A 72,089-nucleotide genomic window follows, 5' to 3' on the forward strand; every position below is an offset into this window, starting at 1 on the left:
ACATGAGATGAAGTCTCTGTCATCTCACTAACCTTATTAAAGCTAGTTTATTCTACATGGAGAGGGTCTCCTCATGGGTACACGGTGCTTCTCAATCGGAAGGCTGTAGCCTAGTAAGGCTGGATAGCTGGTCTGCAATGCCATCAAGCACCGTTGAAAAATAAAACTTGGAATAAAAAAAAAAAAAAAAAAAAAAGAAAAAAAAAAAAGAAAAATAGGAAATAGTGTAAAGTTCAACATATTTCGGAGGATGCATCAAGTGCATACTTTGCGGCCTTCAATCACCCACAATCCAGTGTACATGTCCCAATTTATTTAAAAGTAATTGGGGAAAACGAGTCCTTATGCTGCGTTTCTTCCTCCATATCTACAAAGAACTTTCAATTTCAACTTTCAACAAAGACAATTTCCACATCAGTCATCTTCAATGCCGGATGTTCCCTCTTCAAAGTTTTCACATTGTGACCGTGGAGCCAGAAACCTTTATGACGAAGCTATGGGCATTTACTGGACCGTCTCATTCTAGTGCTGAATGATGAGGACGAGCCTAGCCTACATTCTAAGTAGGCATTCTGATTGAAAAGCAGCCACAACATGCAGACAGAAAGTCATATACAGTACTGTGCAAAAGTTTTAGCACTTGTTAAAAATGTTGCACATTGAGGATATCTTCAAAAAATAATGACCTAAATAGTTTTCATTTAGTTTTAATAGAGTGGTGGTGTAGTGGGCTAAAGCACATATCTTTTAACAGAAGGTCACTGGTTCAATCCCCACAGCCACCATCACTGTGTCCTTGAGCAAGGCACTTAACTCCAGGTTGCTCCAGGGGGATTGCACTATAAGTCGCTTTGGATAAAAGCCAAATGCATAAATGTCAATGGTACACCTTTTTCTTGGTTGTTGGCAGATAGGATTTTCCAAGCTTCTTGGAGAATTCAACACAGTTCTTCTATCTATTTAGGCTGTCTCAATTGCTTCTGTTTTTTATGTAATCTCAGACTGACACGATGTTCAGTGGGGGGGATTTGTGGGGGCCATGACATCTGTTGCAGGGCTCCCTGTTCTGCTATTCTAATCTTTTCTATTTGCAAAAGTAATGTTTGGGAGTCTAATATGTATATTTACTATTGACACACTGTAAAGCTGAAGATATAAATAACCATTTTTTAGAGAAATGCTTTTGTGAAACATTTTGTGTGTCTAAGACATTTGCATAGTACTGTACATCTGGAATGGCATAAGGGTAAGTAAATGATGATGAAAGAAATGACATTTTGGGGTGAACTTTCCCTTTGAGAATGACTAATTGCTTAGTAGGCTATTGGGTATTCTCAAGTACCTATTCTAGATATTTAAAATAATTTGTGAACTTTATTTATTGAGTGTCTCTTTGAAACTAAAAAGTCTGCTTAAACATGTTTATATATATATATATATATATATACACACACACACACACACACACACACACACACACACACACACACACACACACACACACACACACACACACACACACACACTGTCTACACTGTATCAATTTAACAAAGTAACCGGCAGAGGGCAGCCATACATTACAAATCTCGCAATTAGGCCGTTAGAGGCGTTGCACCGTTATCAAGCTACTACACAAAGTATAATCTAAATCTTATATTAGTTGTTCGGCCAGTTTTCGCAAAGACTCCGAGAATTTTGTTATTTTTACAGATTATATTCTTAAAGGCCTTTTACTATTATATTATATAGACTGTGCACAAGAGGAAAACTAGGAATGCGAGGAATAAGAGATTAGGAGTAACCTTGGGATGCATCTCTTCTCATGTGATTGGCTGAAAGTTATTTTTTTCTTTTGTATGTTCCCCTATAAAACCAATGCTAACAGTTCACACACACATTCGCTGAATGTCGAATACTGTGCACAGTAAGGACTTAAAACTCATCATGATTTTTGCGCAATGGATTAACATATTTGGAAACTACCACACATAAATCCAAGTAACCCGTCAGGTTTCAGATTATCTGTTAATCTCAAACGAGTATTTTTTTTTCTTTTGGATATACTTTTGGACAATTTTGCTCCCATTGTACACCATGGCAAATACTTGCATGCAGTTCATGGGTTTTGTGATGAGTTTCATTGGTTGGATCGGGCTTATTATCGCCACTGCCACTAATGACTGGGTAGTGACTTGTAAATATAACATGAGCACATGTAAGAAGATGGATGAACTGGAGGTCAAAGGTCTGTGGGCAGACTGTGTGATATCAACTGCGCTGTATCATTGCAAAACACTTACTCAAATTCTCGATTTACCAGGTGGGTAAAGTGATAAGCTTGCAATAATAATTATTAGTAATAAAAGGGCTTAAAAAGGTTTTTTTTTATTTATTTATTTTTTAATCATTGCAGTTATTGTTATTTGAATATTTTGTGAGCCTACTGTTTAGTGAATTATCACACTTGGCTATGGTCTTCATCCTTTTCAGCTTTTGTTGCAGTCCATTGTGTGTAAGCTCACTGGTGAACACCTTAACATCATGAATACAAAGAAGTGTATTTATATGTGATTAACAGATATTCGATGTGAACCTCAGTGTAGACGTCTGACTGAGAGAATTATTGAATGTAATTAAAAATGTAAATGTATATTACAAATGTAATTAATTAAATAAAAACTTATGCAGTGAATTATCATGAAAACCGAGTTAAAATCATACTGATCCCCCTTTCCTCAATCTTCTTTCCAGATTACATACAGACATCTCGAGCTCTAATGGTCACCGCATCGATTTTAGGATTGCCTGCTCTCGCGCTCGTGCTCATGTCCATGTCCTGTATTAACCTCGGAAGTGAACCGGAAAGTGCCAAGAACAAACGATCCGTGCTCGGAGGAATCCTAATAGTGTTGACTGGTACGGATGGAATGTGTTAAAGAAAGGTCTTATAGAAAATAGTAAATTTTTATAGCTTGTTGAATATGACTAACCATCAGGGCCGGACCAAGGGTTTTGGGGGCCCTAAACAAAAATAGTGTATGGGGCCCTACAGGTTTCTAGAAAATTCTAGTTAATTTAGAAAAAATATACGAAATGAAACGTTTCATTGATACGGTTGTGTGTTTTGTTGATTAGAGTAATTGATGGGCAAAAAATAAATAAATGGGGGTGGTGGGTGGGGCCCCGAACCAATCACGGGGCCCTAAACAAATGTTTAGTTTGTTTATTGGGTTGGGCCGGCCCTGCTAACCATGTAACCTCTAATAATGTGATTATTTCTCTCCAGAGTGATTATGTTTTAACCATTTTACCCTTGAATTTGTTCATATCTAATACTCATTTGGCCATGATATGATGAACTGTAATTTACAATAAGAGCCAGTAAATGCATTGCTCTGTATTGCTGTTTAACCTTTTGAATACTTTCAAGAAAATATTTATATCGCCAGCACTTATATTAGGGTTTTAATGCGACATACATTAAAAAAAAGCATTTCATATGAATTGTGTGTTCTTGCTTCATCAGCTTTTTGTGGCATCATCTCCACTGTGTGGTTTCCCATTGGAGCCCATCATGAGAGAAGCCTAATGTCCTTTGGCTTCTCCCTGTATTCTGGCTGGGTGGGCACTGCGCTCTGTTTGCTGGGAGGTTGTATGATCACCTGCTGTTCAGTTGACACCCCTGAATCATATACTGACAACGATAGATTCTACTTCTCCAAACAGGGCCCCACCCATCCTGGCACTGCCTCCACTTCCTCCACTAACCATGCCAAAAGCGCTCACGTGTGAGCTTGGGGATTACTCTGGTGTACTACAGCTCAGCAGACCATTAGCAACTTAACCCAGCCCATCAGATTTCTGCTCTCTCCATCTGATTTTTCACTGTCTCTCCAATCCCCCCCTCCCCCCCTTTTTTTTCCTTCATGTCAGCCGTGCCTCAATCTACAGTGGTGACACTGCGGATTGTTATTGTACAGCTGAACTGTATCCCTTTGACTCGACGGCAGGGTTAGCTGACCCAGATGTTACATAACAAGGGACAGTCGCTGGTGAAGGACCTGCTGTTATCAAGGGACCTGTACTGAAGGATTTATTTTCCATGTGGTCACTGATTGTGCACAGTACAATGTGCCTTTTTTAAGCATTGTGTTTGTAGTGAGAAATCATGTTTTAAAATCATGTATTTCATATTTTTATATGAACTTTAACAGTATTTGCCAATGTCGTTTCTATTCTGAATCTTCTTTTTTTGAAAAGGTATGTAAGAGGTACAAATGTCTTTTCATTTTGATTAATTTCAGTACAGTTTGTCAAGCAGACACAGTGAAGATAATGTCTTGCTCATTGTTTTTACTCCAACTGCCCAAATGAAATTCAACCAAAATTGGATCAAAACAGTAATTGACTGTTAATTATTCTAATACTTGTATGCAGTTTGTATGTTTATTGTAATAAAAAGTATTGTCCATGTGAAAGTGCCTCCTCTTCAGCTGTAACATTGAAAGTATTTATGATGGTAGTTTTGAAGTAATGTCTAATTTTTATACAGCAGTGGTTCTAGCTACGTGATTCTAAATGAGAACGCCCCCAAAGTTGTTGCCGCCGCCCACCCGCAAGATGCCGCTCTGGGCGCCTGCCCATTTCGCACATGCCTAAATCCGCCACTGATTTTAGATATAAATGCCTATGCACAGGGAAACTTAATTCTAAAATTCTGTCACTAAATGGAGAGTTACTCTCCAAGAGATTATATGCTGTGTAAAAAATTGAGTCTCTGTGAGTCTCAGCAGCTGCACTGTACACTGCATCATCATTAAATTTAATTCATTGACACCAATAACCCTTGAGAACACATGCAAATCAGGCATGATTTCGATATTTCTTCATTGAGAAGCTGGTCCCATTGCGACTGTTGGGCAACTCAATGACTAGCAGACAGCACTGATTGAAGGTTAACAGTTGTAATTGGTCATAAAAGAAGATTTATGCTCCAGTTGTAGCTGGTCTCCTTCTTTGTTATCTTGATAGGATCCATTCAGTGAATGATTCCTCTCATGTAAGGCATAATTTAGGGACATACTGTATAGTCAAACATCTGAAGATAAAAGCAACATGTGCTTTTATCACTGGATGTTTACATCCATTCAGACACAAGCATCAGAGACGTCAGTCACTGATGTTGGGCATTCAGATCTAGGCTTTGCAGGCCAGTCAAGTTCTTGAAAAAGAAGTCTTTCCGTCTAAGACAATTGCATGACTATGTGCTTAATTTTATTCTCCTGTTCACACAAAAATGCCATCCCAGCTGTGTATGACTTTCTTCATCAGAACACAAATTAAGATTTTTGGAAGAATTTCTCATCTTATAAAGGGTATGTCCACATACTTTTGGCTATGTAGCATAATGATTAAATCGTAAATGTTGCTTTTTAATGTTTGGTTAGAGGTAGTTAGGAGTACAGTAAGTAAAATGAAAAATAGCTTACAGTGTCTACAGTACAGTAATTTTCTTTCAAAATATGGCTTAAATGTTGTCATAATTGGAGAGGGAAAGACAGACAGAGCAGAACTGACCAGAAAAAGAAGGAAATAGGAGACTTGTAGGAGAAGTGTTGTTATTTCAGCCCTCTAAATGTTCATTGGAGAGTTCTCTGGGATGTTCTTTAGGATGGGGCAAGTCAACATTTTGAAGAAACACATGACAACCTTTATCACTATTCAAAGTGCTGTTTAAGATAATAATCATACTACGTGGAAATACAGGAACCATGACTCACTAGTTGTAGCTTGGCTGCTGGCTGTGATTTACATGGAAAACTGGTACTACTGAGCATAAAAAAAATTTGCATTTTGTGTATGTTAACTAATATGTGCTGGTACCAGTGTTACAGTAATATCACCTTTAGCATTTCTGTAAGCGAAATTCATATAAAAAATTCACTAAAATGAAAATTTACAAAAAAATACAATAAAATAAATAATTCACTCAACCTCATTCCAAATGCAAATTACTTTCTTACTTCCAAGGTACAACCAAGGAGATGTGCAGAATATTAACTTCAGTCACCAATCACTTTCATTGCATCTTAAGTTTTTTCATGACAATGAATGTCTAACATTCTGCCTAACATCTCCTTTTGTGTTCCACAGAAGACATACAGGTTTGAAACAACATGAGGCTGAATAAATGATGACATCATTTTTTTTGGTTGAACTATCCCTTTAACATAAGTATAAAGTGTAGAAGTTTTGAAGAAACTGATAGAAACAAGTAATAAAGAACAAGATTTTTGTAATATTTGTTCGATATGTTTGCATAAGCATAAAATTGCAATGTTTTACATGTATTTCTAATAAATGTATCTTTAAGAATCTATGCAAATAAATAACACACTACCAATGCATCTTCCTCACATCCAGGATGTCTGTTTATAATAGCACCAGGGTATTTTGCATCAGAAGGATTACGTAAAATAAGGACATCACATTTGATTTCGATTTAGGTTGATGACAAATGAACACAAATGACATCCTATGATTGCCTCATAGGAAAAACATTTTGAAGACCCTCCCACAGAGGGAGTGTGCTTCAGGAGAGATGGTTGTGTCGATGTCGACACCATACAGACAGACAGGTCTGAACTGTATGAATTAAACATAACAACATGCTTTGATATCTCAAAACCATGTTGTATTACATCGACATATACCACCACTGTAGCAATGACAATGGAACATCGATCTGTTGTGTGTTTATCTCATTCCTTTGCATAGCTAGTAGCGCTCCCAGTATGACCAGTATGCTTCCCTTGCACTCAGGTGCTACACTCAGATCTGTGTTATTTTAGGCTCACCACTCCACCCCACAGGAAACAGAGCGAGCCTGTTTACACAAGCCACCTATGTGAGGATATTTTTGACCTGCTGATTTTGGGTTGTTTGATACTGCCTTTAAGCAAAAGGAAAATCAAGAGTCACGCTTATCTGATATGCAATAAATGACTTTCATTGTTGCATTAAAGCAATACATCTCATTACACAGTGCAACGGGAGAGCAAAACCACAAGTAGAAGAACAATAAATAGATTTTTTTTTTTTTAAATACATCCACTTCATACCTAAATATACAGCAGAAACACGTTTCAGATTTGCAAGGGAAGCCAATCTCCAAATTTTCTGAACAAATAACAAACACGCTATGAGAGCAGGATAGAAAGCTCACAAAGTACAAACACTGTACCTTTTCTCAGAGACAAATAAATAACAAATAGTAGCTGATTTTAAAAGCATTTGGAAACATTGTAGATCGTTTTTTTCTGACAGGTTTATAATCAAATATCTCTGTAGTTTTCAGTCTAAGCATCAGATCTAGGCATTTCTAATATTCAAGTAAAGGGATAGTTCACCCAAGAATGAAAATTCTGTCATCATTTATTCACCCTAATGTGATTGTATTTCTTCAGTGCCATCTCAGTCTCTATTTACTTTCATGGCATAATTTTCCCATGCAATGAAAATGAATGGTGACTAAGGCTAACATTTGGCCTAACATCTCCATTTGTGTTGCGAGGAGGAAAAAAGTCAATATGGTTTTTGAATGACATGAAAGTGAATAAGTGAGTGACAGAATTATTATTTTGGGTGAACTATCCCTTTATATCAAAACTACTACATCAAAATCCCAAAGACTCCAGTTTTATCTGTCTAAAAAGAGGGCATTAAAAATATATACATTCATCACTTTTCTTTAGAAGTTCTGCTGATCCCCATAACAACAAAAATAAACACACCAACGGTGGCCTAGCTACCTACAGAGTACATGAAGATATTAAAGCCTGTAAAAAAATACTTCTCATTTCTTTGTCTTGTATCTCCACACTATTATATGGTGCTCTACTCTATGGAAATAAAATGCTGTCATTTTTCATATACAGTAAACAAAGGTTGCAGACTTTGGCTTGCTTTGTAAACAGAGGCCACTCAGAAAGAGGAGGGGTTGGAGGGAGGATACCCTCATCTCTCAGAATGCTACATTTGAGTTACATCAAGTCTTTCAAAGGTCACCATACATGCAAATACTCAAAAATATAGTTTGACTCTGGGCCCTGTACACTTTCAGCAAAATGCCACAGCAACAAAGTTAAAACCAAGCCAGGCCCCAAATAATGCTCTATATACTGTGCTGGTGGGAAAATATATGCAAAGATCTTGTAGATCTCTATCCTTTTTTCTCTTTTTTTTCAGTTTCAAAATAATTTTCACACATAAGGAAGTATGGATTTGAGGCCTGGCTTGGTTTTCTATTTCTTGTTTCTTTTCCCCATTTTTTGGCAGGAAGAGCTGTAGCACAGATACTGTAGAGTTGGACTTGACAAGTCGGTTGAACGGTATGAGAATTATCAGGGAGAGAATAGCAGAACAGCACAGCCAGACAGAAATTTACAACACACTTCCCTCTACATGCAAATTGCACAATTTACCGTCTTTTCTTTTTCTATTTTTAAGGGACACTGACCGGACAAGAGACACAAATTGTACTGTGTTCACACCATTGTAATTTACACAGAGCTGCCTGCTTGCAAGGATGAATCTGTGTCACCAACACAAAGGATGAATGGATGGTCGGTAGTGAAATATGATGGCTGACAGGCACACTAACTTTCACCAGGTAACAACCATGGACATAACTCCTTATGTCAAAAACAAATTAAGAAAAACATACTGATGAAAAACATGAAAGTATGAAAAATAAACAAGCATGGACATCATGATGGTCATATTTAAAGCACACACAGACAAATGAAGGCACTATTGCAAGCAAAGTCCATCTACTATTTGTGACAACCTACAGTCCAAACCTCACTTGGGCTAGAAATAAGAGTGGAAGAGAAATAAGCCTTTTATTCTCTGCTCATGTCAACCAAAACTGTGAGGCCACACTGACTTAAATCTATGCAATTTTAAAATTGATTAAAAAAAGCAAGTGTAGCATCTCCAGTAAGTTACTCAAATCACAAAAGTCTGTGCAAATTGCTTTAAGTGTTTTAAGGTGAACTACTGCAGCAAGGGCCATGGCAATGTTTCTGCTGGTTTTATATTGACTTCACATAAAGACAATGTTGGGGCTAATAGATATCAGCTTAAGTAAAGGAAGTGATGCAGGTTCCATGGGTCATTTTGGGGAAAGGTGTGAACATGTGATAACTAACTGGGCTGCAGTAAACTACAAACCAGAGGGCAATAAATATCATGCTATTTAATGCCATTTTGAGGGGAAACTGCTGCTTTCAACTGAAACAACAAGTGGTATGTATTTAAGTGCTTGGTGGGTCCAACTCGCTCTCATGACAAATCATAATAGTACAAGATGGCAAAATCTTAAAAATGTTTACAAGTTGACTTGTACAAAAATTTACAAGTTCAACTCCCATAGAGGAGCAAATGGGAAACTGGTCCATTGGTTCAATGGATGGTATTATTCAAATGTTTCTAAAGTTTAACCCCTAACCTAAACCTTAATCCAACCATAAAGTCTAATCCTTTAACAAAACCCTAAACCCAATGATGTATGCATGGAAAAAGAAAGAAAACCTCAGGTTTGGAATGAGACGAAGGAAGCGTAATACAGGTTCGTAACATACATCAGTCATTTGTATTGTATAAATAAGCCTAAATATGGAACGAGTGACCAAATTTGTGCACAGACGTCAGCTTTATTAAAATAGTGTTAGGTAGAAGGCTAGCTAAATTCTGATGCCACCATTGTATCGACATTTAAATTGATATTGACTGTTTGTTGATTGGTTTATCTCTATGGAAATAAAAGTCAAATATTTTCGTACAAGACAAGTTGTATCTAAAGATTTCACCATCTTGTACACATTATTACAAATTAACATGAGTATATGTCGGAGAGTATGAGGATCTTAACATGGATACAATAAGAACTCTGGACCAAAACATTAAATGAAAAGTCTAAATAGGGATATTTGTTTTGTGTTATCTGATCACAAAATTATTCATAATATATATATATATATATATATAAAAAAAAAACATCCTGACCAATCTTATTATCCTATCAATAGTGATAAATGGCTGCAAATCATGGAACGGGAGTAAAATAAATATTCATTGCAGAGAGATAACAACCTAGCCCAAGGGTTCTGCAGTTGTTGGCAGACAAGTACATTCAAATTACATTCTCATTCCAAAGGATCATCCAAATTGTCGTCTACTACCAGTGCCTCAAAACCTGGAGCAGCATTAGCAGCTTTGCTTTTGGCCCTGCTGTGTGAGGAGGATGATGAGGTCCTGTGGTTGTCCACACTGTCTGGGCCATCAGGCTTAGGCTCCCTCTGCTCCTGGCATTGCTGTTTCTGGTGTCCACCTCTTCCCTCATTGAAGCCCCAACTTTGGTACTGCCCCCCATCTCCTGAAGGGTACAGCTCATCATTCACTGCTAAATTGTCATCCACGCCCATGTCATAGCGCTGGTATGTGCTTGCATGGACCTCTTCCTCACGGGCCGTAATCTCTAGGGTGCTGTTCCAAATGCTGTAGCCAAAGTAGATCAGAACACCTACAGATACGAGCACACACAGACACAACACACACAGTGGACACAGGCATAAGGTAATGCACAAATGTAATTCACAGAATAAGTGAGGGATATCATTTTATAAAGGTTTTGTGCAGACCAATTATATGCAAGTGTTTTTTATTTGAGTTTGTCTCTCCACCATCAAAGGTTTAAAGGAATATTTTACCCCATAATGAAGTTTCTGTTATTATTTACTGAACCTCATGTTGTTCCAAAACCATATGATTCTATTTTTTGTAACCATGGAACACAAAAGAAGAAATTTAAAGGATCTTCATACATCTCTTTTCCAAACAACAGCAGTTCAGAGTTACCACTTTTGTCAAGGTCCAAAATAAATAAAAAAAACACCATAAAAGTAGTCTATACGACTTGTGTGCTTTACTCTTCTGAAGCCATACAACTGAAGACTAAAATGGTTTTGTTGGAGAAAGTCCGAAATGTAAGTTGTTTTGCAATGATAATTTCCCCCTCCAATGAGCTGTTTACCGGATCAATCCTATTCGTAAAGGAATTGTTCAGTTCGATTTGTGAACTGGATCTACTGCTCTTTACAAAACAGCTCAAAATAATAATTTGTTCACAGTCATTGAATGCAAAACAGCTGCATCAAAATTCCTCAGATTTATCCTCATGTTCCACTGAAAAATAACATAATTCGGGTTTGAAACGACATGGTAAATGGATGAACTATTTCTTTAATTCATGCAATGCATTGCAGACTGAAGAAACAGCCATAAACATTGGTTGACATTCCATTCATATACTTTGTAACTTTGCCACTTATCCATTTATTATAAATCAAAAACTTACCCACAAAGCACCATACACCAAAACGGATCCATGTGATGTTGGAGAGCTTGAGCATGAGGTAAATGTTTACTAGCATAGCGGAGGCTGGGACAAAGGGTACGCAGGGTGCCATGTAAGGCAGGCGCTTTGGGTTCTCAGGTTGTTGAATGATGATAAAGATCAAGAGAGTGATGACCAGCATTAGCACCACCAGCAGTAGCACGGCCCACCATTGACCCTCTGCGATTTGACCTGACCCGAAAATGATAAGGGAGCAGAAGCAGAAGATGAGGATGAAGAGCAGGATGACACAGCGGGTGACAATACGCCCGGTGGCCACAGTGGGCCTGTCCATCTTGCCCGGTAGGCCAAGCCGAATGCGCATGGTGTAGTAGCGAGGCCCCAACAGCTTCTTTAACTTTGACAGGTACACGCTATCCGTCTCATCCGATTCAATGCCAGAGGACATGTCCACAGTACCATAGTTGGGGTGACTGGCTGAGTAGGTGGACTTGTCAGGCTTACCGATCAGCATCTCGCTGTCACCCAGTGATGGGAGATTCTTTGCTCCACAGGTGTTGGTTGGAGGTCCTCCAAAATCATCAGCCTCACTGACCGGTGAGCAGGCTTCCTTCTCGCATTCAGCCAGCACACCCTCTTTATGCTTGCCATTCTGCTCTGAAAGGAAATTGATAAAGCCGTGGATGTCTCCTTCAGGCTGGTAACGCAGCAGTAGCACACACACTGATACTAGTGTGTAGGCTAGCAGGGTGCCGATGGACATCATCTCGATGAGATCCCTCAGACTGACCAGCAGAGCCAGCAGAGCTGAGAGGAACCCTGACACCACACATGCCACTGCTGGAGTCTCTGTGTATGTGCTCACATTGGCCAGGAACCTACATCATACAGCTGTTATCAGATTGTGTATAGGACAACTTCATGTGAAATGATCAGTAAATTGACAGCTCATATGGACTAATCTGATATCTATCATCCAAACATACATTTTGTCAAAGGAAATGTTAAGTTTCTATGACAGATACAATATTTGGGCTTTGATTTAAAATGTAAGAGCACTAAATTTCTTTTGTTACTGCATGATGGCAGGACCTTAGTTTTCCAGCAGAGAATGATTTTAAATGGCATATTTAATCATTTGAAAGATAGTGGGGTCCAAAATTCTGAGACCACTTAAGAAATTGCTTCTATTTCCATGCAATACAAATTATCTATTATCAGCCAGACTATTTGAGTGAAAAGTGATCAGAATTGCTTAGTATTTGGAATGTTTCTTTAATGTTTTATTGACAGCATGCACACGTGCTGGCATGGACTCCACAAAACCTAATGATCCATGTTGTCCCAGCAGCATGATTTGAGAATGTTCCAAGTTGGAACAACGGAAAAGAAAGCAAGAAAAACTAGTCACTGTACAGAATCTAGTGCAGAATATTAAGTATGTCTTATTCAATTTATATCATAAGTTTTTTTAAATCACAGATATGGACTTTTGGACCCCACTGTGTAATGGAAATATCATTACATTAACTTGTAGAACTCTTCTTTGTGGGTGATTATTTTTTCATTACCTGAAGAGCAAACCATCTTCTGCCATGGCGTAGATGACTCTTGGCAATGGGAAGAGAGAGCCCAACAAACTGACGGTAAGTCCAGCAATGGAGCCGATGGCCACTATATATTTGGCAGTTTGGAACCCATGTAGAGAAAACATTTCCATCAGTGGAGCATCTGAATCAATTTCAGTGTAGGGGACCATAAGGGTTAGGATCACACTGACCTGTGAGAGAGACAGAGCCGATGTGTGTGTTTATAAATATATTACAAAATTCAACATCTTCATCCTTTAAAAATCTCTATGCAAACACAAATACAGTATACAGTACATGCACACACAGAGAACTGAAGTGACAGGACTAAAATAAATCTATCCAATACCAAAGCAAAATGAGATATGGAGGGGTTATTTCTGCTAATTGCTCCTAATCAGACAGTTCTGTAGCTGTGAAAATAAACAGCCATTTTGGTAAAGGCAATTCTGTTCCATCAAAACCAAAACAGAGGTGAGAAAGAGCTGAGTGTGTGGAGGATATAAAGATGATCATATTGAAGGAAACAAAAAAATATAAAAATGAATACAAAGAATATATAGAATACTGTGTTGAAATGCAGACAGATGTCATGTTGGTGAGTTAGCACCCATAGCAACCTCCTACAGACAGACTGCACTGCAAGGTGATAAAGAGGAGAATTGTAAAAAAATAAATAATAATAATTCAGATATGCTTCCTGATGAAAACTATAAATGGTTTATTAATCTCTGTGAACATTAAGACTAGATATTAAAGCTGATGTGTGTCATTTTGTTTTTTTAGATTAAAATCTAAATTCTTTCTCATATAACATTTTAATATGTAGAGTAAGCTACAAGTAAGCCAACTGGCTTAACCAATGGTGTGATTTCAGGGTGGGACTATCTGTTTCACTGCCAATGGAAGATTGGGGAGTTTTCAGAAATCTAGTATATTTGCGGTTCCATTTTGTGACACCAGTGGACGGTGCAGAAATGACCCACTTCAGCCTTAAAGGAATATTCCAGGTTTAATAAAAGTTTAGCTCAATCGACAGCATTTGTGACCATTTTGATTACCACAGAAAATTGTTTAGACCCATTCCTCCTTTTCTTAAAAAAAGACATTGAGGCACTTACAATGGAAATGCATGGGGCTAATTATTGTAGGATTTAAAGGCAGAAATGTAAAGCTTAGAATTTTTTTAAGCACTCGGCAATAATTCTTCTGTTCAAATCTGTGTATTGTTTGAGCTGTAATGTTTTTTAAAATGTGTTTTTTAATGGTTGTGTCGTCATGGCAACAAAGTTGTAAAATTGCATTGCTTTTATGACAAAAATCATGGTAGCAAGCATAATTTTTGCGTCTTGTGGCTATACTTTTGAAACAGTGAGTATTTTAATGTTTACGGATTGGCCCCGTTAACTACCATTGTAAGTGCCTGTAACCCAGATTTTTGCTTTTTTAAAGAAAAGAAGGGACAAGTCGAAGTTCATTTCTGTGGTAATCAACAACATTATACCACAAATGCTGTCAATTGAGCAAAACTTCTATTTAATCTGGAATATTCCTTTTTTGCTGTCTTGTTTTAAACATTTTAGGGGGTGTGTCTACAGGTGGCTTTTTTATTGTAATTTTTTCTCAGTTTTTATATGGAAAGGTTTATTAAGCATAAACTACATGTGAATATCATAATCAATACTAAACATTGAGAACTTTATCACATTACTCAGACACATGTCTCAATCACATTATAGTCAACCTTGATAGAGCCAAAAATGATCTATTACAAGTGATATTACATGTACATCTTGAAGCGAATATCACAGAAATGAACATTGACAAAGTAACAAAAGCTATTAATTCAAAATCGTTAACCACACCCAAAAACTCTTACATTTATTAATGGAATTAAAACAATCATGGTGAATTCTTCATAATTTTGGGATATTGTAGCAATGTATTATTTATAGATAACAGAACCCCAAATCTAGAGTGTAGCCGGTGGGCTGCAAATAACAATCATACATACTGACACAAACATATTGTTTTATCTGATGGCTATAAAAAAAAATAAAAAATAAAAAAAAATAAAAAAGGTCAGTTAGGGCTTATTATACATTTGAAAAAAATTTATTATAAAATAATGTAATAAAGTACAACGAAATAGACCAAATGAAATATGGTAATGAAATACAGTAGAGGCCAATTCTTACATTTGTGCAAAGTATGTGGTTAAACTTCACACATGCAATCATATGCATCCCAAAGAATAATCAACCAATTAACAAAACCGGGAGCTCTCCTGCACAACGTATGCACAACGTATGTTTTCACGTTTTAAACGGCACACATGTGCAACACGAGGAGTTCTTAAAGGGGCCAATTTATGACTAGAGTTAAATTACATGCAATTTCTCCACTTCCGCTACAAGTGTAATAATAGTAGTTAACATTTCACATTAGGCCTGTACTCACAGAGACATAGGCAGTGAGACAGGTGACCAGAGAGGCAGTGATGGCGTACGGGATGGAGGTGTTTGGGCTCTTGGCTTCCTCCCCGGTTGTGGCTATGATGTCAAATCCTATAAAGGCATAGAAGCAAGTGGCTGCACCCTGCATGACCTGTTGAGCAGAGTGTCTGATTATAGATACAATGCAATGTAATTTCCTCCTCAATGTTTGTACTATGAGTCAAAGCTAAATTGATTTGCTAATCTAATAAGTGCCCATGAATTGTGAGATTTAGACTTGAGCATGATGCTAAATTTCCTTTTCACTCTGAACTTAAAATGCATTAGGAGGCAGAAGAAAGAAAGTCATACACATCTGGGATCCCAGGAGGGGATCAAAAACCTTACAGTGATCTGCTGGTGCATCAATCACTTGTAGCTTTTCAAACTTGTTCTAGCTTAACTGAAGAGCTTTTCACACAACATCAAACTATGGGTCTTAACATATTTTTAACCCAAGCTAAGTCCACTTTTAATCCTAGGTTAAGCAACATTTTTCATTTGTAATTTTGAGCACTGGTTTTAACCCTTGGTTCTGAAGCCCTGCCCCAAAGCGATGCTAATCCTTAATTGCAGTGCAGACAGTGTGAATTATTAAACCAAAGTAAAGTATAAAAAGAACTAAAACACAGAATATGATTGTGACGAGGAGGAGGCGTGGCCCGGCCGTGACTATGCATGCCTGGTCCCCAATCGGGCTAATCTGCCGAGGAGAGGGATAAGTGCATAGAAACGCGGCAGTTCGAGAGAGAGAGAGAGAGAGAGAGATCCACATGCAGCTGCAGTGTGTGTGTTTATGTTTTGTGTCTTTTTGTTTTCATTAAACATTATTTTGAAGGTTCGTCCTGTTCACACCTCCTCCATTCCCATCCTTAACCTTTGTTACAATGATAAACCAGGTTTATGTTAACACAGGGTTAAAACTGATCTTGGGTTAACAATTGCAAGTGTGAAAAGCCCATAAAGATTGTATGTTCACTTAATGATTGAAATGCACTTTACCCCAGACCAGCCATAAGGCAGGAATCGTCCCTCGTCCCAGTTGCTCCCACTAACATAGAACAGGCCTGCAATCATCATAAACACCCACACCACCAGGTTAATGATGTTCAGCACGTTGTTGAAGCCCACAGAATTCTTCACACCAAGGGCAACTATCACTGTGACCAGGATGGCTATGACGAGAGCCAAGATGTCAGGATACGACTCCTCACCTTTACCTGTGAGGGGATGAAGCAGTCATTTAGAAGGATATCAAATTGATTTAAAAAAATAATTACACTACATGGCCATATGTGTTTGTTGAACATTTAATTTCAAAATCACCTGCATTAAACCCTCCCTTTGCAATAATTTCCTCTCTTCTGGCAAGGCTTTCCACTAGATTTTGGAAAATGGCTGCAGTGATTTGTTCCTATTCACACACAAGAGCATCAGTGAGGTCAACCACTGATGTTGAATGATGGAGACTGGCTTGCAATAGGCATTCCAATCCATCCCAAAGGTGTTTAATGAGGTTCAGGTTTGAGCTTTGTGCAGGTCAGTCAGGTTTTCCACAACTGACTGAGTAAACCATTTCTTTGTAGACCTCACTTTGTTCACAGGGGCATTGTCATGATGGAACAGAGAAAGTTCCTTGCCACAAATTTGGACGCACTATTTGAAAGCAATCCTCTGGAATATAATTAAATAACATAGCACTAAGGTTACTGGAATATCCAAACCTATTAATTAGAAGGGGGTGTCTACATACCTTTGGCATATACAGTAGTCTACATTTTTCAAAAAATGTGTCACTTTACAATCTAGCCATAACAATGATTCTGTGTTAAAACTGGTAGAACAGAGTGCATATTATTCTATACAGTAAGCATGAGAGATTGAAACCTTACAATCTTGTGTCTTTCTGTCTTCTGTATGACAACAGTGAGCTTAGACACCTGCTTTCACAGCATCACAATAGACAGTCCTAAGTTGAACCCTCAATGCTGTCATGAATAAACCATGCACTTCTAAAAATATTCTGCTTACTAACCAGGCCCTAGACGGAAATGAATATCAAGCATGATGTGGCTACTTCAAGTGCGGAGAGAGAGAAACACATATAGAAGGGTCATGTTGGACTCCAAGAGGAAGTGGGGCTGGTAAAATGGAAATAAGAGATACAACTGCTCATGGCAGAATAAGATTATGTATTTTGGCAAAGATATAACTTGTTTTGTTTGGGGCAGATACAACAGCCTACAGTATATGCAATATAATTCTGCTAACTGGACATTGATACGCTGGGGAGAGAGCACATATTTTTCTTTCTAGATTGCCAAATACACCTATTTCATTCCTCCATCTGTATTTTGCTTGCATTGTTTGTCTTTTGTGAGACCTCAACAAAGTTGACTATTATGGAACTGCACACTGACAATTCTGCTGTGCTTGTTGGCTCAGAAATCTCTGGCGGTTCCATCTCCTCACCAATTCAATTAAATAATTAAGAAGCAATTGCATAATCTTCATTAAAGATACAGAGACGAAGCATTTTGTTTCACACAAAAATTTAGTAAAGCAAGAATATTTCAAGATCTAATTTGCTTCATTCCAGAATAAATCTGTCCTAATTTTAATACCAAATGCCTAACACAAGTGCTTTTTTTAATTTCATTAATGTAACTGGAGTAGCTCTTTCACTGTGCAAGTGAAGCTGTAAAAGAGGCTGCTCTGCTTAAACAAGCTTTCCTCAAATTCTCATTGTTGACGGGCGTTAGAGTTCCCACTCTTTTACACAGTGCCTTAAAAAATAACTAGTGATAAGTTAAGTGATAAATTAAGCTAAACTTTTGTTGCAATTGCTGTGAGTGTGTGTTAAGGCTAGTGTCAATTCTACACTCTTCCCTCAAAAACAAGTAACATTACCTCAATACCAAAACTTCACTGAAAAATAGACTGCTTTTAATAATAATAGGGTGTTGAGTTTTTTTTCTTGTGAATTAAACGAAAGCTTTTATTGTTGCAGTGTTAGGAATAATCTTCCCAGGGTTTGGATTTTGGTGATTATGTATTAAACACAAATTTATAACAGGGTTTAATGTTGATTTCACTCACCCAGGCCATTGAGCGTTCCTATGTGGTTGATCATGAAACCACTGATGGTGTGATTTGCCAGCGAGTCAAACATGCTGCTGAGCGCACTGGCCCCTGCTGCTGTGCCAATGAGATACTCCAAAATCAGATTCCAGCCAATGAAAAAAGCCACAAATTCGCCCACAGTCACATAGCTGTAAGTATAGGCTGAACCTGTGGTTTTAGGTACGCGAACACCAAACTCAGCATAGCACACCCCTGTGGAGAGATTCCAGTCATTACTGTAACAAAGTGTAGTTTATATATGCCTCAAGTCATGGGTGATAACTCAATACAAGCATGCAAGTTTGCAACAAGTTGCTGAGATGGGATTATTTATTTTATTTTGCTTTGAGTGTCAGATCAATTCTCTAATGTCACACCCAGAGAATCCCAGAGGCCTAGATAACAGAAGGAATATCCCTCTTTACGGGTTGGATCCTTATATCCCCACTACATAGGGAATGGAAGAGCATGATCAGTTTCTACACTCAAAGAACTATTTACTCTCTTATATAATATAATATAATATAATATAATATAATATAATATAATATAATATAATATAATATAATAATACAGAAAAAGCAGTTTTGGAAACAGGAACATGACATATGGAATGTAAAAACTGTATGTGATTTTAATCATGTGATATGTTTTATTTTATTTTATTATTATTATTATTTCTTTCTCTTTATTTTATCTCCAAACATATACCCACCAACCTGTAGAAACATGAATCATCTGTGCCACATATGTTATACTTTTCAAATGCCATTGTCAGGAGGGATCAGTCAACCATGGCCATTGTCCTAGGCACTGTGTCAAGGACTTTTTATTATTCTCTGTCTTTTATTTTGATGTTCCTGTTTACTTATATTTTGAAGTTCTAGTGTCATGTCTTTTAATCATTAGTTCTTTGTCTAGTATTGTTAAATGGTGTATAATGGTATAGCTTGTGTACATTTGAACCTCAGTCTGCAGAATTATTGTCTTAATGTGATTTTAAATTAAATAAATAATAATAATAATAAAAAAACTGCAATTGGGTCTTTCAACTCTCATGAGCTGTTTGTTATGTCCTGAAAAGAGAGGTCCACCAAGGCCCTCTATTTAATAGCCCACTCATTGGACACAACGGAGCTTGTAGCAGCTAATAATGTAATACAAGTTGATAATGTAATAACTTATTACATTATTACATGTAATAACTTATTACATTATGGGCAAAAAGTTATTACTTTATTGGTTCAGAAATGTATTACATTATTGGCAGTTATTACATTAACAGTAGTTAGAGCACAACCATTAAAAATGTTGTTCTGGATCCATATATTTAAGCAACGGCCCATTTCTAATGACTACTCCAATGACTTGGAATGACAATGGCAAAAGACGGCTTCATCTGAACACTGCTTCTGTTTCCATTGGTGGAAAGTTCAACAGCTTACAGGGGAAAATATCCCTTTAATTTACTTTTCCCCTTTATTTTGGGCCTTTTATGCTGGTGTCCACAGGGACATCTTAATGGATTTTCCCTCTAATTCTACTTTGGGTTATGCATGCTGTTCACAGCTCTAACCAGTAAACCTAATGAGCATGTTCACTGTAGGTCAGACTCATCACTATAAGAAAGGACGTATAAAGCTATACACGTGTTTACTCAGTTAAAGCTCTCACTATACTGACACAAATGTTATCCACAGCACCATTAGCGGCTGTTCACACATGACCCATTCTACAAAGTTTTTAGGTCTGTTTAGCCGTTGCAAACAAAAGCAATAACAAAGCAAAAAAAAAAGGGAACACCAAAAAAAATGCAGGGCAGTTATGACATTTAACAATGTAGCTTACACATTGAGGTAGCAAAAAGATCCATACACAGCAAGATAACCCTGCACTCTTTGAGACATACAGACATCTCTGCTGCACCGCATCTCTGTTTTCTTAATGCCTTGTGCATCAGCACTGCTTTTTTAATGTCCTGTCAACTTTCAAAGACATATCTCAAGACGCCTACATTCTGTTCCATTCTATTGCACTACATCTAGCTTTTCTTGAACGTAACATTAACACTAAGTAGATAATCTCCAATAGTGACAATTGACTGGAGGCAGGTTTACTGGAACATGACAGATTGCTCTTTGGTGTATTTTCCTTTTTCACTGACTGTAATTATAGTCAGGGCTCCACTCACCTGACAGGATGGAGGCCACGGCAGCAATGATGAAAGACACAATGACCCCAGGGCCTGCCATTTCCTTAGCCACTAGTCCAGATACCACGTACATCCCCGTACCCACACAGCTTCCCACTCCCAGAGACACAAGGTCCACAGTGGAGAGTACACGAGCGAGTTTGGTTCCATGAGCCCCAGTGCCACCTGTGCTCTCCAGCATGGACTCCACCGGCTTCGTGCGCAGGACACGGGACTGGAAGGCATACCAGGTGGTCCCCCACTGAATCCGCCGAGGGTCCAGTTTGCCGATGAGCCCACTCATCCTGGAGCCTGGTGATCGTTCAAAGGGCTTCCAGAGATGGGGCAGTAGGGAAGTGACTGTGATGAGAATGGAGAACCTGAAGAAAGGTGGTGCTTTGGGTGATGGTCTAGCTGAGATGTCCTAATCTTACTGCCCTTCACTGGACCATCATTACCAGAGGTTCCACAAGACCAGTGAGGGTGAACACAAAGCAATGCTGTGAACAAAAAGAGATGACACCAACAGTGTGATAAATAATCACTCTTGTCATTCATTTTAGGATTATTTTAAGATACCTCAAACCCCAATTATATCTTCAAATATACGTATTAAATATACACATTATTGAATTGAATGATTGGATGTTCATTTAATTTAATCCGTAACAACCTGTTTGATTATTCAGATTTTTTTTTTAAATTAAAAATAAATTAAATGGAAGTTTATGAAATTACAACAAAAGTATGTCTAATTATTAAAACACATTAAATATGCCCACATAAAGGTAACAAAAAAAAATGCCCCTGACAATAAAGTCCCTTAACATTAAAGTTTATTTCTCACACTGCTCTAATTGAAAATTATGTCATCCTTTACTCACCCTCTTGTTGCTCCAAACCCATCTTTCTTGCCTTCCTTCCATTCAAAAAAATTATTTTAGCCTCATTCACCATATAGTTTCATTATATAGACAAAAGATGCACTGAAAGTGAAAGGAGACTGACGCTAAAATTCTGCCTAACATCTCCCTTTGTGTTCCACAGAAGAAAATCATGACGAATATTGGGTCTTACATAATGAAAAGGAAGTCAAAATGAAAATAATATTATATTATAGTTTTTGGTGAATTATTTCTTTAATGTAAAATACAACAGAGAAAATACAAATATTCCCCTTTTTCTCATTTGTGAAAGAAAGCCCCACCTTAACGTTTTTTACAGATGAATGAATGTTTTCTACAAAATATTAGGATGGCATAATATGATATAATATAAGTAGTATAGAATTTTGCTGACACTGTAGGTCACAAAAAAGCAGTTCCCTATCGAGAGGTCTCTCCTATTGCGTATAAGTAGCTTACGCTATGGGAAAACTCAGTTTCTAGAGAAATATTGAAGTCTTTATGTAAAACGCATTGCAGCTGCACAGCAGACATTAATGAGCGAGGCAGCTCGGTCACTGGCTGTGCTGCGGCAACTGCTCGAACCAATGACGGGGCGACTCTGAACGCGCAACCAATGGGCGCGCGCCTCGCGTTCACGCGCTCAGAGCCCGCCGAAATTAGCATAGCCAGGCTATATAATTGGCACCCCGTCATACGAGTTCCTTTAGATTTAATCTCCTTCAGCGAAGACCTCCTCTTCGCTGGATCCTCCGGATTGTTGGAGTCTTTCGCCCGCCGTTGACAAGCCTACAGCAGGACTGCTAAGAGGACGCCGGCGCCTTCAGCCGCCTTCGAAGCCTTCTGCTACGCCATCCGGCGCGCATCACTATATCCGTTTTACTAAGCTACTTTGCAAGTGTTCGCCTTTGCGACAATTTTTGTATTTAGTAAAAGAGCAAATTCGAGGCGTTGTTCCAAATGCCTTCGACCTGCGCCTCGTGCAGAGGCCTTCTTCCTGACAGGGACCGTCACATTATCTGCACTCGCTGCCTGGGACCTGACCACGCAGAAGCTGCTTTCACTCGAGGCGGATGCCCCGAATGTGACTCCCTGGGCCTCAACGAGCCACGCGCTCGCTTCGCCGCCTTCGCCGCGAACAAGCCTGCTAACACCGTGCTGCCGTCCCCTCTGTTCGAGCCGCGCAAGAAAAAACGCCGCTCACGGAGGCCGCCAGAGCACTTCAGTGACGTCACGCCGGGCCAGTCCCCGCGTGCTTCACCACCATCCGAGAACTCCCCGCCGCCAGTCCAATTCACGCAGACGGACCAGCACCCCTCCAACAGAGCGGTGGGTCTCATCTCGTTCGGCGCGCCAGGGGACGACGGTGAAAAGGATGACAGCCTTTCCAATTGGCACTGCATCCGACGACTGGCCGGGCTCGGCCTTCGACCCCACGCCGTCGACATTAGCGGACACAAGCACGGGCACCAGCACGGTAAGAGAGTTCGCTGAACGCTTCACTGCAGCGAGCAAAACGTGTAAAACATTACCCAGTCCCCTTACAGGCGGCTGGATATGTCTGTACAGCAGTCAATGGGCCAGTCACAGAACTCGCTCACCTGCAATCAAACGCCGTTTTAACGGCAACACACAGAAATCACAAGAGTCATTTTCTGCCTTTGTTACTAAGGGGTCACGTGTCCACACTAAAGTGCGCACTCCCACATATCAATACTGTCAAAACAGTGCCGAATACTTTCCCAGCTCGAGCTGGACGCCCCATAAATGTAGATTGTGTGCCTATTGTCATGTATGCACCACTACACACAAGCACTGTTCCCACAGTTATAAACACTTCCCCAGTAAATGCGGGAAATACTATAAATGTAGCGCGCGTGCCTGCTGTCCTGCACGCACCCCTACACACAAACACTGTATGCATGGCCAAAAACCCCGCCGCTAGCGGGAGGCTTTATGAAAGTGGCACGCGTGCCTACCACAGTAGATGCACCCCCACCCATAAGCGCTGCAGATACAGTTCCAAACAGATCTCTGGCTCACGCCGCGAGCATCACAGATGCGACGCGCGAGCCAAGAAACTCCCCGCTAAGAGCGGGAAGCTTTATGGAAGTGGCGCGCTTGCCTATTACAATGTATGCACCCCCACCCGTAAACACCGTCGTTTCAAACATTTCTCCGGCCCTTGCTGCGAGCATTACGGAGATAGCGCGCGTGCCTGTAATCTCACACGCAGCCCTACACTCAACAAAGCTGCTCGGCACGCGCCCACGCCTCTGAGAGCTATAAGCTCAGTGTTAGCACATTTTCTGCCTGTGTCACTAAGGGGTCACGTGTCCACACTAAAGTGTGCACTCCCACAGTTACAAACACTGTATGCATGACCAAAAACACCCGCCGCATGGCCGGAGGCTTTATGTAAGTGGCGCGCGTGCCTACTACAGTATATGCACCCCCACCCATAAGCGCTGCCCATACAGTTTCGAACAATTCTCTGGCTCATGTCGCGAGCATCACAGATGTGACGTGCGAGCCAAGAAACTCCCCGCTAAGAGCGGGAAGCTTTATGAAAGTGGCGTGCGTGCCTATTACAATGTATGCACCCCCACCTGTAAACACTGTCTATACAGTTTCAAACCTTTCTCCAGCTCACGATGCGAGCATTACGGAGATAGCGTGCGTGCCTGTAAGCTCACACGCACCCCTGCACTCGGCACTCAACACGGCTGCTCAGCGCGCACCTGCACCTCTGGGAGCTGTAAACTCAGTGTTAGCACAAGGCAATTTGCCGGTGGGGCCCATACGTCACTGCGACACGCCCCCAGCCAACATTCAGCCCATATCTGTGCGAGCAAAAGCCTGGGAAAAAAATCCCCGACATGCCAAAATGGGTTTTGAACATAATAAAACACGGTTAGTCACTTCAATTCGCTCGCAGACCACCCCGCTTTTCAGCGGTGGTCGAGACGAAAGTGAGGAAAGATGTGTCACATGTTCTACGCACCGAGGTGCTCGAACTGATAGAGAAGGGCGCTATAGAAACTGTTCCTCCTTCTATGAGCGAGGCGGGATTTTACAGCCGCTATTTTCTCGTCCCGGAAAAGGACGGTGGCCTCCGCCCCATCCTAGATCTCAGACATCTGAACAAAGCTTTTATGATTTGCTCGTTCAGAATGTTAACAACCAAACATATCCTCGCGCAAGTTCGCCCCGGGGGTTGATTTCTATCAGTGGATTTGAAAGACACTTACTTTCACATTCCGATAGCGCCTCATCACAGGCCTTTTCTGAGATTCAGCTTCGAGGGACAGTCATACCAGTACACAGTACTACCATTCGGCCTATCATTGGCCCCCCGTACATTCACGAAATGTATGGACGCGGCACTTTCCCCCCTGAGACAGCGGGGAGTGCGAATACTGAATTACCTCGACGATTGGCTAATCATAATCAGAGGGTCAGTTAATGATGCACAGATCTTGGATTATCAGCCATCTAGAATGCCTGGGTCTGAGAATCAATTTTGCAAAGAGCGTGCTATCCCCCAGCCAGAATATCTCTTCTGGGAATAGTGCTAGACTCACTGCAGATGACAGCGTGCCTCTCATCAGAGCGCGCGCTCTCTATTCGACGCCTTGCAACATCATTCAGAAAGGGTGCGCGCGCCCCCGTCAAATGATTTCAAAGAATGCTCGGTCTCATGGCCTCGGCATCAGCTGTACTCCAGCTAGGATTGTTGCACATGCGTCCTCTCCAGCGCTGGCTCAAGAGCCATGTCCCCACTCACGCGTGGCGCTCGGGCCACTTTTTGATCAGAGCGAATCACGGCTGTATAAAAGCCCTGACGCCCTGGAAAGCCATCAACTGGTATAAAACCGGCGTGAGTCTGGGCGTGAACATGCGGAGAAAAATGATCACGACAGATGCCTCCAAAATAGGATGGGGGGCCCTTTACGAGGGCAGGCCTGTCTCCGGCTTTTGGTCAAACCCGGAAAAGCGCCTACATATAAACTGTCTGGAAATGAAGGCGGTCACCTTGGCTCTCAGAGCCCTGCTTCCGTACCTGAAAAACGAACACGTCCTGGTCCGAACGGACAACATGACGGTAGTTTCGTATATAAATCGCCAGGGTGGACTTAGGTTGAGCTCCCTGCACTCTATGGAGGGCCCTCCATGCATGGCCCCTCAACGGGTTCCTGAGAACCTCCCCAGTGGAGTTTTGAGAACCATCACTGAGGCACGAGCACCCTCTACGAGGTGCTTATATGCCCAAAAGTGGAAAGTGTTCAGTGACTGGTGTGATACCAAGAGCTTGAACCCCAAATCGTGTGAGATACCAAGTGTACTCGCCTTTTTGCAAGAGCTGCTGGAGGCGGGCCGCACACCCTCCACGCTCAAAGTCTATGTGGCTGCCATAGCGGCGTCGCACAATCCTGATAAAGGACATTCATTAGGGAAAAATGATCTAATCATTCGTTTCCTAAGAGGCGCTAGGAGGATGAACCCTCCTCGCCCCCCCTCGGTGCCGATCTGGGACCTGGCCACGGTCCTGGACGCACTCAAGAGTGCCCCGTTAGAACCTCTCCAAACCGTGCACCTTAAACAGCAAAACTGTGCTCTTGCTGGCGCTCGCTTCAGTCAAGAGAGTCATCAAGCACTGCTTGCCTGGAATTTGGACCTAACGACTGCAGAGTTGTCCTTAGGCCAAAGCACGGGTATATTCCTAAAGTGCTCTCCACACCCTTCAGAGCACAGGTGATATCTCTGGCAGCGCTATCGTCCCCAGCAGACCGAAAGCGACACTAATTACTCTGCCCCGTCAGGGCGCTCAGAGTATATTTGGAACGTTCTGCCCTGTTCAGACAGACGGAACAATTATTCAGTATGCTTTGGCGCCGCACTAAAGGTCTCGCAGTCTCAAAGCAAAGAATATCGTGCTGGATAGTGGATGCTATAGCGCTAGCTTATGAAGCCAAGGGCCTTCAATGCCCCTTAGGCGTCAGAGCTCACTCTACGAGGAGCATGGCCTCCTCGTGGGCTTGGTCGAGTGGGATACCCATTTAAGATATTTGTGCGGCGGCGGGCTGGGCCTCGCCTTCGACATTTATCAGGTTTTATAACCTACAGGTCCCCTCATTGCATTCCAACATTCTATCAGCCTGACTGTAGAATGGACTGGAGTATGTATATGCTGAGCATTATCTCCTCCCTTATAAGGTCCGTCTCTGACCGACTCAGAGGATTTTTTATGCATGCCAGTACATAGAAAAATGCATTCCAACATTCTATCAGCCTGACTGTAGAATGGACTGGAGTATGTATATGCTGAGCATTATCTCCTCCCTTACAAGGTCCGTCTCTGACTGACTTAAAGGATTTTTATGCATATCAGCACATAGAAAACTCAGTACATAAGATATGTGCTTGTGTTTGTACTATGAGCGCCCACCATGGACCACCTTGGAAGGGCTCTATACTATCCCATTATGTAGCTCGCCGTTGGCCGGCTCGTGGAATAATCACTTTGCTTTAAGGCTCAGGCATCTGCCTCTGGCTTTATAGAGCGAAGTCAGCACACACAGCGTTTTACATGGTGTTCCCATAGCTTAAGCTACTTACGCAATGGGAGAGACCTCTCGATAGGGAACAACTCGGTTACTAACGTAACCTCGGTTCCCTGAGAGGAGGGAACGAGTATTGCGTAAGCTGCCGTGCTTGTGCTTGGTCAGTTCGCTTCAGTCGATTGAACCTAAAGGAACTCGTATGACGGGGTGCCCATTATATAGCCTGGCTATGCTAATTTCGGCGGGCTCTGAGCGCGCGAACGCGAGGCGCGCGCCCATTGGTCGCGGCGTACAGAGTCGCCCGTCATTGGTTCGAGCAGTTGCCGCAGCACAGCCAATGACCGAGCTGCCTCGCTCATTACTGTCTGCTGTGCAGCTGCAATGCGTTTTACATAAAGACTTCAATATTTCTCGAGAAACTGAGTTTTCCCATAGCGTAAGCTACTTACGCAATATTCGTTCCCTCCTCTCAGGGAACCGAGGTTACGTTAGTAACCGAGTCGTTATGAACCCAGTCATGCTGTATGGCTAAACAAGAGTGTCCTGGAAGTTAGTTATTGAGATTTCTCATACAAATCTAAATGAGAAATGTAGTGATATGGGACAGTTATGCAGCCAAATAGGAACAGACGAATAACAAACCCCAGCCTGTTCAGAGGTTTAAAATCTAACACAGGGTAGTGCCAGTTTTTAAAGGAATTCTAGCAGAGCATTGTTGTATTGTGTTGTAATATCTTTTAATATCATTATTTTAATATACTTTTACATTTGATTGATATTGATATCATAATTAACACCATGATTGATATCATAACAATCTGGAGCTTCAGTATCACAACCTGTATGTATGCTTGATTATTTGTTGATTTATCTGCTACCGAGAGTTCCAATGTGGAGTTTTGTGTTGTAGCTACGGTGTACACCCAGTGCACAGCTCTAGGCTTCTGCTAACCTGCTAGCTAATGTTATTGTATTGAAATAGTTTTGCTAATCAGCTGAGGGCCCACTTTTACCTACAACTGGGTAGAATTATGCAGATTGTTTGTCGTTCTTTCTATTATGAATAGTGATCAAGTGTGGAGATGGATTTATTTTTACAAATGGTCCGTTTATGTCTGCAATCCACGGTAGTGCTCGGTTAACCTGCTATGTAATGTTATTGTTTTGGTAAGGGCTTACTATTTAGCTGTGGGTGGGCTTTTACTAAAATAGTGTAAAAAAAAAAAGGTCGGTCTCAAGAGTATTTTTTTTGTTAAAACAGTAATGCAGTTTTTCTAACCTCTCTCTCTCTCTCTCTACCTCTCTACCTCTCTACCAGAACAAGCTCTAACATACGTAATAAACTATAATGGCATGTTATGTATAGGTGCGTTTATGGGGTTTTTAAAGCCCAATGTTGGGAAACAATTAACATGCACTCAAATGCTATATGATTTTGACAAAATGATCTTGCTTCTGACAGAAAACACATGCAGCTGATATCTCTCACACAAGGTATGTGTGTTTCAGGTCAATTTCTCTCAATTTGTGAAACATTCTCAGCAGTTTGGGTGTGTGACACTAAAATACAGGACAAAGGCATCGTATATAGATTTCATATGAGCACAATTTTTTTTCCCTTTATTACAGCATCAGGTAACGGAGGTTACAACAGTAACCTAGATGTTCCCCATCTGTCACTCACTCGACTGGTGTCAAATGAAGCGACACTAGGGGTCACTATTCAATCATGCCACATGCTGAACCGTGAATATGCTGATGCAGGTGCGGGTAAGCAGTTGCGTGCCAAAGCAGAAGGCTGCATCAGACTGTACGTACCCTTCCCCAATGCCCTATTAAAATGTCATAAACTTTTTATGTTCCCAGCATCCCCGAAGGGGGGAACAAGTGACATGCCAAGCGTTTGGAGCAGGCCGTGCCAGCCACGCCTTTTCTCTCTCTATGTTTCTCGCATAGATTTAAAGTGGCTGGAGCCATTTAACGCTATAACATGCACCAGGGAATGCATTCTTTTCCAACTCCTATTCTTTTAGGGGGAAATGACCCCGCGGAGACCACATCCTGCCCAGGCTGGGGGGAGGTTAAGTGTGGCCAATACGTCACATGGGTTTTCAGGCCACATGTGGAAGTGGCACCGTGGTAGATCCTAATCGTGAGGGAGGAGTTGCTACAAACACAGCGACCGTGGGCAGGGGGGACTGCCCAAGGGAGACACAGGTCTGTCGGCAGGGGGACAATACAGCGGAAAATACACACAGGGGGATTAATCCGTGAAGGGCAACCCTGTGGAGCACCTATTCCAGTACTTAGTACCCGTAGTGGGTCTGGTCGGGAATTCCTCCGCTGAATTCACTGACCAGAGGGAAAGGGAGGAAGGACATCCAGGGAGCACAAGTTTGGTGGACTCTCCTGGGAGAAATGAGCATATATGATCAGCTCAGTGGAGGGAAAGGGCGCTATGTGCAAGCGGAACACCCAGTCAGCCATTCCGAATTCCAGATTTCTACGTGCCTTTGGCCAGTGCCCACGAGGACGCCACATATCTCGTCGAGTGTGTTCGAACACACAAGGGGGCGGGCATGGCATGGCCTGGGTCTGATAGGCCAGAGCGATGGTGTCGACAACCCAGTGGGCTTGCCTCTATTTGGAGATAGCGTTTCCTTTACGCTGTCCACCAAAGCAGACAAAGAGCTGCTCAGAACATCTCATGCGTTCCACATAGGTACACAAAGCACGCACTGGACACAGCAACGAAAAGGCTGGGTCTGCCTCTTCCCGGGGCAGCACTTGCTGGTTCACTATCTGGTCCCTTTAGGGGGTCGTAGGAACCTTGGGCGCGTAGCCCGGTCGAGGTCTTAGGACGAAATGGGCATCTGCCGGACCGAACTCCAGGCACGTGTCACTGACAGAGAACGCTTGCAGGTACCCAACCCTCTTGATGGAAGCGAGCGTGATCAGGAGGACCATCTTCAAGGAGAGGGCTCTGAGCTGGACTGATTCTAGCAGAGATCACATGAGGGGATTAGGCTTTTAAGAATTACAACCAGCAACTCTAGGTAGTTGATGTGCCAACCCAGCCGGGGCCCCATCCAGGAGCCGCCAGCTGCGTGTCCATTGCACATGGCACCCCATGTGCAATGTACCACTGCAAACCATTCCTGATGCCGGACGCATGTTAGAATGTGTTTCTGCATGAGCATCTTGAACGGGAGTTTGTGCAAGGCCCGGTTGATAACTCGTAAGTCCAGGATCGGTCGCAAGCCACCGCCTTTTTTGGGTACGATGAAGTAAGGGCTGTAGAAACACTTCTGGTGTGCACTGATGTAAAGCAGATACCGCCGAAAGGGGGCGGGGGCCTGGCGAACTGAATCGCGTAGTTGTATGCTACCTGGAGGAATTTCGCATTGGGGCGGGACAGGTAGTGTTGCGTCGGGAGGCAAAAGATGAGAAAACACTCAAAGAACTAACCTTGCTCCGCACACCCGGCAGGGGGCGGGTTAGTGACTGAGAAGGAGGTCCTGTATAGGCGTCCTCTGGACTCATCAGAACCGTCCGGCCGGGGGGCAGCAATTGTAGGTTCGACGGAGCACTGCTCGCGAGGCATGATGTGAGAGATTGCCTCCATCTGTTTCTTCACCACTGAAAACTGCTGGGCGAAGTCGTCGACGGTGTTGCCAAATAGGCCGAGCTGGGAGACGGGGGCATTGAGAAAGCGGGCTATGTCGACCTAACGCATCTCGACCAGATTCAGCCACAGGTGACGTTCCTGGACCACGAGGGTAGCCATTGCCTGCCCGAGTGCCCACGCTGTGACCTTTCGTGACCCGGGGGGCGAGGTCGGTCGCAGTGCGCAGTTCCTGCAGCACGTCGGGGTCAGGACTACTCAAGTGCAGATCTTTAAGTGCCTTGGCCTGGTGGACTTGCAGGAGGGCCATGGCCTACAGGCCTTGGAGGGGAGTACCGGGCGATGTCATCCTACAGGCCTTGGAGGGGTGTACCGGGCGATCCCACGTTACGCGAGGCGGTGTTTTCCCGGGCACAGGTGGACCACTCAGTCCACCTGGGGGACCTCTGAGTACCCGTGGGCCACCCTGCCATCGAGGGTAGTGAGAGCGAACGAACGAGGAGGTCGGTACGGGCAGTGAACGGTGCCCTCTACGACCTCGTCAACCCGTCTCAGACTGGGCGGGCCGACCCAAAGTCAGCAGCCTAGTCGTGGGGATTTACAAGGTGAAACCCGCTGCTAAAATATGATAATTTTAGACCTGTTTAATCATCGTTACATTGGCTACATGTTAAAATTCATATTCATTTTAAAATTCTGTTAACCCTGTACAAAGCTTTGAATGGTCTAGCTTCGCAGTACTTAAGTGACCTACCATGCTATATTCCATCATGTTCATTACGATCGCAAAATTCTGGCCTTTAAATAGTTCCTAGAATATCAAAATCTACAAAAGGAAGTAGATCCTTTTCATATTTAGCTCCTAAACTATGGAATAGTCTCCTTAAAATTGTTCAAGATGCAGACACACTCAGTTTAAATCTAGACTAAAGACTCATCTACTCAGCCAGGCATACACCTAATTTGTCCTTCAACTCACAATTAGGCTGGTTTAGGTAGGTCTGCCAGAACCAGAAACAGTGATCATGATCTATAACTCTGCAATAAATTTAATGGAATCTAGGCTAATATTATTTTATTTGTTTTCCTGTCTCAACCTCAGGACTCCTATCCTGAGATGATGTGTGTTGTCTCAACCTCGGGACTCCTATCCTGAAACGATGTGTGTTGTGAAAGGCACAATACAAATAAAAATGACTTGACTTGAAATTGGTTCAACACTGGACATTGAGGTAACTAATAACTTTAATTTTGTTTGCTTTCAGAGCGAATGTTTTGTCTGTTAAGTTTAAACTTGAGCGTATTCAGGGGTATTCTCCATTTTGATAAACCCCATAAAGTGTGGGTTTAATATAGGGAGTTAGTTTATCATTTGTGAAAATGTAAGCTGGAATCAGTTTGTTTGAGATTCAACTGGCAGTTTGACAGTACCCGGAGTACTGATTCAATGTCCTTTATCTGTTTTTGAACATAGTACGTATACAGTATTGTTTCCTGTTTTATTTATTTATTTTATTTTCATCCATACTGTGTTTTTGTTAAAAGCCTGTTTGTGTTTTAATGTTTTTTTGTTCCTGGTTAAATCCCTGTGTCTGGTATTGTTTATTTTAGAGCAAATAATTAATTGTCTAAGACACTAATTATACAGAAGACAGCACAGGATTAAATATAATAGGTAAAAGAATCCAGGACCTTTCTCAGGACCAAGCTTACTGTGAGGTCAACCAGTAAGCGATAAGGGGGCTACATAAAATGGAGGTACCGCTGGGATTCTCTGTCTTCTGTTGATCTGTAAGTGGAAAATAAAAAGGGGAATTTCAGCAGACATCAGAAAAAATGGATTTCAGAGCAAACGAAAGAATTTCGTAATTGGTGTTCCGTGGACAAATTGACCCACAACATGCATTGCTGTTAAGGGGGTCCCTCCAGATGGGATTCCTGTGATGTATGCTTGTCCTACAAGTTTGGAGCTGGGTCCTTTGGAACAACTGAGTAATTTTGACTTACTGAGGGCACAGCACAATGATCCTGTTATCAGTGTTGTAAAGCGAGAGGTGGAAGCAGGAAAAAAAAAAAAAAAAAAAAAACCACACACTCTCGGCCTGGTTGCAGAGGCAAGGACCAAAGTTGGTTGTTTCTAATAATCTGCTGTACAAAGTCACTCAGCCCAAGAGGGGAAAAGAGATTAAACAGATAGTTTTGCCTGATGTGTATCAGCCCATGGTCATAAAGTCACTTCATGATGAGTCAGGTCATCTTGGTTTAGAGAACATTTACATTTATGCATTTGGCAGACGCTTTTATACAAAGCGACTTACAGTGCACTTATTACAGGGACAATCCCCCTAGAACAACCTGGAGTTAAGTGCCTTGCTCAAGGACACAATGGTGGTGGCTGTGGGGTTCAAACCAACAACCTTCTGATTAACAGCCCTGTGCTTTAGCCACTACGCCACCACCACTCCAGAGAAGACAACAGAACATGTCTAAGACATGATTTACTGGCCAAGAATGACCTCAGAAGTTGAGACCTATTTGAAAGACTGTGGTAGATGTATTGCAAGGAAGACTCTTGCACACAGCGATCGCACCATCATACCAATTCTCTAGTTGTGGGCCATTAGACTTGGTTTGTATAGATTTCCTCACCATAGAACCTGATTTTACTTGTATTGCTAATGTCTTGGTAGTTACGGATCATTTCACTCGCTTATGCACAGGCGTTTCCTACAAGTGATCAGCGAGATATGACAGTTACTAAAGTTTTATTGGAGAAATGTTTTGTTCATTATGTTTCCTGCTAGGATCCACTCGGATAAAGGGCATGATTTTGAGTTTAGGTTCATTTAGGAGTTGCTCAAAATCAAAAATGGGCATTCAAAATCCAGAACAACTCCCTACCATAAACTGGGTGACCCACAGCCGGAGCGGTTCAACCAGACACTCCTTTCAATGTGGGGAACCTTGGATCAGGTGATGAAAAATCAGTGGAGTCAGTATATCAGCCTGTTAGTTAATGCGTCCAATTGTACACAAAATGAATTGACGGGTTACTCACCTTATTTCATCCTTTTCGGTTGTGAAACAAGCCTTGTGGTGGACATTTGTTTTGACCTTTCTCCTCATGGCCAAAAGGCAATCAGCTGTTTCCAATATGTGGAAAGTATGAAAGCTGAGTTACAGGAAGCTTACCAGCTTGCAGCCATTGCTACTTTCAGAAGTCATCTGAAAAATAAGAAGCTCTATGATAAGAGAGTAAAGCACCAAGTTTTAGAAGGGTGCTGATCAAAAACTTGGGCTATCAAGGTAAACATAAGCTTCAAGACAGGTGGAACTATGTTCCCTATGTTGTGGTCAGAAAGCTTACTAATTTGCCTGTGCATCAGTTGAAACCAGGAAGTGTAACAGGCAGGAAGCGAAACTTACATAGAGATAATGTATTACCGATTGGTGAGTTTGTCAAGCTTTCGAACTTTGAAGAGACCCCAAGAGCACATCACAAGCCGGTTATGTGGTCTGAGCACTTTGGGAGGAGACAGCAAGGAGGGTGGAGAGATGAGTTGGAGGTTCAACCTGGTGAAGGGGTACAAGTGAAGAATCTTCTAGTACTGAGGAAGAGGGGTATTATTTCTACCTCAAGAATAGGATGTTGAGCATCCTGTGGGTAGTTGGTCAGATTTGAATGAGTTTGCGCACTGTAGTAGTGAGGAGGAGGATTTACTCAGTGGGGGGACTTAAACCCTGTCACTGAGGAAGGAGAAGCGGAGCAGGTGGAAATAATTTAGTCTGAGCGTGGGGAATCAGAATTTGAATTTGAAGTCAAATGGTTTTGACAAGGAAGCTCCAACTTTCAGTCCATGTAGGCATAGGTGAAAAGTGAAGCCCGTACTTAGGCTAAGCTATGATGAACCTGGGAGATCCATGGACCACCCCATTACAATAGTACATCTTGGTTTGATCATTCAGATTAGATCCGGAACTCAGTGGAGTGAAAAACCTGTAGGGCAGAACAGTTTGTTATATGATCAGTAAAGAGACTCAGAGGCTGCCTGAGGGTGGGTCTCATGGGGACATGAAGACCATTAGAAGGGGGAGAGTGTAACCCCTATAAATTATTTTGAGCATATATATATTTTTACAATAATGAGTTTAAGTTGAATGGAGGGTTGTGAGGAAACGGGTGTCATATCTCTTTAAGAAATTCCTCTTCCTGAGGTGTTTGATGAAAGTGTAAAGGGGAAAAATATGGTTTATGCAAGCAAGTTAGGTTAGGACTGTCCATGTGTGTACTATCCCAAAACTCACAATGGCTGACGTAGTGACAACCATAGCAACATTTTGGCTTTTCAAGGATTCTGATGCAAAAATATTTTCCTTATCAATAAAGAGTCAGTCAGTACCGATTGTTCATTTCACAATTTAAACAAAACCAAAGCAAACAGATGGGCCCTGAGTTGGACATCAAGTTAACCTAAACCAGCCATGGCTGTTATGTAGGAGTCTGAATAAACAGTGTAATTGTGATGGCTGATTTTACATCTGCAGAGAATGTGAGAGGGATTGATTTTCCTTGTGAGATCCATGTGCATAAAGAGAGTGGGAATATTTTATGTCTTTTGTTAAGGAGGTCTGATTGATTGAACCATTGCCAGTGTGCATCTGTTATAAGTAAACTGCAGTATCTGTTACAGACCTGTCTGCATACTTGAAGCAAACAGGGTTGCTCACATCAAATTGATGTCATCAATGTACTCCCATGTTCAAGATTGGGGTGACCAAATTTAAGATTTTAAGAATCAATCATTGAAAAACCCATATCAGTCAACCACTAATCTGAAAATTGTCCACCTCAATGTCTATGTTGGTTATTGACCTGTTTACTTATTATTTGTATCTGGCTGTGCGTGTGAAGCCTTGAATGACCAACAGGAACAAAAAAGTAATCGTCTAAATGTACAGTATCTATCCATCCATCCATCCATCCATCCATCCATCCATCTATCCATCTTAAATCTTAAAAATTCAGGCAGTCTTGACAAACATTTATTTTCTAGTTTTAATGTAAATTTCTAAGACAAGAAATACCTGCATACAAGTAAACACACATTGAAAGAAAGTAGAAAGTAAGTTTTTTTCGCTGTGGCAATTGCACACACAATTCCAAATGAGAAACGGATGTCAAAAAACACACCAGAGAGCTACAGCCACAGCAGATGGTGTTTAGAAATGGTAAGTAGAACTGCATGCACTGCTCCAGTAATATGGAGGTTCTCAGACTGTATAAGACTTTCTTTAATTGCACAACACTGCCAACATAAACCCCGGCAGAGGGAGCAGCCTCCGGTAAAAGAGAGAACAGACTGTTCAACAGGCTGTCCTCAAAAAAAAACATTTTTTTGGCAGATTTAAAATATCAGGTAGAGGATAATACATTTTATTCTTAGCAACAGCACTCGGTAACAGAATTAAACATTATCTTAAATGTAACTGACTTATGCATATTTGCGTAATGTTTAAGTAAGATTATAGAATTCTCTCCTGTCATATTACAAATAATAAATTCTCAATTGGTTTAGCTGCAAGTGGAAAACCAAAATTGCTTATTGTACACAAGCAAAAAAAAAAAAAAATTGCCTTAATATCAAACACTGAAATGTATTATTATTATTGATTTAATATATTTATCAAGCCAATAATTCACAGCAAAAGACACATTTTGCTTGGCATAAACCATATTTAGCCTTGCTGCAAGTGAACCCTTATTTTAAGGAATAGTTTTCCCAAAAAATTTAAATTCTCTCATCATTTAATCACTCTCCGTTCCAGATGTACATGACATTTTGTCTTCTACAAATGTCTACAATACACAAAAAAGATTTTTAGAGGAATATCTTAGCTCTGTTGTCCTCACAATGCAAGTGAATGGTGGCCTGAACTCTGAAGGTCCAAATATCACATAAAGGCAACATTAAAGTAATCCATTCGATTCCAGTGGTTTAGTAAATGTCTTCTGAAGTGATCCAATCAGTTTTAGGTGAGAACAAACCAAAATATAACACATTTTTCGCTGTTCATCTTGCCATTGCAGTCTCTAGGCACAATCAAGATTTCAAGTTTGATTACACTTCCTTGATCTTGACGTATGTGCAGAGCGCCAGATGGTGCTATAGGAAGTGTAAGTGAGCTTAAAATTCCAATCGCCAAGGAGACTACTAACATCAAGATTTATAGTGCTCTGTAAAAATTTGCCAGGATTTTTTAAGATTTAACTGTAATTTCTTACAATAAAATACTGTATCAGTATTTTACTATAAAATCAATGCAGGCTAGGTAAGTTTCTGTCACAACACAACAAGTCACCATTAGCGTGTTTAGTATTCCTTTTGGATGGGAACTTCACTTGTTAAATTCTAATAAGTTTTCTCCTTGCTGGTGCAATTGTGTTTTTTTTTCATATTGTGCATGTATGGTGAAAATAAGACAATGTATTTGTGGACTTTGTCGGACCACAATGTAAAGTCAACACCATATGATGTATTGAAAGTAAAGAAATAGAATAATTTTAAAGGAACAATGAGAAAATGATGTTTGCAAAGCTAGGCTATAATATGGTTGGTTTTTATTTCTCATTAACTTTTTACCATAAGTTGTCAAACAGGCAAGCACAGAGATCAACACTCAGAATACAAATCTCAGTGATGGTGATGTAGATAAAAAACTACAGAAGATCATTGTTATTCTACAGCACAGCACTGCTACATTACAGTCATTTCTTTGTCTTTTTCACTGTGAAGACAGTATAAAGTTGTATTTTAATTTGAATAAATTTTCAAAATACTTCTGGAAATTATACTGTGAAAGTCATGTGGCAAGGAATTTACTGTAAACTTTACTGTGAAAAGGAGTTATATTTTGTTCTCACCTAAAACCGATTGGATCGCTTCAGAAGACATTGATTAAACCACTGTAGTTGCATGGATTGATGATATTTGGACCTTCAGAGTTCTGGTCACCATTCACCTGCATTTTATGGACCTATAGAGCAGAGAAATCCCTCTAAAAATCTTTGTTTGTGTTCAACAGAAGAAGAAATGTCATGCACATCTGGGATAATGAGAGAGTAAATAATGAGAGAATATAAATTTTTGGATGAACTATCCCTTAAACGTAGCTTGGGTTGAATTTTCTTTGACCTTGCATAATTTGTCCATCTGCCTCATTTGGTGAGCTTCCCTCCCAAGTCACAAATACATTTGCATCAAAATGTGTAGAGTTTGACCAGACACATGGCCTTTGACATCAACAACAAAAGACACATGAAACATTTTCTCATCCCTTTAAAAAAAACTCTAAACCTATTTATTGTGCAATCCTATCTTTTCCTATAGTACACCTAGTTTAGCATTTATAGTTTTATTTTTCCCTGTTCCCTGTTATCTGAGAACAGACTTGCGACCCACCAGACCCACTAGTTCACAGATTAAAATGTGGATTGACATTACATTTGCAATGATCGCAAAATATCTCATGCCTCAGGCAAGTAAGACCTATCTGTATCATGTTCACGTAACTTTGCCATGCAGTTGTTGTGACCTGTTTAAAGCTCTTAGAAAGCAGAGCCTTCACATTTATAAAACTTGTCTACAACCACACACACTGCAGGATCCTTGCCCAGGGCTTTATTGCAACTCCTTACTGCTCTCCTGTCCTCCTCTCTTCTCCCCTCCTCCTCTGGGTGCTACACTGTTATATAAAGTGGAGTGAATCTGCCTGGCACAATAGCTAAGACCATTTCAGCCCATCAGATTTATTGCTCATCTTCCAGTACGATTCACATCTCTATGTAAGTCTCAGGACACAAAGATCAAATTAAAATCAAACCAAATATTTAACTACAGCACTCAGTTTGGGGGGGTTTTCAGCATGATATAGCTATCTGTTAGTAACAGCAACAATATGGTATTCAGGCAACAATGACATTGGCTATGCATGGTCAGTGGTCATTAATTAACAATAAGGTACCCTCTTCTTCTTTCGGCTGCTTCCATTACGGGTTGCAACAGCAGACCATCTGTGATCCGCATATTTGACTTGGCCTTCCTGATGCAACCCCCAGTGGCTGGGGGACTCTCACTCACACATACGGGGCCATTTAGAGTCTCCAGTTCACTTAACCTGCATGTTTTTAGACTTGTGGTGGAAACCAGAGCACCTGGATGAAACCCCCGCAAACACAGAGAGAACATGCAAACTCCACACACAAAGGCCCAGTTTAGCTGGGACTCGAACTCGGGACCTTCTTGCTGTGAGGTGACAGTGCTAACCACCCTATTCTCCTTATATTATCAGCCTTAGATATAATTAACTTAACGAATTAATACTGTTTAGCAAAAGAAAATGGTTCATAAATTGTAACATACTGCATGTTGTCACGCAATTTACTCAACAAATACTGCGTTTTAAAGACTCTTTATTCAGACAGTCCTTTTTCATGTTGGGTCTGCCTAATGAGATTATATTATGACACAGAACACCACTGGCAGGAATTTATGAGTCATTTCTCCTCAATTGCCCAGATTGCGTTGCGTCTCACTACCATTAACCATGCAGTGCTGTAGGGAGTCCTAATTGACAGAAAGTCTTTAATTGTATTACAGTGTGTGCTCAAACAGAATGAGCGACATCACAATGGTTGCGAGGGGGAGCATGTAGAGAGCAGACCATAGAGAAAACAAGTGAGTCACACTCATGTAATCATGAGTCAGAGTTCAAAAGGCAAATTGCAGGCATGCACCTTTTCTGTTCTGTTTCATTTGCATGTATTTAAATGGTTGTATTTGTCTATGCAGTTTGAAGACATGTAGCAACCAACAATAAATAGTCATTGTTTAATTAAGACCTTTTTTTTTTTTTTCTTTTTTTTTTTTTTTTACAAGTGATGCAGTATAATGAAATGTTTAAAGATCAGTCAGATGCACAATTACCAAATATTAGACCACTCATAAGGAGGTTACTACAATTAATTCTTACAAAGGAAGGTATTAGATTAGATTACTAAATGGTAGCCTAATATTATAGTAACAACAACTTCACAACACACAAATAACGATGTGTGTATTTCAGCACCATGGTCAGCGCTAGTAGAAACTATGACGGCAATGGCAGGACTCACCGCTGCATTTTCTACGCCCGATTATAAACAAGCTGCATCCACGAGTAACTGCCTTCATGCCACTGGGGATTAACCCCGATTCAATGCCTACAGCTCACACTATACGTCTGCGCTTTGCAACAAATATATTTACAGCCGATGTGATCAAACTATGGCATTACATATCTAAAAACCCAGTAATAAATAATTGAAACACGCCGTTTTTCCATTGCCGTTCTCTGAAAGAAATGGGAATAGAGGGGCATGTTGTTGAAATGTAGGCTACACACTCATTTGATAGCCCATAGTTCCGCCCATCCCGTGAAAACGAGCCGGTTTATATTAAAATTCGATCGTGTTTCTATTTCAAGCGTCAATGTGGAATGGCAGAGATTGTCATTAAAATTACTTTTTCATCCAACATTGAGAATCTGCATCAATAAAAAAATAAAAAAAATAAAGAAGAAGAAGAAAAAAAAAAAAAAGTTAAACAGCATAACCCAGGCTGTTCTTTTAAAAAGACCAAGAAGACTATTTTTATTTTATTATTTTTTTTATTGCTGGCCTTTTAAAATGATATTGCGCCTTTACATTGTTTCTTTGTGGCTGATAACAACAATCATTATTTCGTGTAATGTTCTACAGCCGTTTAGATCGAACGCGATAAAAGTCACAACGCAATAAATAGAACAGAACGCAGGTGTCTCGCGACGCATTTTTGAAAGTTGAAGTTTTTTTTAACTTGTCACGGCGTTTAAAAACGAGCAACTCTGGAAAAATAGCAAGACGTCGCATAAGGGATCAAAGACGTCCGTCAAGTGCATGTTTACCTTAGAAACGATTGAAAAACCGCGCGCACGAAGTTCAGTGTAAACGGCCCCTAACTCCGGCTGAAATTGTCAAGGTGTAGGCTGCACTTTGGGTGCCCCAGTATCTGGCTTCGGTCATCTCTTACCTTCAAGGGTGCCCGCTGTCCTGATGTGCCGATGCTGATATGCTGAGATACGGTTCAGAACAGAGTAATAAGGTGGCGTACTCCAAAGGCAGGTGGTACCCAAGCAGGATGCATTTCCGTTTGCGTAGGGCCTATCATAAATTGCACATGTACACTAACGATGATTATTCAAGAGCCAGAGGCACAAAAAACATAATTCTACGGATTAAGGTTGTCGTAGGGAGGGATGCTACATCACTGATGCTGCATTGCACGCTTCGTCCTCGGGCACGCACGCACAGATAGGGACATACACTCGTGTAGTAACGTAGGGGTTAAATTATTCAGACGCTTTTTCCACGTGATGAGGGACTAAATTCATTATTTATTATCACTGTCTACGTCAATGAGGTTATGATATCGTTGTGCGAGAAGATTTCGCCCCTTTTGTGAGTGCAAAAATGAATTATCCTTCAACATACATCCATCATAAAGATGGGCAGGAAATAGGAAGCATGCGTGCTGTATCTATTGTGAAGGTGCAAAATCCGGGATATGAAAATTGACGTACATAGTGAACATGCAGTGATAAATGTTGCACATCAACCAACATCAAAATACAGGCCTGCTGCTGCTATCACCACTACAAATACAATTATTTATTGCTTATAATATATTGAGCACATCTAGCCTACCATCCATGGTTGTTAAATCCATTCACTATTAATAACAATGATTTCAATTTACAAGCATATGAGTCATGCAGTCTGACACATTAAATTACATTCAGTAGCTGGGTAAATTTTCTATTGCTCAATAACAGACAAGAGTTCCCACTAAGCAGGATTTTAAATACACTGCAGCATGCAATGAGCTGAATGGGGTCACAATTTCAAATCATCCTTTAGCTGTTGCTCATTTTCTTCCAGTGAAAATGTCAAATCCCCTGTAGGTCTCAAGCCATGTGTGTGTGATGAGTCTTTCTCTGCAAAGAATCACTATCAAATGTGTGCACTCAAACAGGCTAAAGAGCCAGAGGACTCTGTCAGGTAGTCTAAAAAGTCTATGTAGCAACAGAAAAGTCAAAATTATGATGTAACCTTATGCATATGTGGGCCAAATAATTTGAGCTGATTTTTTTTATGTAAGAGTTTGCGTCTGCCTTGCAAAGAGAATGCTATACTGTTTAATATGAGTATATTAAATTTAATATGAGTATAACTCTTGTAATACATTTATTGATTTCAGTTTCTATTTGTTATGTAATTATAGATATGTTAAATACCATGCAAATTCCATGTGGCATATGCAAGTTGTAACGTTGCTTGCAATGACAATGACAGGCTGACGAAGACTATGATGTGTGAGAACCAAAGTGCCGTTAATTTACAACTTGAAATATATTCCAGAATGTGAAATCAAAACTGTGAAATCAAAACAAAAACAAAACATGGACTGGACTGGACTGGACTGGACTAGACTAGACTAGACTAGACTAGACTAGACTAGACTAGACTAGACTAGAACAACATTACACCAAACAATACCTGACAAAAGACAACAGCAAACATGAGAGCTTAAATACAAGGATATGGGCAAACGCATGACAATGACAACCAATCAAAAGACAGAACTGTAAACAAGATAACAACACTAATAAACTTAAAAACCAATGAAAAAACAAGACTGCTTACAAGATACTTAAACAATGAACCAATGAAAACAAGAAACACATGACAAGATCACATGAGGAAACAGGAAATCACATGACAATAAAACAGGAACTAACAACCAAAATAAAAGACATGAACACATAACACGAACGTGTAACCTATGGTTACATTTCTAGTTCACAGCAAGAGCACAATATTAATAGCTCCTGGACCACTTCTAAGTGTGTTTAAACCTGCAACATTTCTTTAATCAGTAAGCATCACCACTTCAAGCAATAAATACATAGTGTAATATAGAAATTTAGTGTCCTACTGCAAAATAGAGTGCATAAGGTTTTCATTTTACAAGTTTAGAACTTATTTTTTTGGAATAAAAATATTCCTAGTTCATTGTATTTATACTCCACACCACATATGGAAATTGCCCATATTTGCCACCTGTGTGGAAATCTTCAGAATTTAATAAAATATATATCAACCATTTAAAAATGTTAATTATTAGTAAAGTTATCATTAGAGTTAATTTTCCTCGAAAAAAAATAAAGATTTTAATAAAGAATAAGCATCTAGATATCACATGGCTCTTTTTCAGCCCACATTTGCATTTAAGGGTGTAAGGTTGCATATGCATTCTAGGGTTAATTTGTATGGTGTTATACAGTATAATTATTTATTAACAAAGCAAATTTTTATGTTATATGAGGTAGAAATAGCGCCTTAAGCCAAATTAACACTTGTAGGTCGCCCCTTTTCAGAGGCAGAGCCAGAGGGGTGTCCGGGATGGCACTGGACACCCCTGACATCTGATTGGCCACCCGGGTGCCACCCTAACTTTTTATTCGCTACTGGCAGTTGCTGATGCTGATTGACATCTCATTTAACCTCTTGTCAAAAGAAGAGTTTTTTTTTTTTTTTACGTTCGTGCAGTTTTCGTGCAGTTTTCAAACGGACGACGAGCCGAGGACGAGAGAATATAGTTGCAAGATAAAGAAGAATAAGAAAACGTCATATCTGAAGTAAGTTAAGGTTTAGCATCATGTTTGTTTGCTGAATACATTTTATGAGATGCCATGTGAGTTAATAAGGCTCCAATAGGCTACAGGTTAATCAGATTAGAGAGATCGTTTCACAATTTAGCATAACAATCCTTACGATTACATCTGCGCTAGTAATACATGCATATATCGTGCAGTATGGAAGTTACAGTATACAAATGTTTAGCTAATGTGGAGAAGTAGGATACAGCTTCAGCGAGTAAACATTTAGCAGTTTGAAATCGATTAGCTAGTTCAGTTACTTCAGTTCAGAGGAGGGCTAGCAATGATCAAACTGGTAACTTAGACTGGTAGTTGATTTTAATGTACAGTTATGAAAATGAGGATTTGTAATTAAGATAAAAATGTTGGTTATTGGATGATTAGATGTAACCATAGGCTGTCATATTTTTGCACAGGATCAATTAAACATGAAAAGAAAGGGAGAGATATATTTTTAAAGGGAGAGTTATTTTTAAAGAAGCACAAACAGGCAGAACAGGTACAAACAGACCCCAGCCCTTGCATCACCACTGGACCCCAGAGCAGCTCCCTAGCTGAGGCTAGTCAGAGTCAGTGTGGTCAGACTTCAGGACCACCAACAGGTCAGAGCATCTACCAGACACAGGCAGTCAGTCACATGCCAAGTTCTGGAATTTACGTTGAGATGATTTTGTCAGATTAAAAGGAAAGTTCACACAAAAATAATATTATAATCATTTACTCACCCTCATGCCATTCCAAACCTGTATGACCTTCTTCTGCAGAGCACAAAAGAAGATATTTTGATGCATGTTTGTAACCAAATAGTTTTGGGTTCCCGTCAACTTCCATTGTATTTTTTTTCTATACTATGGAAGTAATTGGGAACTAAAACTGTTTGGTTACCAGCGTGCTTCAAAATATAATATTTTGTGTTCAGCAGAAGAAAGTCAGTCATACAGGTTTGGACGTTTAAAATGTTGGTTCATGTGTGTTCTTGTTGTTGATGGCTGTGCCATTTATATTGTGATTAGACACTAATTGTTCTTGTGTTATAAAAAGATGTATCAAGGGATGACACAGAGACCTCTTGTTCTGAGAAAGACAGTGAGCCAGAGCTGCCAGGAGATGTTCAACACTTATAAACACTTGTAAATTCTTTCCTCTCTGTAAGTACTGTGTGAAATTATTTTATGTATTTTTTTGTAAATGTGAGGTGTTTTGTAACTAAACTCAGCATTTAATGTAACAGACACATGGTACTGTATCTTGTCTCCTTGGTACTTCAGCTTTATTTTCTGAAAATATTTAGGATGTTCAACACTTGTAGACACAAACAGAGTGACCCAATACTTTCCTCTATGTGAGTACTGTGTGAGTGTGTGAGTGTGTGAGTGTGTGTGTGTGTGTGTGTGTGTGTGTGTGTGTGTGTGTGTGTGTGTATTACTATCAATACCAGAAAAACAGCTTGGAAATCATACTGTGGGAGGGCGGGGCCGGGTCGTGATTCTACACACCCGGTCCCGTGTTATGCCTATCACGGGACCGGGTGTGTAGGATCACGACTGCACCCTCCCACACATACATACATTTATATATTTAAGTGATGGATAGGTTTAGGGGATAGAAAATACAGTTTGTACAGTATTATTATTTTGTCAGATAACTTAAAATACAGGATGTTCTTTATGTGGTAAAATCTAAATTAATTAGTTTTATTCAAATATACTGTGTATATATATATATACACACACACACACACACACACACACACACACACACACACACACAAATACCCTACTGGTCAAAAGATTTGAAATATTTGACTTGAAATGTTTCTCATGATCTTAAAAATCTTTTGATTTGAAGGTGTATGCTTAAATGAAATTTGTTTTGTAGACAAAAATATAGTTTTATTTCATGATAAAACAAAAATTTAATAAAAAAACACGTTTTTGAAATTGATGACATGGACCAAATAATAAAGAAAAGCAGCAATAAGTGCCCAACATAGATGGGAACTCCTTCAGTACTGTTTAAAAAGCATTCCACGGTGATTCCTCAAGAAGTTGGTTGAGACAATGTCAAGAGTACATGTCTGCAAATTCTAGGCATAGGGTGACTACTTTGAAGATGCTAAAATTTAACACAGTTTTGATTAATTTTGTGATTTTGTTTAGTCACAACATAATTCCCATAGTTCCATTTATGTTATTCTATAGTTTTGATGACTTTACTATTATTCTAAAATGTGAAAAAAAAATATAATAAAGAATGAGGAAGTGTTTCAAAACATTTGACCGGTAGTTTATATTTATATAAACTGTATGTTATTACTTTGTGCACAATGTGAAGAGAGATTTTTCAACAGGATTATGAAAATGTTCATCAGATTAGCAGATGCATTGATTGGGAATCTTGCATCCCTCAATCTCTCTGTCCAGCTCTGACTTCATCTGCCTCTATGAATCCTCTCCCTCCTGTTATTATGAGGAAGCTAAACTGATCATTACGATCTTGCTGCTAATTGGCAACATTCAGATGTCACATGTGGACTGCTTCTCTTTGAGGTACCTCAGGAGTGCCACCTCTTAGCCTGCTTGTTATCATTAACCCTGATTGCTCAGATGGTGCATGGCATGCTTGCACTGAGGGCTTTAATACCAAGCCTCCTGCAATGCAGAACAAAAAGAACTCTTGCTATGTATGCAAGCTGGAGATATGCAAATGAGGAGATATGATAGACCTTTTAAAAGGGTGATGAAACCATAGAGGGTAGATTCTTCCCCAGCTCAAAGTATGATGGTCGGGTCATTATTGAGAGAAACCAGAACGGACAAGTTGCATGTCTAAGGAATTGCTTGGCTCACTTCCATTTGTCTGAAATAAGACACAGTGTTTTGCTGCTCTTGACTCCTTTTGTATTCTGCCTAGTTTGTCTTTTATTAGTTTGAAATACAGTTTTCTATCCCACTGGGCAGGCTGGCTTGGCAGTTATAGCAGGCTCCACTGCATTACCAAAAAATATATGCTTGGTTGGGACAGCAGGACAGTCATGCACATTTGATTGCACAACACCTGCAGCCTGTGTTGCTGTTGGAAACATTTAATCCCTGTTCATAATGCTCAGGAATGGAACACTAATGAGGCTCTTTGCAATTATGTGTTATTCTACAAATTGCAGTTGTTCATTGCAGTCAGTGCCCAAACTGATTCTAGTCTTATGGGGGTATTTATTGGGAGGTGTTGTTCTTAGCGGTATTTATGGGCACAGTCTGTGTTCAGGTTGATACAACTGGTAATGTGTCTCAACAGAGCATGCATGCATTCAAAATAACTACAGAATTCATTAACAAAAGATTCTTCATACATGACAAAGGAGGTCTTCTCTGATAAACCTTTTTCAAATTATTATTTCTTAAATTAACCTTACAGGCAGCACCAAACTACATCAGTCCTAATTCTTAACAGATTAGTATCTAGTTCTTCAACATTTAAATCTTTCAAAACAAACTATCAAGGCATTCAAAACTACATTAATGTATTTTCAGTTTTAATTATCCATAATATAATCATGCTTAATGTGTTATTCATGAAAGTTATAAAATGTTCATATATTTTATATGACATAAACTACACAAAGGACCAATTCTGCATCTGTAAATGCTGTTTTTTTTTTTGTTTGTTTGTTTTTGTTTTTCTATAAAAATATGCGCCAGACCAGTGGTTCCCAACCTTTTTAACTTTAAGCCCTCTCTAATTGTATACACCGATCAGCCACAACATTAAAACCACCTGCTTAATAGTAGTTCCCACTCCTGCCGCCAAAACAGTCCCAACCCGCATCTCAGAATAGCATTCAAAGATGCTATTCTTCTCAATACAATTGAAAAGAGAGGTTATCTGAGTGACCATAGATTTGGACCAGTTTGGCCATTCTCTGTTGACCTTACTCATCAACAAGTCATTTCTGGGGCCTGGGTAGCTCAGCAAGCAATGACGCTTCCTACTACACCTGGAGTCACAAGTTAAAATCCAAGGTGTGGTGTGTGACTCCAGTCAGGCTTCCTAAGCAACCAATTTGTTTGCTATGGTGGGTAGAGTCATGTTGGGTTAACCTCCTCGTGGTCACTATAATGTGCTTCACGCTCTCAGTGGGGCCCGTGGTGAGTTGCGCATGGATTGCTGTGGAGAAAAGCGTGAGTCTCCACACGCACTAGGTCTCCGCAGTAATGTGCTCAACAAGCCATGTGATAAGATGAGCGGAGGCAACTGAGATTCGTCCTCCGCCACCCGGATTGAGGCAAGTCACTATGCCACCATGAGGACCTAGAGCCCCCCCACCCCCACACACACAAAACTCAAATAAAAAACAAGGCATTTCTGTCCACAGAACTTGCAAATTCCACTGAAGGCCTTTAGGTGTACTTATGTGGTGGACTCATTACCAAAATGTAAACCATCATGAAGAAAATGTCTACTAGAGAATTAATGTAAACAGTTGGAATTAGACAGAGGAATTATTATGGCCTCTCAACAAAATCATCCAAAAATGCATATACCACTCTGTATATCACATCCACATTCCGAAAACTCTAAATAGATATAACCAGTATAATTTATTTTCCAGTGTAATTTCAAGGTATACTGAAATGCTCAGAAAAATACATATATTTCCGTTACTTTTCATTAGTACTGCCTGCTTTGATGTCACAATGAATGATGTTACAGGCCTCTTGTTTGGCTGACTTAGATGAAATAGAATGATAGGGAATATTAGCCATGATGTGTGCCAAAACTGGATCAGACATAAAAGATAGCAGTCAGAATAAGCAAAAGCTGTCTGAAGACGCTAATTTAATCTTTTTCTTTCTTTTTTCTTTCTCTCCCTTTACTCTGCTATTTAGACTTGTTCTTTGTTTTAATTGCTTTCAATTCTTTGGTATATTCTCATTGCGGTTTCCATAGTAAAGCTAGCTGCAGCGCATGAAAGCATTGTAGTTGCTGTGGGAACAGAGGTTGACTCACAAAAAGAGATAGTGATTATATGCATGATCACTTATTGAGGATACATAAACATATGACAGACATTAAACTATTGTAGGAAAGGGCTTACATGGATATTGTATAAGGAAAAATTATTGTGAAAGCATGTAGAAAGTACAAGCCTTGTCTGGAGGATTATAATCAGACATTCATCATATGCTTTCTTTGCATTCAGCAAAGGCAATAGCACATTGAGAGTCTTGCATTTCATACTCTTTAAAAAGTGGTAACATGCAGTTGTTAAAATAAAGAGAGTTTATACACCCCAAAATGAAAATTCAGTCAACATTTACTCACACCCATGTTGTTCCAAACCCGTAAGACTTTATTTTTTCCATTAAATGCAAAAGGGAATGTTTAGCAAAATGTTAGGACATACATTCTCAGTCACCATTCCCTTTTGTTGTATGGAAAAAAAATTGAGGCTGACAGTCTGCAACATTTCTCATTTGTAATTTCTACATTTATTCAGAGTAAATAATTACATTTTCATTTTGGGTGAACTATCCATTTAAGGATTTTATTCTATTTACAGTTTTTTCTCGTTGGCTTTTGCTTATTTTTTGAAACAGTCTTAACATTCTCTAAACTGTAAGTGCTGTTTTATGGGAAATCACAACTCTATTGCATGTCTGCAAAATATAGTAACTCACCCAAAACATTTAATTCATGCTTCAAAACATAGTTATTGTGTCAGTAAATTGGCCAATGGCACCAAAATGAAAAGTATTTTTTTTTGTGTGAGCCGTACTGGTCAAAATGTTTAGATGTTTTTTCACCATTGCAGTGAACCCTGGAAATGTTTGTTATATACAAATGTAATTTTTGTTCAACTTTTTTGTTGACACTGACTGCTTACTGTACTATACAAGAATGTCAGTTTTTTTTTATAGTAAAGGTTTACTGGGTAACGTCAATACTGTACATTACTGTAGTACACAGAAAAAGGATATGCACATTTGTATGTATACAGTAAATATATTTTTGTAGTAATGTGTTACATGTAAACATAAAATTCACATTCGCATATCCGTTTTTACACTTTTCTTACATGCAAAGTCATATATAGTAAACAGATAATTGCCACAAAATGAAAAAGAAAAACGCAACATTGAAAAAACCTTCGGTAGTTCTGTAAAAAACAATAAATTGTACCTCTTAAATTGTAACATTCCATGTCATAGATATTTATGGAATAAACATGTATGTCTGACAGATTTTGATAAATTAATGGATCATTTTGCATGTGATGGCTCACACAATGAAAGAATTTTTAGAAGTTGTGAAGAGTGTGTCAATTTCACTGAGAATCAAGTCTTCAGACAGTTTTGATCAGCAAGCCATTAGTTATTGTGCAAATTGAAGAATAATTGTACTTACTCTTTTGCACATGTGCCAAAGCACGTGCAATTTGCTTAAATTAATAAGAAATTAAAATCTGATGTGAACAAGAAACGAATTGTTCAGAGATTTGAGCCAAAGCGATTGAGAAAAATGTAATATAACCCATAAAAATTACTTTTAAACAATGTATCAATATCTGAAATGAAGTATTACATTAATGGGCAATATTTGCAAATTTTGCTTTATGATTTTTATAAACATTTAGTGTCTCATCTGTTTATGTCAAAAACATAAATGTAATCAGTTCATTAATACAATTTTCAAGATTGAGAATTTATTACCTCTTACCCTACGAATTCAATCATCAACACATAATATGCATAAAAATCCATAATACGCATAACTATAGTAAAATAGAATATTAGGAACTATATCATATGTTACCCACATTTTGAAATTCAGGGGCATTTGTGGTGGCACTTAATAGGACCCCCTTAATTTCTACCTGGCATTAGGCTATATATTGCAGTGTATCTATTTGCTGTCACAGAAAAATTATGAAAAGCATGTTGTATTTGGCTTGGAATAATAAAACCGCATGTAGTGTAAAATTAGATTAACTTCATAGAGCTTTAGGTGGCCTTTTGTATCCCTTTCAGATAAAGCATCATTGAAATGTCACTGCAGTTCTTCTTTCCTTCTGTTCTCTTCTGGCTGTATATTGTCTTACAGAGATAAATTCACTATTTTGCTACAGCAGCAGTTAATTTTTTAAAACATGTTTGGTTGAGATGCCTATGAATGAGACTATTATTAGTGATCAGGTGTAAAAGGTATCTTTTAGAGTGAGTTCCTTTTTATATCTACACAACTGTCCAATTTGATCTACTTTGGCTACAACAGGCCTTAATCCATCCTGCAGGTCCTTTCATCTTCATCTAAAAGGCTCAGCAATCCCCTGTTACTCCTGAGTCAACAGGACATAATACAGTATAGTCTGAGTGTCTAAAATCCCCATTTATCCAATCCAAAGCACTATGGATGTTTTTCCTCTTCTTAAATAATGCAATACCTATTACAAATTAATTTAGCCAGAATTAATTTATCAGATTCAAGTGTTTAATATTCATATTGTTATGGTTGTGAAGATGTATTGTGTAATTATAGATGGCAGTCTTTTTGGAAACTTAGAGAGCCTCTTACTGTATAAAACATTCATATAAGGGAGGACATTCTGTTTGAATGCAAATCATGTAGACTGTACTCTGACCCACAAATTGACAACTGCTCTTTTTTTATATACACATTGTAAGACTTGTGCATCGCTATCCAAGAAGACTTAGGGACAATGAGGAGGAGGTGTCTCTTTAGAACTGTTCACATTATTTACTGTAAAATATGTATCTGTGTATGTAGTACTTGCAAAACAAATGAACTGTCTTGTCTGATGAACCTTTGCAATTGAAGGAGAGTTTTTCTGAGGAAGTATAAATATAAGAGTGAACTGCATAAAAATGAATTGTTCTCATGATGGCCTGGTTTCAATCAGGGTGAAGTTTAGGGGTAGTGGTGGGGGTAGGGTTAGGGTATAGAAAATAGAATTAGTTAAATATTACAGAAAAATCGAAATGAATGGAAACAGGGGTTTTATGAGTTAGTGCGTGTGGAAAAGAGAAGCTGAGTAACTTTTGCATTATTTATAACATGCTCTGCCTAAAATATAACAAATGCAAATGCAAAACAGAAAGGATTAGTTAAACCAAACAAACCCAATTCTAAAATATAAGGATTTTAATTCTGGATAGTTTTGACATTAGTCAGTTTGTTCATTTTTAAACACATAATAAAGGTCATATTTTAGATTTAGTTTGCTGTTCTGGTGTTTCGCCTTTTAATCGTACTTCTTTTGAACTTCCCATTTCAGACCACATGCCTGTCTTTTTTAATGTTTCTGTTCCCTTATCAAAAGTTAAACCAAATTGTTGTATATCATTCCACAATATTAAAAATGTCAATCTTAATGATCTTGATAGAATGATCAATCACTCTGTTAGTTACTTCCTCAATGTCAGATTTGGTAAATTATTATAATGATTGTTTATCTTGTATATTTGACACTCTGACTCCTATGAAAACCCATACAATTTATATGTTCATTCTTCTCCATGGTATACACAAACTCCGGCACAAAAAATCTGTAGGTCGTCGATTGGAGAGATTGTATAAAAGAACTGGACTTGCTGAACACGAACAGATTGTAACAATAACATCAAGTTTGGATACGGAGAGCAGTGTCAAGCTTTAGGTAATGTTTTATTCCTCTGAATGTGCAGCAGATGCACTCTTTTCAGGTTATTTTACTCAGTTCAATAATTCACTCTCAGAAAATAAACAAACTTTTTACAAACACACACTGCAACACAAAGCTTCAATACACACAATGTCAGCAGTTTGGCAAGGCTGCACACTTGTTCTCTCTCTCCCTTCTCTGGCATGCTCTGCTGTTTTAAGGCATCTCTCCACTATCAGTGCAATGAGAAACAGCTGTTAGAAAGCATGTCAACCAGTTTGACAAGCCACACCACTCCTCTCTCCCCCAGACAGACACACGACTACGCCCCCATCACCTCACAGATGTACTCAGATCATTTGATATCATACAAAATTTTGCTAAATCATCTTTTTACACAAACATTATTAGTTCTCGACAGAGTAATTTTGTTCACAGATTTTGTTTAGGACTGTTAACAAATTTGTGCAGTCTCCAGAAGCTGTTTCTTCTCAATTTATTTCCCTTAGTTTGAACCTTTGCGGAATTCTTTAGGTCTAAAATTGCTATCCTTCCAAAAATTGGCTTGCTCTGATTCAACTAGCAACTGCTATATCTACCTTTGAACCTCCATCAGTAGAATATATTACTAAACTTATTATAGGAGTGGTGGTGGTGTAGTGGAAATCAGAGGGTTGCTGGTTTGATCCCAACAGCCACCTTCATTGTATCCTTGAGCAAGGCACTTAACTCCAGGTTGATCCGGGGGGATTGTCCCTTTGGATGAAAGTGTCTTCCACTTGACCCTTTGCTTACTATTTTGTTTAAAGCCTTAAAGCCTTAATCACATCTTTATCTACTGCTGCTTTACCTTAGTCATTAAAAATGCCATCAATTACTCCAATCTGATGTAGATCCTAATTATCTAAATATTAGTGTCCCATTTCCAATCTTCCCTTTATTTAGAAAAGTCTTGAATGAACAGTGGCTACTCAACTTGAAGCATATTTAGAGAGTAATAATCATTATGAGCCTTTTCAGTCTGGTACTCAACCGCAGTGCTGCCTTTTACACTATCAGCCATTCATTATTATTGGATAGTTTGGCTAGCATTGGGGTAACTAACACTACTCTTCTTTGGTTTTCATCTTATTTAAACAATAGAAAACTATTTGTTCAGGTTAAGAATGCTTGATCAGAACCAATCCAAGTTATTCAGGGTGTTCCACAGGGGTCTGTTTTAGGGCTGCTCCTACAAAACCCAGCACCTCCCTTCCCCCTCCTGAATTTACCAAATGTCTGTAGGTTAAAACCTGGATGACCAATAATTTTGTAATGCTCAACAGTAATAAAAGCAAAGTTCATCTAATTGGTTCTAAGTCAACTTTATCGAAAACTTCACCCTTCACTCTAATCGTAGATGACGGTCCAGTTAACGTATTTGTTCAAATTAGCTTATTCATTACATAATTAATATACTTGTGTTTTAGGTTACTTTTGTATTAGTTTTATTGATCTTATGTTGGACCAATTGTATGTTTTGTTCCTTTTGTATCTTAACTTACTTAATTGTTGCTTTTATGCTGTAAGGCACCGTTGAGTGCTGGGAAAGGCACAGATGAATAAACTTTTATATTAATATTATTATTATTATTATTTTATTATGTAGCCTACTCACCCTCATGTCATACTAAACTTGTTTGACTTCTTCCCCCCAGAATTGTATCGCTTTAGAAAACATGGAAAGTGATACAATTCGCTTTCCAAAAGTGGTTAGTTACCACTTGAGTCATGGATTACTTTAATGCAGCCTTTATTCTCTTTTTGGAGCTTGAATTTTTCTTTCTTTTTTTCTTTCTTTTTTTTCTTGGCATCCTAATCAAAGTAAGAATACAAATGTAAGTTGAAAGTATTATTCAAAGACATAATAATATAGAGTATATATTCAAATAACCCGAAAGGAAAGGAAAGGAATGAAATGGGAAGAGAAGAGAAGAGAAGAGAAGAGAAGAGAAGAGAAGAGAAGAGAAGAGAAGAGAAGAGAAGAGAAGAGAAGAGAAGAGAAGAGAAGAGAAGAGCTATTATGTGTGGTTTGATCGCTTCTGTTTTTGGACTGTTATCATATTGGGACAGAGAGAATGAGCTGAGTAACAATAGAAATATCAGCACATGCACTCTATAAACACTGCACAGGTCAAACAGGAAATTAAACTAGCAAAGTAAACTGAGGTAATGTTAATATCAGCCTCACAACCAGAAAAGTAAGTTTTATGATGGTTATATGATTCAAGTCAAGTCAAGTGGTTTTTATTGTCGTTTCAACCATATACAGTTAGTACCGTACACAGCAAAACGAGACAACGTTCCTCCAGGACCATGGTGCTACATAAAAACAACAAAGGACCAACATAGGACCACATGAGACAACACAACGAAATAAAATACCTATATAAACTACCTATATATACCTATATAAAGTGCACGTGCAAACATGTGCAAAAAGTACAGGACAGTACAACAAATTACTGACAATGAACAGGACAATAGACAGTGCAGCGCCGACCAGTACTCAGTAGTGCAAAATGATGACAGTTTCTAAAAATGTAAACATAACATACTATGAGATAATGTTCTATGCACATAGCAGTTATTGAGGTAGCAGACAGTTATAAAGTGACAGTTATTAAAGTGCAACTCAGGACACGTGTGTGTCAAACGCGCGTTTGACACACACACACACTGTAGTGTTTCCAAATTTATGGGGACTTTCCATAGACATAATGGTTTTTGTACTGTACAAACTTTATATTCTATCCCCTAAACCTAACCCTACCCCTAAACCTAACCCTCACAGAAAACTTTCTGCATTTTTACATTTTCAAAAAACATAATTTAGTATGATTTATAAGCTGTTTTCCTCATGGGGACCGACAAAATGTCCCCACAAGGTCAAAAATGTCGGATTTTACTATCCTTATGTCCCCACAAAGTGATAAATACACGCTCGCTCACACACACACACACACACACACACACACACACACACACACACACACACACACACACACACAAACACACTTTCACATTTGATAATTATTTTCTTTTTTCTGTCAGTTACCATTCTATGAAGGCTAAATCAGATCCCAAAATTATTCAACAGAGAGTGTTGTGTACAGGTCAGATAGAATGTGCTCTGCTTTGTGAATTATCTCATTGCTGTCCTTGAAAGAGCCCCAAAATTGTTGCCAATTATATCTAGAAACAAAGGTCAGTGCAACATTAAGTAAAAATTCAGTATAAGTGTGTGTGTGTGTGTGTGTGAGAGAGAGAGAGAGAGAGAGAGAGAGAGAGAGAGAGAGAGAGAGAGAGAGAGAGAAGGGGAGATAACATTTTAATAAACATTCACAAAAGCACCATCTTTGATTTATGATGGATATGACAATGAGGCTGTGAGGGATAGACATACAGTCTCTTCAATGGGTTGTTCAGTTTCTTAAAGTGTATTTAGATCGTTCCACTGATGAAACATTTGAAAAATATAATTCAAAGGAATTCATGTAGGAAAAAAAAAAACTCCAGACTACATAAGCAGTGGAAAATTATGGTCTAGGAGCTTTTTGATAGCTTTATATAGTGTATGCCATTTGAAGAGACGGAATTCTATCCCTCACAGCCTCGTTTTCATTCCTGTCAAAGATGGCAATACTGTGAACAAGGTGTATGTCTTAGTCTCAGTCCATTATTTTACCAGAACATTTTCATTATTGCAGTGTCATGATGAATAATGAGCATGCAGGTAGTGTGTTGGTCTGAAGCAGTATATGGGCAGCTGTCTGTGTGGGCGGTCATGTCCTCTGGCAGTATCATCAGAATATACTGTATAAATAGTCATGAGTGAGGGAGTCAGAGAGAGAGAGAGAGAGAGAGAGAGAAGGAGAGAGTTATGTTGCTAAAAAGACCCTGTATGTCCATCATTCAATAATTATTGTGTAGTAAACATTAATCTTTTTCTTTATTCAAAAGGAGACAATGAATGTTTAATGACTCTGTTGAGAATAAACAACATTTTCCTACAGAGGGAGATCAATTCTGCCTCCAAACCCTTGAGACTAAGCATTAAATAATTGTTTACGCAGCAATTTTCATTGTTCAACATTTTATACAGCATATAACGAGGATGAGGTTGTTCACAACTTTAGATGCATGTGTGAAATTGGATGTTATTTTACAGCTGTGACTAATCAGTCACATAAGGAAACATTTTCGCTTTCAGTTTAGACTCTGCAGTAGACAGGGTACCTGCTTTGTTCCAAAACCTTGGAGGCAGCATTTTAAATCATCATATGCACACTCCAGACACAAAGGCTGTTCCAAAAAGAGGGCATCAAAATGATGTTGCTTTCATAGATACCTCATTTTAGCTAAATTTCAAAGTAGCACTGCATGTGTCTTTGATACACTTATTGTGCCTATTATAAATATAGAACAATAAAAAGAACAATAGAACAGTGGAAAGAACAAGTTATTTTGAAAATGTAATATTTTACCTAATATTTTTGAGTGTCCTTCATTTTAATGCTTGTTAGAAAATCCCATTAGCTTAATAAGTTAGCAAAAAGCTAATATCAAACTTTATTGAAACACAGTAGAAATCATTTGCAAGTCAAGTCTCTCGTGCCAAGCACTATTTGTGTGGGATAGAGCTGCTGTCTATGTAGAGTGTTCCAAATCAGTCACTTATGATGTGCAATGACCAATCTGGTCTCACAGAAACAATACTTTTTAAAATTATTATTTTGTGGCTCGTTTTATTTATCACAGAAGTTTCCTGGTAAACTAAACTCTAGAGGCACCACAACAACAACAACGATTACTTTTATATACTTTCTCACACATCAGAAGTAAACAACAATTTACTTTATAAACACAATTTTGTTTGGCCATGTTCTATACAAAATGCTATATTATGACATCAAAACACTTTTACTGTAGTGCATTAATTTTATGTCGATACATGTTAAGGTATTCATTACATAAACAACTACATTTCTTTTTTTTCTAGTGACTCGCCTCAATTTGGGTGGTGGAGGATGAATCTCAGTTGCCTCCGCATCTTATCCGCGCATCTTATCACTGTGGCATGGCGGAGGGCGGGGCCGGGTCGTGATCCTACACACCCGGTCCGTATTAGGCTAATTATGCCTCCGTGAGGTTTAAAGGCTGACTGCAGAGGGCCGTGCGGGAGAGAGAGATTGTTAGCGGACATGTCCGTCATGTGTGTTTGTGTTGTCTTTTAAGTTTTCCATTAAACTATGATTTATATTGTCAAGCCGGTTCTCTGCAGTCAGCCTTTAAACCTCACGGAGGCATAATTAGCCTAATACGGACCGGGTGTGTAGGATCACGACCCGGCCCCGCCCTCCGCCATGCCACAATCACGTTGTTTGTTGAGCATGTTACGGCGGAGACATAGCACGTGTGGAGGCTTCACACTATTCTCCACGGCATCCACGCACAACTCACCACGTGCCCCACCGAGAGTGAAAACCACACATTATAGCGGCCACGAAGAGGTTAACCCATGTGACTCTACCCACTCTAGCAACCGAGCCAATTTGTTTACTTAAGAGACCTGGCTGGAGTCAATCAGCATGCCCTGGAATCTAACTCACAACTCCAGGGGTGGTAGTCAGCGTCTTTACTCGCTGAGCGACCAGGCCCCCTTAAAGTACATATTTAAGCAAATAATTACAATTCTGTCACAATTTACTTGACCTCATGTTACTCAAAAACCATATGACTTTCAATTCTTCATGGAACACAAAATCTCCAAAATGACACAATTTAAAAAAGCACAATTAAAGTATCATAAAAGTAGTTTATACAACTCAAAGACTTTTGAAGCCATACAACAGGTTTGTGTGAGAAACAGAGTGAAATTTATGTAATTACTGAAAATCTTCCTCTACTATGGAGCTTTCAAATCAAATATGGTGACATGAGATGTTGACATGTTGCATCAGGTTTGATGCCATTGGCATTTGGTCACATGACACCTGAGTGCCATTTTTGTAGTCCGAGCCTCAGACGGTAAGATTAATATAGTTTAATGACTTAAATTTTTTACAATTTTTTTATGTATATGTAGTTTTAGCTGCGATGGACTGGCGACCTGTCCAGGGTGTCCCCCGCCTTTCGCCCAATGTTAGCTGGGATAGGCTCCAGCCCCCCGCGACCCTGTACACAGGATAAGCGGTTGACGATGGATGGATGGATGGATGTAGTTTTAGCAACAATAATAATAATAATAATCATATGAGTAAAATATATAAAGTAGGTAATATGATAAAGTAATGATAAAGTAGGATGTTTACTTCAAAGCTTCCAGTGTAGACGGCCACAAGCCACTGTGTTGCGTCACATTAATGGACGCGTTCGGTGTAAGCAGGGTGTTATACCTTTCAAGGTGCACTAGTGTCTATTAAAATGTTAATTAATATTATTACAAAATATACCCCAGTTAGTTCCGGTCCTCAAATCTGATTGGACGAGAGATGTTCCATGAGCACTGATGGTGTGACAGCATCAGCACCTCAGACGCTTCACTGTATATATCACTCCGCTTGTGTTCGTGCTGTTCTAAACTAAAGTGTAAGCGTTGTGCATATGTGTTAGGAGTTACTGTCTTTATTTTTGAAATTACATATGTTAGCCGGCAGGTGGTGGCAAAAGATAATATGAGCCAGTTGGTGACGTAAAGTGAATCCGTTAGTCAATGTTCACATAGAACAGTGCTCTGTGAGTTTCCACATTGGATACATACTGTTTAAAATGGCGGAGGACATCGCTGTTTCTATAGTGAATGACATTTGCGCACCGGCTACCCTGAAATAGAGAGGAATACCCCACTTGAACATCTACTGAGAAAGCTGACCTTCAGAAAGCTGTAAGCATCTCTGATTGGGTGTGGCAACAGGTGATCGCACACGCTCCGTCTCTCTCTCTCTCTCTCTCTCTCTCTCTCACACACTCTCACACACACACACACACACACACACACACACACACACACACACACACACACACACACACACACACAGACACACATCCATCCGTCTATCCTTGTTAATCCAATGACTTGTTAGAAACAGCACAAGCTGTTTTACTATTTCTGAAGTGAACATTTTGAATTACTAACGGAGGCTTGGATGCATCATTTGTTTTGAACCAACAACGGCAGATTCTGATTGGTCACGTGATAAAGCAGTTCCATGCACAAATGCGTTTTTATGACCGTACTTACTTTTTCCCCCCAAAAAATTATTTACTTGTTCATTGAACTGTTGTATATAAGCAATATCACACTCGCAATTGTGCTATATGGACCCACATCAGCACTGCTGTAATTACCTACAGCACTCAATCTGCGGCCTCGTGCCTGTGGCTAAATCACCAAAGTGTTGATGTAGGGCCATATCGCACAAGTTTTCTTAAAGAAATTTATTTCAATTTTCAAACATATGTATATAATCGTGATGACTCACTTGAGATGAAGACCCTAGTCATAGCATTAACCTTATAAAAGCTGTTTTATTCTACATAGGGAAGATCCTTTAATGAGGGCTGCAATGTTAGGATTACATGATCAGCCGAAAACTACTTTAATCACAGTTGCAAAATTGGAACTTGCAATGTTTGAATGTGCATAGTGCAAGACAGTGAGACAAAACTTGCCAATCACTTTTTCTGATTGCCGTGTGAGAAAAAAGAAGGGTGCAAACAGAACCGTGAACAATCTACAGGTGAAACTCGAAAAATTAGAATATCGTGCAAAAGTTCATTAATTTCAGTAATTCAACTTAAAAGGTGAAACTAATATATAATATAGACTCATTACAAGCAAAGTAAGATATTTCAAGCCTTTATTTGATATAATTTTTATGATTATGGCTTACAGCTTATGAAAACCCCAAATTCAGAATCTCAGAAAATTAGAATATTACATGAAATCAATAAAAAAAAGGATTTTAAATACAGAAATGTCGGCCCTCTGAAAAGAATAATCATGCATATGTACTCAGTACTTGGTTTGGGCCCCTTTTGCATTAATTACTGCCTCAATGCGGCGTGGCATGGATGCTATCAGCCTGTGGCACTGCTGAGCTGTTATGGAAGACCAAGATGCTTCAATAGCGGCCTTCAGCTCTTCTGCATTGTTTGGTCTCATGTCTCTCATCTTTCTCTTGGCAATGCCCCATAGATTCTCTATGGGGTTCAGGTCAAGCGAGTTTGCTGGCCAATCAAGCACAGTAATACCATGGTCATTGAACCAGGTTTTGGTACTTTTGGCAGTGTGGGCAGGTGCCAAGTCCTGCTGGAAAATGAAGTCAGCATCTCCATAAAGCTTGTCTGCTGAAGGAAGCATGAAGTGCTCTAAAATGTCCCGGTAGAGCGGCTGCGTTGACTCTGGACTTAATAAAGCACAGTGGACCAACACCAGCCGATGACATGGCTCCCCAAACCAACACAGACTGTGGAAACTTCACACTGGACTTCAAGCATCTTGGATTGTCTGCCTCTCCATTCTTCCTCCAGACTCTGGGACCTTGGTTTCCAAATGAGATGCAAAATTTGCTCTCATCAGAAAAGAGGACTTTGGACCACTGAGCAACAGACCAGTTCTTTTTTTCTTTAGCCCAGGTAAGACGTTTGACATTTGAAGCCCATGTCCAGGACCCGTCTGTGTGTGGTGGCTCTTGATGCAGTAACTCCAGCCTCAGTCCACTCCTTGTGAAGCTCCCCCACACATTTGAATGGCCTTTTCCTGACAATCCTCTCCAGGCTACGGTCATCCCTGCTGATTGTGCACCTTTTTCTTCCACTTTTCCCTTCCACTTAACTTTCTATTAATGTGCTTTGATACAGCACTTTGAGAACATCCAACTTCTTTTGAAATTACCTTTTGAGGCTTTCCCTCCTTGTGGAGGGTGTCAATGACGGTTTTCTGCACAACTGTCAGGTCAGCAGTCTTCCCCATGATTGTGAATTCAACTGAACCAGACTGAGAGACCATTTAAAGGCTCAGGAACCCTTTGCAGGTGTTTAGCTGATTAGAGTGTGACACTTTGAGCCTACAATACTGAACCTTTTCACAATATTCTAATTTTCTGAGATTCTGAATTTGGGGTTTTCATAAGCTGTAAGCCATAATCATCAAAATTATATCAAATAAAGGCTTGAAATATCTTACTTTGCTTGTAATGAGTCTATATAATATATTAGTTTCACCTTTTAAGTTGAATTACTGAAATTAATGAACTTTTGCACGATATTCTAATTTTTCGAGTTTCACCTGTATGTGAATCCATGAGAGTACTGCCATCATGTTAGATAACAGGCTTGTTTAAGTGATGACAGAAATAAAGGTACAGAGAGAGAGAGAGAGAGAGAGAGAGAGAGAGAGAGATGGGTTAGATAAATGGGTTAGAGAAAAAGACACAATTACAAAGAAAGAATAAAACAAGAGGTTAAACTGTTTGTCTCATTCTTTCTATTTGGCACCCATAGGAATTGCTGTGCCATTGTCTCAGTAAGATTATATGCAGTTGACATGTTTTTCAGTACAGTAATTTTTTGGAGGTATTGCTGAAAGTTCGGTTCATGTTCATGCGAGATCTTGCATTGTTCACACAAAATCTTGCACCGTTTTTGCCAGCCTGGTCTCATGAAATTTACATGAACATGACAAAATTTTTGCGATTGAAAATGTACATGCTGTATAACACTTTAGTCTGCAGTTTTACAGTAAAAATTATCAGGAAACCCGTCCTAGAAAGAAACGCCATAGAGGATTTGTTAGTAGTCATCTATAGTCCAAGTCCAATGCTGCAAGTAAAGCCACAGCAGCTTAAAAGCACTAAACTTAAAAGAAAAACAAAATGAACAGCAGAATGAATGGAGGTGCAGAGTCCAAGGACTCCAACTGATATCAGAAGAGAAATGGGTCTGCCTTTTGTGGAATAAACACAGCCGCCCATAAATGTCACTCATTCATCATGGAAAACAATAGGCAATGGGTTTTTACTAAGGACAGATTATTGTGCAAGGATGGATCATTTGAGAAGCCGTACAAAAAATCCTACACACAAACAGGGATAAAATATCTTCAGACATTCATGAGCAATGTTACATAATGCCTGATTTCCTGCACTGTCAGATACCTTCTTAGAGACATGTGGACTTATTTAGCCCTATCAAGAATTGCTTATTGTTGATACAATGATACAGCCCTTGTCATAGTCCTGATTAAGAGATTATATCCAGACCAAGGCCAGCACAAAGGGCTGTAATGTCAGCCAGAGAGTAGGAGAAGATGGGAGAAGGCCATGGAAGCTGGAGCGAGGGATAAAAACACAGCAGGCTGCCAGTGAGTGTGTTAAGGGTGTTATGGAGAACCCTGGATCCAAAAATATCTGCTTGTTATTTAGGCCTTGAAATTGCATCTACAGCATTGTTTTAGTCCTTTGAAAGAGCTGAAGGCACGAAGCCTTGATCATGAGCCCTACAAGATGGCACACAATGTTTAATGAAGTGAACTACTACTGCAGGTGAGGGTGTGCCATTATGTATTGTTTTACTGGGGAGCTACATGTTCTGTTAGAATATAGTGGTAATGTGATTTAGCTGCTTTTGAGGGTGACATACAGTATGTTTCCTTCATTCGCACAAACATGAACATGCACATAAAGTAACATTCAACAAACACATTCACGTATCTAGTCAGATACTCTAAACTACTATTGTTTTTAAATTAAACTAATTATAATTATTATAGACTAACCCAACCCTAACCATAAAAGAGTTTTTTTTTCATATAAAAATAATAATAAAGTAAAATAAATGGTCATGATCTCTTTAAATTACATGACTGCAGTTTCCTGAGCATATCGCATTTTTCAGTTTTTAAAGATAATATTCTATTGTGTTCCCTATCTGTCACTCACTCGACGTTGTGTCGATGAGCTGACACTAGCAGTCGCTCCTTGGGAGCCCAGAAATCTCTGATCTTGAGAAAAGGCCAATGAAAATTGCCGTGTGGAATTTGCATGCCACTCCCCCAGACATACGGGTATAAAAGTCATTTTCTCTTTGGCAGTTATGGCGCCCTGGAACCGGCCTTGCCTTGGCACAAGTCCACCCCCGAGCCGACGGTCTCCACGGGCCACGTGGACAAAAATCTTCCTCCCCCGTCCCAGGCTGTTCCGGGAGTGGTCACAAGGAGCCAGGTAAGTTCTTCGATGTCTCTAGACTCAGCACCCCAGGCTCCGCCCTGTCGTGAGGCCCCGCCCGCTGGTGCGTCCGATGCTGTAGTCCCCTTGGTCCCTCTTGCACGGTGCTTGGGGCCGTGGCTCACACTCCCCAACCCGTCACGCTGGTTGATCAGGACCATCCGACTCGGCTATGTGATTCAGTTCACCAGGCACCCGCCCAGGTGCAACGGCGTCCGGTCCACCGCAGTGAGAGGCAAGAACGCCCTTCTACGGAAGGATGCGATAGAGCCTGTCCCTCCAGCCGAGGTGAAGAAGGGGTTTTACAGCCCCTTCTCCATCGTACCCATCGTACATTTTGTTCATCCTTTTGTTCGCCTTTTGTTCATTTGTTCATCGGTTGATAATTTTTTGGGATGCATAAGGATTACATGTGTGGTGATTGGCTACGTTTTTGCACATGCAGGACTGGACTCTATTGAAACATATTTGGTTTCTGTATTTCATTTCATTTTAAAATCTTTTAAATTCTTTTTTTTGTTTGTTTTGTTTTGTTTTTTGTGTACGGCGCCATCGACTGCTGTATTTCTTATTAAAATTTTTTAACAGCCGTCAGATAAACTCCCCCCAAAAAATGTTGGTGTCCTGTGTAGTTTTTTGCAGTCCACCGGCTAGATATATGCAGTCAATCAAACACACACACACACACACACACACACACACACACACACACACACACACGCATGTAATGTTTCCATGTTTTATGGGGACTTTCCATAGACATAATGGTTTTTATACTGTACAAACTTTATATTCTATCCCCTAAACCTAACCCTACCCCTAAACCTAACCCTCACAGAAAACTTTCTGCATTTTTACATTTTGAAAAAACATAATTTAGTATGATTTATAAGCTGTTTTCCTCATGGGGACCGACAAAATGTCCCCACAAGGTCAAAAATTTCTGGTTTTACTATCCTTATGGGGACATTTGGTCCCCACAAAGTGATAAATACATGCTCACACACACACACACACACACACATGTTGTGTTTTCATGTTTTATGGGACTTTCCATAGACATGATGGTTTTTATACTGTACAAACTATATATACCATCCCCCTAACCCTATCCCTACCCCTAAACCTAACCCTCACAGAAAACTTTCTGCATTTTTACATTTTCAAAAAACATAAGTTAGTATGACTTATAAGCTGTTCCCCTTCTGTCGCTCTCTCCACGTTGTGTCGGAGAAGCGACACTAGGGGTCTCGCTTGAGCGCCGATATCCACCTCTGCAGGGGCGGAGCTAGGGGGTGGCCAGGGGTGGCCACGGCCACCATGGAAATAATCGCGGTCACCCCACTGGCCACCCCGATCGTAATTACGATCTATTATAAATAATAATAATAATTTCGTAGAAATTGATCAAAAGGACCTCGATCGATCATGGCTAAACTATTACGTTCAGACTGCGAAACTATCGCGACAGTTTAATCATTAAACTATCGCGAGGCAAATGTGCTATCGCAAGAGTTTCCGTAGCGCGCGTTTCCAACATTCGACTGTGAAGAGGGGTGCAGCTTCGTTTTGGTGCCTGGATCAACTCGTGTTTGAGCACACAAACACATCTATTCAGGTGAGTTATTAATATCAGATAAATTATTATTTTAGTTCCTTTCAACTCTTTGTGTCAGTGAAGTTGTATCAAAGTGAACAGTTAGGAAGCAGTTGGCTTTATATTAGCTGACTTGACTTGGATGCTCAGAACTATTTCCATGTTATCTCTGAATATATAAGGACATTTATTAAGTTATGTTTTTATCATGAGACATTTAATGTGATTCAACATTCCAATATAATTACTAGCCTAGGTTTTAGGTCGATTTTATATACAGTATAACAAAAACATTCTTATCTTTGTTCAATAATAGTCCTCCATTTTTGTTTGTTTTTTTCAAACATGATGTTAATGTTGAAATGTTTTGCTCAGGTGTATTTATGTCAGACAGTCAGTGAAATGTGTGGAAAATGAAAAGAAAGGCACCAGATATAGCATCCTTCTTCAGGAAGAGTAGCATGAAGCAGCCAAATGACTCTAAGACACAGGAGAATAATAGGCAGGATGAAAGAGAGAAAGAACAGACTGACCCAGAGAGTGAGGGAGAAGAATCTCCAGAGAGCACAAGCCCAAGAGAAATGTTAGGTATACCTCCACTCACACACTTGAGTACTCTACTGGTATATATGTTTGAATACAACAAGTGATATAGAAATCAATAATATATAAAACAACTGAGACTGATTTTTGCATTCTAGCACTTTCTCAGACAGTTCAGGAGACAAACTTTGAGAATGAAGAGGAGCCAACTACCAGTAATCACGCTGACCCAATAGGACCTCCAGGTAAACTACAGTACCTATCACACATACCTTGATTATACAGGTGAAACTCGAAAAATTAGAATATCGTGCAAAAATTATAATTTTGATGATTATGGCTTACAGCTTATGAAAACCTCAAATTCAAAATATCAGAAAATTAGAATAATATTACATGACATCAATAAAAAAAAGGATTTTAAATACAGAAATGTCGGCCCTCTGAAAAGTATAATCATGCATATGTGTAGAGTTATATATACTAAATATAGTAGTTTCACTTTTTAATTTGAATTACTGAAATACACAAACTTTTGCACAATATTCAAATTTTTCGAGTTTCATCTGTAAGTGTGAAATAAATAAATAAAAAATAAATAAATAAAGTGATCTTGAACATGATTTTCTGGTCCTGTTTAAACTGTTTTTTTTTTTTTTTTCAGCATTGGGAAATATGTATTCTGTTTTCAAAGTGAATTTCCTAAGTTTTATTTGATTAAATAACTTGAGGGTGAGTAAAATTATGACACACAGTTATTTGGTGAACTTTAATAAAAATGTCATTGTAGGCTAGCTATTGTACATTATACATCATTGTGATTTTGGGCACCTACAATACTTTAAAAATTATTTTAAGGTTGGATGAGTGCCATGTTTGTTTGCAAAATAATGTTTTTTGTGCCACCCCAGAGTAAATGCTGGCCCCTGCCCGGCCACCCCTATGAAAAATTCCTGGCTCCGCCACTGCACCTCTGATCTATGAAAAAAGGCCAATGAGAGTTGGCAGACGGTATTTGCATGTCCCGCCCCCGGACATACGGGTATTTAAGCGGTGCAAATACGGGAGTTCATTCAGAAAATGTCTTCGGAGCCGATGGTCTGTCTGCAGTTTGCTGCGAGTTACACACCACTTTAAACGTTCCTGTTTCCTCTGACGATCTGCATGCTGTTGGATCTTGACGGCGCACAACAGCGGCTTTCTCCTTCACATTGCACAGCGTGCATTGTTGCCCCTGAGCGCTTCGACAGCGCAGACACACACACACACTGCGTATTAAAAGAGTAAATTCCTATTAAAAGAGTAATTTCTCTAAAAGAGCAAAACACAGCGGCGTTGAACGTCCTTTTCAGGACGAGTCTTTTTCAAGATGCCCTTCCGCCCCTGTGTTGTTCCTGGATCGCGGTAGAGTGCTCTCCGCTTCAGGCGGCCACAGGCGCTGTCTCGTGTGTTTGGGCGCGATCACACCGGCGGCGTTTGTGGATGGCTCATGTTCTCACTGCGAGAACATGACCATGACCACGTTGCGGTCGCGGCTTGCTTTCAACAGAGAGCAAGCCACCCCAGCTGCACCCGCATTGCTCCTTCTTCCCACGGGATTGAGGGCGATGCGGTTGGCGCTGAGGGCGATTTGGAGGCGGCAGCAGGTGCAGTTTCGCCGGGTAGCCCCCGCGAACCTCCCGTTCCCCGACATGCTCGCTGGTCCCCGTCTACGCTCGTGGCGATAGCGGCTCGCCTCACGGCCCGGCTGTCTATCCTCCCGAGCCCGAAGCAGATGAGCTCGCCGCTGCATCGGAGAGTGTGATGTCTGATGCCGAGGACTCCCCTGGACTGCCGCCTTCAGGCCAGCAGGCCCAGGCTGATGCCGACGCTCAGATGTCTGACATGCTTTCCCGGGCCGCCGTGAGCGTGGGGGTTGGATTGGAACCCTCCATCTCCCCACAGCCTTCACGGTTGGATGACTGGTTCCTGGAGGCAGCGCGCTGTTCGCGGCCTCGCATCCCCCCGGTCCCGTTTTTCCCGGAGGTGCATGACGAGCTGACGTCTACGTGGAGAGCCCCGCTCTCCGCCCGTCTAGGTGCCACCCGCTCCACTCTCACCACCCTCGACGGCAGAGAGCGCCACGGATACAGGGTGATTCCCCAGGTCGATAGGGCAGTTGCGTACCATCTATGCCCCAGTAGCCCTACCTCCTGGCGTGGCCGCCCCGTACTCCCATCCAAGCCCTGTAGGACAACATCCTCGCTCAACGCGAAGGTCTACAGTGCGGCTGGATGCGCTGCCTCCGCCCTGCATGCGATGGCCCTCCTGTAAGTCCACCAGGCCAAAGCACTCAGAAACATGCACGGGGTGGACCTGATCCTGATGTGCTGCATGTTCAGCATCTAGATTGGTTCGCAGCGGTAGACCTGAAGGATGCGTACTTCCACGTCTCAATTCTGCCACGACACTGACCCTTCTTACGGTTCGCGTTCGACGGCCAGGCGTTTCAGTACAAAGTCCTCCCCTTCGGCCTGTCTCTGTCCCCTCGCGTCTTCACGAAGAGGCGGCCCTTGCCCCGCTACGAGTAGCCGGCATCCGCATTCTCAACTACCTCGACGACTGGCTCATCCTAGCACACTCTCGAGAGTTACTATGCACACACAGAGACCAGGTGCTCCGGCACCTCAGCCGTTTGGGGCTTCAGGTCAACTGGGAAAAGAGCAAGCTCACTCCGGTTCAGAGCATCTCTTTTCTCGGGTTGGAGTTAGACTCAGTCTCAATGACAGCACGTCTCACGAGTGAGCGTGCTCAGTCAGTGCTGGACTGCCTCCCTTCCTTCAAGCCAGGCACAGTGGTCCTTCTAAAACTTTTCCAGAGGCTCCTGGGGCATATGGCGTCCTCCGCGGCGGTCGCGCTGCTGGGGTTGATGCATATGAGACCACTCCAGCACTGGCTCCAGACTCAAGTCCCGAGACATGCATGGCACCACGGCACGCATCGGGTGAGGATCACCCCCGCCTGCCTCAAAACACTCCGACCCTGGACAGACCTCTGCTTTTTACGGGCAGGAGTGCCCCTGCAGCAGGTGTCCCGACGCGTTCTGTCACAACCGACGCCTCCCGGTCCGGGTGGGGTGCCGTGTGCAGCGGACGCGCAGCAGCGGGCCGTTGGAAAGGGGCCCCGCTGCGTTGGCACATCAACTGCCTGGAGTTGCTGACCGTCCTTCTTGCTCTCAGGAAGTTCCTCCCGTTAGTTCGGGACAAACACGTCCTTGTGAGATCGGACAGCACCACAGTGGTGGCGTACATAAATCGTCAAGGCGGCGTACGCTCCCGCCACATGTCACAACTCGCCCGCCGTCTCCTCCTATGGAGCCAGCAGCGACTCAAGTCGCTGCGTGTCACTCACATCCCTGGCAAGCTCAACGTTGTAGCGGACGCGCTATCAGGACAACGCCGGTGGGGAGTGGAGGCTTCACCCCCAGTCGGTCCAGCTGATTTGGGAATGGTTTGGCAAGGCCCAGGTAGACCTGTTTGCCTCCCAGGAAACCTCCCACTGCCCGCTCTGGTACGCCCTAACAGAGGCTCCCCTCGGGACAGACGCGCTGGCACACAGCTGGCCCCTCGGGGCTGTGCAAGTATGCATTTCCCCCAGTGAGCCTTCTTGCACCGGTGCTGTGCAAGGTCAGGGAGGACGAGGAGCAAGTCACATTAGTGGCCCCCTACTGGCCCACTCGGACTTGGTTCTCAGAACTCAGACTTCTCGCGACAGCTCCTCCCTGGCGAATTCCCTGAGAAAGGACCTCCTCTCTCAGGGGCGGGGCACAGCTCTGGCACCCGCGCCCAGACCTCTGGAACCTCCACGTCTGGTCCCTGGGCCGGGATCGCGGAAGAGCTAGCCGGCTTACCGCCGACCGTTGTGAATACAATCAACCAAGCCAGAGACCCCTCTACCAGGCACCTTTACGCCCTAAAGTGGCACTTGTTCGCAGATTGGTGTTCTTCCCAAACTGAAGACCACAGAGATCTGCTGATCAAGTCAGTGCTCCTGTTCCTACAGGAGAGGCTGGACAGGAGGCTGTCCCCGTCCACCCTCAAGGTGTATGTTGCCGCCATTGCCGCCCACCACGATCCTGTAGACGGCAAGTCTTTGGGTAAGCACGACTTGATCCTCAGGTTCCTGCGAGGCGCCCGGAGGTTGAATCCCTCCCGGACAGGCCTAGTTCCCTCCTGGGATCTCTCGGTAGTCTTGGCAGGACTCCAGAGACCTCCCTTTGAGCCGCTTGAATCAATTGGACTCAGGGCCCTCTCTCTTAAGATGGCCCTGCTGATCGCGTTCGCCTCTATCAAGAGGGTCGGGGACCTGCAAGCGTTCTCTGTCAGCGACACTTGCCTGGAGTTCGGTCTGGTGGATACGTCTGTGATCCTAAGACCGCGACCGGGCTATGTGCCCAAGGTTCCTACCACACCCTTCCGAGATCAGGTAGTGAACCTGCAAGCGCTGCCCCGGGAGGAGGCAGACCCAGCCCTTTCGTTGCTATGTCCAGTGCGTGCCCTGCGCATTTACCTGGACCGCACACAGAGCACCAGACGCTCTGAGCAGCTCTTTGTCTGCTTTGGGGGACGGCAGAAAGGGAATGCCGTCTCCAAACAGGGGCTCACCCACTGGGTTGTCGACGCCATCACACTGGCTTATCACACCCAGGCCGTGCCCCTACCCTTGTGGGTCCGAGCTCACTCAACAAGGGGTGTTGCGTCCTCGTGGGCACTGGCCAAGGGCACCTCCCTAGCAGACATCTGTAGAGCCGCGGGTTGGGCAACACCCAACACCTTCGCGAGGTTTTACAACCTCCGCGTCGAGTCGGTTGCGTCTCGTGTTTTGTCAGGTCCGAGCCCGTAGAACTCGGTAACACGTAGACCGACCGGCCGGGTGGATCGCTTGCGCCCAGCGCCCTTTTCCTGACGTCAAGGTAAAGTAGTGCGCCTTCTTCCCAGGGCGCCCCACTCCGAGTCGGGACCCTGGTCGATTCCTCCCCAGCCGTTCAGCGGAGGAACTCGCAGACCCAAGCCACTCTGGGTACCCTGATGGCTACCCTGTACTGGTATAGGTGCTCCACAGGTAAGGCCTCCTGCTCGGACTCCCCCTGTGTGTAATTCCATGGTTCTGTCCCCTTACGAGCGGACCCCCGTGTCTCCCTTAGGCAGATACAGCAGCCCCGGTCGCCGTGCTGTAGCAACTCCCTCCTTTCGAGGCTGGATCTTCCACCACACCATACTTTCCACACGAGCCCTAAGACGGCCGTGTGACTTGTCTACCACTTTTCCTCCCCAAGAAAAAGGGCAGGTGTGGTCTCCGCAGGGTCTGGGTAAGACCCCCTTCCCTATATGCGTGTAAGGGCCCCGGCCGTGATTGCTCTATGCGAGAAACATAGAGAGAAAAGAGGCCCAGCCAGGCTGGCCCGTTCCCATGTTGGCAAACATCGCCTTGTTCCCCTTCCAGGGTAACTAGAAGGATTCCGATGTTCTTATGGGGCATTGGGGAAGGGTACGTGCAGCCAGGTACAGACGATGCGCGGCACTGGATGAAATCCCTGCCCGCCTCTGTATCGGCGGTTCACGTACACGGTTCAGCGCATGGCAAGATTGGAATGAGTCCCCTAGTGTCGCTTCTCCGACACAACGTGGAGAGAGCGACAGAAGGGGAACGTTTGGTTACCTATGTAACCTCCGTTCCCCGAGGGAAGGAACGACACGTTGTGTCTTTCCTCCGCCATGTCGCTGAACCGAGCCACTGTTGTGGCCGGACCATTTCCGGCTCCTCAGAAAAATCCTGAATGAACTCCCGTATTTGCGCCGCTTAAATACCCGTATGTCCAGGGGCGGGACATGCAAATACTGGCTGCCAACTCTCATTGGCCTTTTTTCATAGATCAGAGGTGGATATCGGCGCTCAAGAGAGACCCCTAGTGTCGCTTCTCCGACACAACGTGTCGTTCCCTCCCTCGGGGAACGGAGGTTACATACGTAACCAAACGTTTTCCTCATGGGGACCGACAAAATGTCTCCACAAGGTCAAACATTTCGGGTTTTACTATCCTTATGGGGACATTTGGTCCCCACAAATTGATAAATACACGCTCACTCTCTCTCTCTCACACACACACACACACACACACACACACACAAACAGCTGATGGTAATTCCTGCAGAGAACAGAGAGTACTGCTCTTTTAAAAATAACATTGCAAGTGTTAGTACATGTTTGTTTAGGGCACACATGCCTCTTACTCTCCAGGTGGTTAAATACACATGTGTGGAAATGGATCACTTTTCATG

At 41.0% G+C, this 72,089-nt stretch overlaps 2 protein-coding genes across 3 annotated transcripts; one reads left to right on the forward strand and one right to left on the reverse strand.

Annotated features, from left to right (window-relative positions):
* The first annotated feature begins 1,913 nt into the window (after positions 1–1,913).
* Positions 1,914–4,470, forward strand: LOC127644769 (claudin-11-like). The gene is made up of 3 exons (XM_052128143.1): positions 1,914–2,320; positions 2,752–2,916; positions 3,527–4,470. The coding sequence occupies exons 1-3, from the start codon at positions 2,095–2,097 to the stop codon at positions 3,790–3,792; spliced, it is 657 nt and encodes a 218-aa protein (XP_051984103.1). The 5' UTR covers positions 1,914–2,094; the 3' UTR covers positions 3,793–4,470.
* A 1,963-nt stretch (positions 4,471–6,433) lies between these two features.
* On the reverse strand, positions 6,434–41,242 carry LOC127644761 (probable cationic amino acid transporter). Of its 2 annotated transcripts, none has more exons than XM_052128128.1 (8): positions 41,018–41,242; positions 20,818–21,317; positions 18,603–18,839; positions 16,506–16,723; positions 15,469–15,615; positions 12,991–13,199; positions 11,420–12,297; positions 6,434–10,585 (listed from the first exon to the last, which is right to left on the reverse strand). In XM_052128128.1, exons 2-8 carry the CDS (start codon positions 21,119–21,121, stop codon positions 10,209–10,211), a joined length of 2,370 nt encoding a protein of 789 aa, XP_051984088.1. In that variant the 5' UTR covers positions 21,122–21,317; positions 41,018–41,242; the 3' UTR covers positions 6,434–10,208. The 2 variants fall into 2 exon arrangements, with proteins under 2 accessions (XP_051984088.1, XP_051984089.1); XM_052128129.1 differs by lacking the exon at positions 41,018–41,242 and adding an exon at positions 32,604–32,686.
* Between the last annotated feature and the right edge of the window lie 30,847 nt (positions 41,243–72,089).

This window comes from Xyrauchen texanus, chromosome 6 (genome assembly GCF_025860055.1).
Source record: "Xyrauchen texanus isolate HMW12.3.18 chromosome 6, RBS_HiC_50CHRs, whole genome shotgun sequence".
Classification (NCBI taxonomy): Eukaryota; Metazoa; Chordata; class Actinopteri; order Cypriniformes; family Catostomidae; genus Xyrauchen; species Xyrauchen texanus.

Excerpts from the sequence above, each read along its gene's own strand:
- LOC127644769 (XM_052128143.1), top strand. The coding sequence starts at position 2,095 with ATGGCAAATACTTGCATGCAGTTCATGGGTTTTGTGATGAGTTTCATT. Across the intron at positions 2,321-2,751 it reads TCAAATTCTCGATTTACCAG|ATTACATACAGACATCTCGA; the intron begins GTGGGTAAAGTG and ends TCTTCTTTCCAG. Across the intron at positions 2,917-3,526 it reads AATCCTAATAGTGTTGACTG|CTTTTTGTGGCATCATCTCC; the intron begins GTACGGATGGAA and ends TTGCTTCATCAG.
- LOC127644761 (XM_052128128.1), bottom strand. The coding sequence starts at position 21,121 with ATGAGTGGGCTCATCGGCAAACTGGACCCTCGGCGGATTCAGTGGGGG. Across the intron at positions 18,840-20,817 it reads CGTGGCCTCCATCCTGTCAG|GGGTGTGCTATGCTGAGTTT; the intron begins GTGAGTGGAGCC and ends ATCTCTCCACAG. Across the intron at positions 12,298-12,990 it reads GAAGATGGTTTGCTCTTCAG|GTTCCTGGCCAATGTGAGCA; the intron begins GTAATGAAAAAA and ends TGTATGATGTAG.